Below are 72,089 nucleotides of genomic sequence, written 5' to 3' on the forward strand. Positions count from 1 at the left end.
TACGTTTACCCATAGCTCAGCACTGCTTAGCTCCATGCAAACCCACACAAACCCACTTAAAGCAGCTCAAAACTGCCTTAACCACTCTGCATCCAACAGCCCTTGTTCTGCCCAGCAACAAAATGAACAGCCCTTGAACCCAAAACCCGGTACACTGAAGTCACACCACTTAACCACTACGCCATGACCACTATGAGAACAGCTATTGTTTTACCACTATAGCTGTCAATACACATATTGAGTAGTATTGAACAATGGCCTTTAGTTCCTAAATTGTGTAGTCCTTGTTATTAACATGACTGTTGCATCACATATAATGTTTTATCATAATGTGCACATAGCAGATACATATGGTGAGATATATCTGGGAGGGTATTCACAACCTTGAGGTTTAGTCATGACAGGAATACGGTTGTATACATATAATAGGTCTATATATGTCTACATGTACATACACATGTATACTCATACATATGTCTGTATACACATATGTTTAGTGCTACATATATATGGCCATGTGCACATCTCTTCGTATGTACAAATATTTCTATATATATATTTATATATACACACACACACACACACATATATGTATATATATATATATGTATATATAGATATATGTATATGTAGATACAGATATATGTCTATATAGCTATATATGTATGCACATCCTATGTGTACAGATATGCCTAGTTATGTTGGTATATATGTAAATATCTATAACTATATGTGCATACATCTCTATTCTGATATACCTACTACTGTCAATATATATATATATATATATATATATATATATATATATATATATATATAGATATCCTTACGCATATGTGCATATGTATCTCTATCTGTATATGTGTAGACATATATTGCTCTGTATATGTATATATCTGGGTGTTTATATGTATTTATATGTACATATACATATCCATCTATATATATTGATATTTATATGTGTATATATCTATATAGATATCTGGATAATTATATATACATATATTTTCACCATATGTTCTAAACATGGAGTGTAGCCTTACCTCAGCCCCTTTTGTCCCAACTTCATAGTGCAAGGGGATGTCAGGTGTGTATAATAGGTATATTTGCAGACTACTGCTACTGTAATAGGGATGGTCTTTATAGACATGGTGTGTGTGGGAGGTCACATCGTCTTTTAACATGTGCGCCATTGGCTACTGACAGATATCCTAAGGATATCATAGTACAATACCGCTGCTAGCGAATAATGCTCCTGTGGACTACAGCAAAGATGTTGGCCAATATATGTGGGCATTCTGACACACTCTGGCCAATCCAGAGGTATACACAGAACCCCTTAGTGCAAGACATGTGGACCAAGCCTGACAATGTGGATGTTAACAGTCATGTAGATGGGTATAACACATAATGAGTATACATTTGCTCCCATAGGTTATGCATTCACACATTCCTGTCTGTCCTGACACATAATAACCGCTGATACAGAGGTGCCATGGCCAGATACTTCCCTCTAGATATTGACATACATCTGTACAGCATCCCACTGCTCTGTATGACATACATGACTGTTATGGGAGGACCGGCACCAGTACATCTGGCAAGTATCTGGACATGACATATCACTGGGTAAGTACACTAAGCTGCTAGGCATGTAACAAAGTACTGTGCAGGCTACAGGCAGTCTGGCTCAACACTGGCCTACATTTCATATGGGGGAATGCACATGTACCTGCATATATAGCAGGCTCTACAGGCATGTCATAGCACAGAGTACAATACATCAGTGTGAAAGTGCATAACCACAACCAATGTGAACACAGCCACAGCCACTTATGGTAAGCTAACATAATATTACAGTATATGGACTATCTGTTCAACACCATTCTCATATGTGCCACTCACACACTAACCCTACATATACTGGGCCACTACACAGTATGGTCCAATGCCCATCTGTGTTATTGGACATGTATGTGTATGGCCCTACAAACATGTAAGCTGATAGGGTAACATACAGTGGAGCAGCATGTAACATCAGATAGAACAGGACCAAGAACAATGACATTTACCGCAGTCTGCACACAGGTCAAAGTACATATTAACAATTCACACACTGTCAACATTCACCTTAAGTACACAGACCTCAGTACTGTACACACAACCATAGAATGTCTAGGTTATGTCATCAAATATAACCCCTACTATACATAACATGTGTAGCAGTCTGATATCTCACTGGCTTCTTATCAGATATGATGTCACTAATTATGATGTAAAACACATATGTACCTCATACTGCATGACATATGTACAAAGGTTGACAGAGTTGTGGCTGGAGGCACATACACAGGGCCAATATTGACATGTTGCTCTGATACCCTCATACATTTACTGTTGTAACAGGATTTGTTGCAACATATGTCCTATGAGGGATATGAAGTCAGTAACTCTCATGGCTGTCACCATCTACAGACTGCAATCCTCACACTACCTCCTGCAGTTCACAGATAGGTGCTCTGTGGGTAACACATGAAACAAAAGGCACCACACACTGCCCAGTCTGCAGATGACCCTACAGATGGGGTTTCCTCATAAACATAGCACTGACATGGCAGGTATTAAAACATGTAGGACAGTCATATCCACACACACCATGCTAAACAAACATTACTCAAAATGCAGTATAGCCACACTTACAGTCTGTAGTCAGGTCAGGCACATCCCCCTCTTATGTGTTGTCCTGTTTCCACAGTGTATGTTGTTAGAGATAAATCCCCAATCCATCTGAGATGCTGTATGCCAAACAACAGAATGAGTTCCTGCTCACAGTGAATGAAAAGGCCCAACACCAACGTGATGTTCCTAGATACTGGAGTGTGTTTCTATGCAACTGGCAATGGGAATGTTACCACAACTATTCTACATGCAATCAGCTGGAGGAAGGCCACAATTTGTACAGAGGCCATCAGCTGATCATAAGCATCAATTACAATACACATGCTGCTGCCTAAGCAAAGCAGGTATAGGGCTCCACATCCACCAGAGAGGGAGTGAGAGAGGCAGACAGAGACAAAGAAAAGTCAGGGATGGGTGGGACAGTTTGTGTCACATGCCTACCAGCACAGGGTATCAAACCCCTGAGGACTATGTAGTGCTATCACATTTTTATGCAGTTATTGGATGCACCACATTGGTTACATGTTGAGGAGCCCTTAAAACGTATATGTGATGGTGAGTGACATCTGCAACGGGGATATGGTAGCTATACAGTAGGTGTAGTGCATGTGCCTGTCCACATGAACAGGTGCCAGTATCAAAACAGCCACACTCTCACAGGGATGCACACACATTGACACACTTGGCAAGGCCAGGAATACAACTCATCACAAGTGAGATTGCCACAACACATTATTGTGCAGGTATCACATGCACCACAGGGGTCATACAGAGGTTATATGGGCAAAGGGTATGTGGAGCTGTCTGACATCGAACAGCATGCTTCAGCATGCCAATGGGGGTTGTAGTGAGTGTGAATGAGATCATATGCAGCATACAACACACTCTCACACACACACACACACACACACACACACACACACACACACACACACACACACACACACACACACACACACACACACACACACACACACACACACACACACACACACACACACACACACACACACACACACACACACACACACACAAACACACACACAGATGGTGCCAGTACTAACATGCATGGGTGCATTGCTTCACGGGTGTGTAGTGGTCGATTGTGCCAGAAAATTATACAAGGCTAGGTAATGGGTATACCTTGGCATCAGGCCACATGACAATGGTCTGCATTGTGGCTCTGGGGTGTAGTTTATGGATTTGCCCAGACAGGTGGGTATTGTATTCACCATCTAGTCACCTGGGTGACTATTGCGTGTGGCCAATACTGTGCATTGCTTGCCATGTATGTGTTCCTTAGTCCATGACATGGATGGTATCTGGGAGGCGCACACTTCCCACATGCATGTACAGTGACATGTGGCCCATGTTATGTACGCAGATTATCATCTGATGTGCCAGTCCTGGCCTCATGTGGCAGGAACTGTTAATGGACAGCAGGTTTACCCTGCACCTACATTGATAGCATCATACCAGCATTCCCTGGTGTCAGTGTCATATGTCTATACAGGGCATGTTTTTCATGCATGGTATGTCCTTTGTGGGTCACATTTGATGGCACCACAGGTGTTGCTGGTGTCCAGTTGGGGAACATGGGGAAGGTGCACTGCCAGCATGTACGTGCCTATTGGAAAGATGGACAGGGTGCCATGGCCTCTGTAGCCCACTGCAATCACATCATGGTTACTATCAGTAGGCAATATGCAGGGTACTACCAACATAGCGGCTGTTGCCTAGGCAAATGTGTGTGTGTGTGTGTGTGTGTGTGTGTGTGTGTGTGTGTGTGTGTGTGTGTGTGTGTGTGTGTGTGTGTGTGTGTGTGAGACATGGGTTGAGAGTGTTCTCTGGGTAATACTAGGGTTCCTAACTTTGTTTGCCTGGCCTTAGTGTCACATGTAGGGGTATGGATTTGCACCCCAGCCTCTCAACTATTTCACATCTGTTATCCCTGTATGGTGGACATTGTGATATATACTAGGGCCACCATATGAGAAATTTGCAAAACCCACTTCACATTGAGACCCGTTGTTAAACACTCACACCCACCTCCACACAGGATAAGAATTACAAACACAGACACACACACACACACACACACACACACACACACACACACACACACACACATACACACATACACACCAGTCATGTCTGGGATTAGAACTCCTACCTAACAAGTTTATTACACTACAGCTCTACGCAGTTATAAGATGCACCATGGAGATTACTAGAGTACTCCTTCCCCAAAGGTGTATTTCACAATGAATGACATCAGCATGATTGCCAAAGTAGGGCATTTGAGTTGTAGTAAATGTGGCTAGCCTAAAATGCATTGCTCCCTACACAGACATAGAAACACACAAAAAACATCCACAACTGCCATGTGTGGGAATAGAACCCCTACCAGAATTTAATATCACACTACAGCATGAAACTATTATAGGATACACCACATGGATTGCTGAAGTACTCCTTCCCCAAAGGTGTATTTCACAGTGAGTGACATCAGCAGGATTGCCAAAGTAGGACATTTGAATAGTAGTTTGTGCAACTAGCATAAAATGCATTGCTCCCTACACAGACACACACACACACACACACACACACACACACACACACACACACACACACACACACACACACACACACACACATACAGTTGCCATGTCTGTGATTAGAACTCCTACCTAACTAGCTTATCACACTACAACAGTACACAGCTATAGGACATGCCACAGAGATTACTGGGCTACAATTTTCTGAAAGGTGCACTACACAGTATATGACATCAGTAGCCTTGTCAAAGTAGGACATTTGAATTGTAGTGAGTGTGACTAGCCTAAAAAGCATTGCTCTTTACAGAGACACACACAGTTGCCATGTCTGGGATTAGATCTCCTGTCAAACTAGTTTATCACACTACAGCAGTATGCAGTTATAGGATGCACCATGGAAGTTACTGGGCTACAACTCTCTGAAAGGTTTATTTCACAGTGTATGACATCAGCAGCCTTACCAAAGTAGGGTATTTGAATTGTAGTGAGTGTGACTAGCCTAAGAAGCATTGCTCTCTACAGAGAGGTGCACAGCTTTGCCATGTCTGGGATTAGAACTCCTACCTAACTAGTTTGTCACACTACAGCAGTAGGCAGTTATAGGACATGCCATGGAGATTACTGGGCTACAACTTTCTGAAAGTTGTATTTCACAGTGTATGACATCAGCAGCCTTGCCAAAGTAGGGCATTTGAATTGTAGTGAGTGTGACTAGCCTTAAAGGCATTGCTGTCTACACTGACAGAGAAACACACACACACACACACACACACACACACACACACACACACACACACACACACACACACACACACACACACACACACACACACACACACACACACACACACACACACACACACACACACACACACACAGTTACCATGTCTGGGATTAAAACTACTACCTAACTAGTTTATCAAGCTACAGACGTACGCAGTTATAGGACACACCATGGAGATTAGTGGGTTGCAATTTTCCGAAAGGTGTATTTCACAGTGTGTGATATCAGCAGCCTTGCCAAAGTAGGGCATTTGAATTGTAGTGAGGGTGACGAGCCTAAAAACATTGATCTCTACACAGACAGAGACACACACACACTCACACACACACACACACACACACATGCACACACACACACACACACACACACACACACACACACACACACACACACAAACACACACCAGTCATGTCTGGGATTAGAACTCCTACCTAACAAGTTTATTACACTACAGCTCTACTCAGTTATAAGATGCACCATGGAGATTACTAGAGTACTCCTTCCCCAAAGGTTTATTTCACAATGAATGACATCAGCATGATTGCCAAAGTAGGACATTTGAGTTGTAGTAAATGTGGCTAGCCTAAAATGCATTGCTCCCTACACAGACATAGAAACACACACAAAACATCCACAACTGCCATGTGTGGGAATAGAACCCCTACCAGAATTTAATATCACACTACAGCATGAAACTATTATAGGATACACCACATGGATTAATGAAGTACTCCTTCCCCAAAGGTGTATTTCACAGTGAGTGACATCAGCAGGATTGCCAAAGTAGGACATTTGAATAGTAGTGTGTGTAACTGGCATAAAATGCATTGCTCCCTACACACACACACACACACACACACACACACACACACACACACACACACACACACACACACACACACATACAGTTGCCATGTTTGTGATTAGAACTCCTATCTAACTAGTTTATCACACTACAACAGTACACAGCTATAGGACACACCACAGAGATTACTGGGCTACAGTTTTCCGAAAGGTGCACTACACAGTATATGACTTCAGTAGCCTTGTCAAAGTAGGACATTTGAATTGTAGTGAGTGTGACTAGCCTAAAAAGCATTGCTCTCTACAGAGACACACACAGTTGCCATGTCTGGGATTAGATCTCCTGTCAAACTAGTTTATCACACTACAGCAGTATGCAGTTATAGGATGCGCCATGGAAGTTACTGAGCTACAACTTTCTGAAAGGTGTACTTAACAGTGTATGACATCAGCAGCCTTACCAAAGCAGGGTATTTGAATTGTAGTGAGTGTGACTAGCCTAAGAAGCAATGCTCTCTACAGAGAGGCGCACACACTTGCCATGTCTGGGATTAGAACTCCTACCTAACTAGTTTGTGACACTACAGCAGTAGGCAGTTATAGGACATGCCATGGAGATTACTGGGCTACAACTTTCTGAAAGTTGTATTTCACAGTGTATGACATCAGCAGCCTTGCCAAAGTAGGGCATTTGAGTTGTCGTGAGTGTGACTAGCCTTAAAAGCATTGCTGTCTACACTGACAGAGACACACACACACACACACACACACACACACACACACACACACACACACACACACACACACACACACACACACACACACACACACACACACACACACACACACACACACACACACGCACACACGCACACACACACACACACACACACACACACACACACACACACACAAACACAGTTACCATGTGTTTGGGATTAAAACTCCTACCTAACTAGTTTATCAAGCTACAGAAGTATGCAGTTATAGGACACACCATGGAGATTAGTGGGTTACAATTTTCCGAAAGGTGTATTTCACAGTGTGTGATATCAGCAGCCTTGCCAAAGTAGGGCATTTGAATTGTAGTGAGGGTGACGAGCCTAAAAACATTGATCTCTACACAGACAGAGACACACACACACTCTCACACACACACACACACACACACACACACACACACACACACAGAGTTGTCATGTCAGAGATTAGAACTCCTACCTAACTAGTTTATCACACTATGGCAGTACGCAGCTTTTGGATGTGCCACAGAGACTACTGGACTACACCTTTCACAAGGGTGTATTTCAAAGTGGATGACCTCAGCAGGCTTCTCATAGTAGGGCTATGGGGAGGGCAGTGTGTGTGCATGGGCCATAGCCCATTCATCTAGAGGTTGACACACCACATGCAGGCACACACAGGGTTATATTCCACAGGTACGTGTATACAGCTACTAGATGACTACTTCCTTGTACAGTCAGGTTGCACAGCTAACACTTACTTGCACCACATAGTCCATAATGCTGACAGGTACCAGTGGCTAAGGTCTACAGTGAGTAACATTTGAACCTCATGTGGTTGTAGCCATTTGGCTGTGTGCTGGGTGGGACAGGCCTCATAATGGATGGCCCCTTGTGACATTCACTTTCTTACATACATCTATGTACATTCACTTTTGGCTTATTATAGTGTGTTGTCCTTGGATATATGCCTGTATTCCTATCCACTGTGTGTGCAAAGCATGAGTGGTGCATTCTGAGGAGTTTCTGCACTAACATCTTCAACTGCCAGATATGTTTGGTCCACTGTTATTTGCAGACATGGCCTTCATTTGTTTATCTGTGTGAGCATACCCAGTATGACCTTTCAGTATGTTGTTGACTGACATTGGCTTAATTTTTTAAGTGTGTGAGCATGCCCAGTATGACCTTCTGTATTGAATGTGTGGATTGATTCCAGGTAGTTTGTACTGCAGTGCAGACCTTTGTGTTGTACACTTACAGATAGCATACTGTTTCTGCTGGGTATCCACCGATCGTTTGGCAATATGGGGACAAACTGCAGGGGATAGTGTATACTGTTGGTGATTGTGTCTGTGCTACTTCAGCTGCATGGTACTGCTGTTAGCAGAGATATTCAGACATGTGTACTGTTATAGACAGTGAAGTTTTCTGTCCTCATGTACTGTCAGGTGAACATTCTTGCACACAGTGATGTCTTGGGGGACAAAGATAACTGCGGCTGTGTCCAGTATTGTGGGCATCTGACACACAGATATGCATGGGGGCATTCCAGTTATGCTGGCATGTGCAGGTACATCAGCTGTTTCCCAGTACATCAGTCCTACCTCTTTTGTGATCTGCAAGTGTTCGGGCGGACATCACTGATATCCCCTTCTACAGGTCCAGTTACTGTGATGCCTACCTGTATGTATAATCCCAAGGGAGTCTTCATTTCACAGTGACACAACACATACTGTATGTCTGGGGTACTTTCCTCTGTTTACTGCTTGTATATCTAGCCCAACAGCCACACCATGTCAGTCTTTCAGATAGTGACACATATTACCACCATGCATTTACAATGGCTTACTGCTAGCATGTGTTATATTGGTGGGGACTGTCTTTGTCACTGCAGTTGTAAGGGCTATTCCCTGTCATCAGCAGTAGTGGGCAATGGCCACCAGGTCTTACCTCAACATGCATACATACTGACCACTTTCACACATTATGAAACACACACCATCCTAACACGCACAGACCTGCATATTGTGCAAATGCTACAACCTATCCTGCTACTTTGTCCACCTCTGGGCATCTGTGCTCCACTCGTATTATACCTACTCATACATGTTACTACATTTCTACACAGGATTGGGGGGCACACCTGACTGTTACTACATTTCTACATAGGGTTGTGAGGGAACACACCTGACTGTTTTTACATTTCTACACAGGATTGGGAGGGGGGCACACCTGACTGTTACTAAATTTCTACACAGGGCTGGGGGGCACACCTGACTGTCACTACATTTCTACACTGGATTGAGGGAAGGGGCAGACCTGTCTGTTTCCACATGTCTACATAGGAATGGTGGGGGGGGGCACACTTGACTGTTACTTCATTTCTACATAGGATTGTGGTGGGACACACCTGACTGTTTCTACATTTCTACACAGGATTGAGGGGTACACCTGACTGTTACTACATTTCTACACAGGATTGGGGGTAGGGGCACACCTGACTGTTTCTACATGTCTACATGGGAGTGGGGGGCACACCTGACTGCTACTACATTTCTACATAGGGTTGTGGGGGGGGGGCACCTGACTGTTTTTACATTTCTACACAGGATTGGGGGGGCACACCCGACTGATACTACATTTCTACACAGGATTGTGAGGGACACACCTGACTTTTTCGACATTTCTACACATAATTAGGGGGGCACACCTTACTGTTTCTACATGTCTACATTGGATGGGGGTGCACACCTGGCACTTGTACACATTTGCTATGACTGTACTGGTATGTCAGGTACTCAATTTCATTCTGTATTCTAACCTATCATGCTGACTAGAGGCATATCGGTGCACTAAAGGTCTTAGCTTTGCTTGCCCTACATATTAGTGTCTGACTTCCTACTCTTCAGAACTAACATCCCACTGCCTGACCTGCTGTAGTCTGCCTGTGTAGGCCTGGAGGGGAGGTTACCCATAGGCATCATTCAGAGGTCATAGCACAGCAGTCTTTGTTTGTGTTTGTCTACACCTGTCCTGCTGGCTGAGACTGTTGTTGGGTATGTGAACCTCCCTGAATGGCATGTGTGAGTCATATGGACACACATGTCACCCAGCACATTTCATTTGCAGTAGGTTTTGTCACTCTGTGTAGTACTGGCTACTATGGTGGCTCCAGTATTTGTTACAGATGTCATGGTGCCACTGTGGGTGTCTACTATCTGCTGCCATACCATTCAGCCACCCGATTCCCTTACATGCTCACATCCATACCATAGATACAGGTAATGACACATTCTACTCCATTCGGCAATTGGTAGGTTGATTGACTTACCTTGTGGGTGTGCCAGTATTGAGGATGGTACTGGAGGGCTGCCTATGTTGGATGCACACAGTACACTCCCTGTACATGGTTGAGCACAGGTAGTGTCATGTTTGGCATCCCTTTTACTATGTGTGTGAGTCAGAGAGAGGTGTCATTCCCTGGGTCCCTACTGTGTCAGTGTATGTGCTATGCATTGCCTCTTTGCCAAGGCCAGGGCATACTGGGCATGCCTCCATCTGCCTACTGGGGCAGGCTCAGGTTGTTCCTCCTCCAAGTTACTCTGTGCCTGTGCAGGATTTGGCATTGGTGGGGGGGCTGTGTGGCCCTGCCCCATGTTTTTTTCTGCTGCAGCTGTTTCCTCAGGATCATATTGTGTAACATGGCACATACCATAACAATATGAGTACATGGAGCTGGTGAGTACTGCAAGACTCCACCGGATGTGTCCAGGCACCGGAACTGTGACATGAGCATCCCAAATACATGCTCTATTATAAGTCTGGTCTGTGCATGTGCCTCATTATGGCTTTCTTGTTCAGGTGCATGTGCATTTCTGATGGGTGTCATCAGCCCATATCAAAATCATTCACTGCATTCTATGTTTTGAAAACATATATTTAAATTCAATCTTTTTACTTTTTATATGATTCTGTCAATAATTTTAGCTGCATTGTTTTCTTATAAGAATTTAATATCAACCCTCCCTTGCAAGTTATTTTTTTGTATGTTTGTCCATTAAAGGATTTTTACCCTGGGATTACTGCTAGTCCTAACTGCATTTTAACTCATTCCCTCCAATGGAGCACAGACATTTATTCTTTAACTAAAATCAAGTTATGTCCACACATTTCAACCAAATGTTCATATCTCTATAACCGAGGTTTACTTAAGAAGTGTAAATGGCAAACTGTTCAACTGAAGCTGATCTTTACAGTAGTATTCATTAGATTCTAGCCCTTTAACTGGCTTTTATAACTCTCAAGAAGCAAGGCAAACATTAATTTTGTAATATTTGGTTAACAACATACAGTTTCTCAGTAATTACCCAAGCTACACACATACTGTCAGCAACATTCTATTGATCCAACTGAGAGCTTTCATATGAGTTTAAGCAGTTATGTCTGTGTCACTTGGTTGTTGAGATATTTAGAGAAATATTAAAATTATGGTATAATTATGCAGCATGTGAACAATAATTAAAATCTCTTTAGCTGCACTAGACTGCAGCAGTTGAGCTACCCATCATATATAACTTAAGAAGAAATCTTTCAGTAGCTTGTATTTAGCATGACATTGGAATTACCTTTGTAAATGTAAACAGGCAATATTAGACACCTAGATGCATCAATGTGACCAGAGAAACAGCTGAAGGTGTCTTAAGGCTTTAATATGTTTAAAAAGAACTTACTAACCAAGCACTAATGCCAGGCAGGGTGGGTGTTATCAAGGTATAGATTCATGCCCAGGGGTGTTGTGGAAGGATTAATTACTTGATAGAAGCCACCCTGGAGGCTATTATTGCACTGATAGGCAAGTTTATTTGGTCAAAATATATATATATATATATAAATATATATATATATATATATATATATATATATATATATATATATATATATATTTTTTTTTTTTTTTTTTTTTACTATATCTACTGGCACAGAGGCCTTTTAAACTGCATTTCACCCCAACACAGGTTCAACTGTTCATAAAGCCATCATTTCCAACCCCAGAATAAACCATTCACCTAATACTTTCTCAACAAAAATAAGAACCCAAACTCACCTTATTAAATATGAACCTATACAAACACACAGCAAGAAGAAATATCCAAAAAAATACAGTTCCAGAGACTGCCTCATGAGTGTCCCCCGGATTCATGAAGCTCGACGCAAGGCCGGCGTAAGGCTTGCACTGGCCATGTGGCGTATATATGGGGTAGTCGTGCCATATGCATATTAATGAAGGTGCACAGCCGCCACAGCCACATGCATAGAAAATGTACGCGAGTGCTAGGGGCATATCGAAGTTGCAAAGGGAGGTGTGTCAATGTCGGCTGTCGAGGAGCAACCTAAACTGCTGAATATTATATCCCGCCAGCAATAGTAATCGTACCTATCAGTGTCCATGGATACTGAAACGTATGCAAAGCATAGTCCCTGTGAACAGCAAATGAAGAATCAAACACAAATGCACAGAAGGGAATAACGGGTCCCTACCCTTGAACAAATGACATGAAAACCGTGTGCCCATAGTCCAACATAGTGTTGATAGCTATACCATGTGGAAGTGAAATGTATCATATGTTAGCGCGCTGCCAATAGGTACGCCCAGTCCAACGGATAGGGTAACCAGCCGACCCATAATGTGAGGGAGGGAACATAGCTGCGCAGATGTGTCCATAACAAAATACATGAGGAGAAATGTAGATATATGTAGTGACCTTATGTCTGAATCATATCCCACAAGTCATGTAATAGTCACATACAAAAGGTATGTTCGTATTTCACATACCAAATGTGATAGGAAATAGCATACGCATGTAAACAAAACAGAAGGAGCATATAAACAGCCATAACAATACGGACACATGTAGGCCGAAAGGAACAGTATGATCCGTACCGTCGACCAAGATTACCACCTGTCCCACTTTGCGAGTGACAGTCCCTCTGTGGGCAGATGTGTCCTGACACAAACATGTAAAACTGGCAAATGTCCAGAGAATATAGGACATAATTCATCCGTAGACGTCATGCAATAGTTGCATTAAATACATTTCACTGAACATATATTACATAAATGTCATAACAAACAGAATAAGATACCGAAATGCTACAAGAATAAGCTTAGATATAGGCAGGAATTTGAAGTTCTATCTGCCGAACTGACCGTGGGTATGTGTCGGCCTGTAAAATATGCTGTGTTCACCGCAAATGTCACGGTAGGGTTGCCACCTTTTCAAATGGCCAAAGTGGGACATGTGTGGTACAGGCATCAGATTTTACAGGCCGACACATACCCACGGCCAGTACAAAGGACAGAACATAACTGTTCTGCCTACAGAAAAGTGTATTTTTGTAGCAGTTTAGTTGCTTATTCTGTTTCTCATAACATTGAGGTATTTCAGATACAGAATAACTGTGTAATGCAACTATCACATAAAATATAAGAAACAATTTTGTCCTAAAATCTCGGACATTTGCCATGTTTACAATTACATGTCAGGACACAACTGCCCAAAGAGGGACTGTCCCTCACAAAGTTGGACAGGTGGTAACCCTATGTCACACTGTGGCCAATTGAAAAGGTGGAAACACTACCGTCGACTGTGGGGAGGTATTGTCCACAACAGTTGGACATGTGTAAGGAATATCTTGGACATAGGAAAAGGTGCCATCCTACCAATGAGTACAACAGGCTGGCAAAATCCAGAAAGCAGCTGTATAATCCAAATGTGACACAGTCGAACGGGTAGTACCCAGATACACCAACCAAGTAATGAAAGTGAAGTATGGGCGTATACCGATGTGCGTGAGGTATAGCATGTGGAAAGCAAACATGGCAGGGTAGTCCACACAAGCATAAAGGTACCCGACACATGTAGGGTAGTCAATGTGTAACTCTGGCTGTGTCATGGGCCAACAACCAAAGTAGTGCTCTATGGGGTGTGAGGAATTCGCGTGCGAGGGGTGGGTGTTTAATGGTAAATTCCTCAAAGGCGATACTGTGTCATATGCAGAAAAGGTGAACCAGAGGTGTACGAGGGGGCAGCTGTTGAAATGGAAAGAAACACAACCACATGTAGAAACAGCTGCAAGGCAAGCAGACAGGCCATAGTGTAGAACACAATCCCACAAACATGAATATGGAAATATGCGAGACAAATGTATAGATACATCACCGTCACATACCCACAGATGGGTCCTGATGGAACTGGCCATAACAAACGCAACACACCTGGATGCATAATGGCCTACCCAGCATACCCTTCACAACACACAACCTGCCACCATACCAGAACATCCACCAAATCCAGCTGTACTTGGTCCACTGGTTTGTTGCAGAAACTGCCACACACAGTGACCCCTACGCATATGTAGTAGGTATTGTCACCCTAGGCAGTGTCAGGATTGCAAACCATGTATCCCCTGCATGTAAAACCCCCTGCACATTTTCGTGAAGCCACAAAAATCTTTGTTATCTAACTTGTTTTGGTCTAGTCCAATTTGTGGGATATCCCTCATGGGATGACCAACTTGTGTAAATAGTAGAATGGGTATGACGACAAGATGTCCTATCCAGTAGATATCTGGACACAAGTCAGAACGTGCAGTGGAGGTCCATGACACTGTCCAGCCCTAAGTGGGCATGCATAACCTACCACCCAGGATAAAATACCTTCCCGTGATGCACGTGTCCAGACACGAATAGGAGGGAGAATATAATGCATACATTTGCAAAGTGGAAAAGGGCAGGAGGGTGAGGAAGACACTGACGTAAACAGGTCAACCCTGATCAAGTGTGACGGACACTGACTGTGTGCAGTCATGACCGACCATACCTGTCAACCTGTGTGAGCAAGATATCTGGACAGAGCCATGAATATAAGTGAGACAAAGGTTCAAAAACAGGGGCAATCTGTAAAGATAGCTCTTAGAAACACTTGATAGAATAACAGTTTGCACATTGGCATTAATGTCTGGAGTATGAAGTCTGAAACCCAACTGTCTGTCAGCATGTTCCGACTGCAGTCTATAATGCTGAGCTACTGCCAAAGGTCCAAAAACAGGGACAATCTGTAAAGATAGCTCTTGGAAACATTTGATAGAATAACAGTTTTCACATTGGCATTAATGTCTGGAGTATGAAGCCTGAAACCCAGTCTGTCTGCAGTTCCAACTGCAGTCTGTAATGCTGAGCTACTGCTGTGCCAGAACACAACAGCATATTACAGAGGTCCGTGCCATACCACTCAACTGTCCAGATATTCGCAGAATGACTATGGTCACCACCTGTCCCACTTTGCGAGTAACAGTCCCCCTGTAGGCAGTTGTGTCCTGTGAAAAAAAGCAAGACATAGCAAATGTCCTGAGAGTTTAGGACAAAGTTATTTCCTAATTTTCTTTAATAGTCGCATAAAACAGTTATCTTATATATGAAACTTCTATATGTTATGTGAAGTAGCATAAGCAATTCAAATGTTAGTAGAATAAGCTATTATATGTACAAAAAAGGTTAAAGTTCTGTACTATATACAGCTGTAGGTATGTTTTGTCCTGGAAAATCTGACATCTCTTGTCCTGGAAAATCTGACATCTCTACAGAACATGTCCCACTTAGGGCATTTGAAAAGGTGGCAACCCTAAGAATGACCACAGGTTCACCCCATAGTGTTGGTGTGTGTCTCCGACAATCTGCACCAGTGTGCTAAATAGCTGAGGATTGACGTCACTAATGAGAAATATCCTGCGTGTAAGACTCCACAACCTGCAGAAAAGTCATGGTAATGCAAAACCTAGTATTCTATCAATGTTCTAAGCTTGTAAGAGCAATCTTTAAAATGTGTCCCTAATTGTCCCCCTATCATGTAGGTTTTGCGCAGGTTTGGTGCTCTAAGAGGTTGAGAGGTATGGTCCAAACATATTTACAGTAACAACCCTTCACACTTGTGTAATGTACAACTGCATATTTGTAATCACATCATGTCCAAAATAATAATCCCCGTATGACTGTATACAGGTAATAGTCAAATGTGAATGGGAACACCCCTCACCGTGGAGTATGGACTGTAACAACCCCACCGATAATATGTAATACCAACAGAATAAGCTGCTGACAGGTGCCCAAATACCTGTGTCTATAAACACAGGTAAAACTTCAAAATAGGGAGATAATCCCTGTCCATATGCTTCATCTGACATTTGAACTTGGCCAGGGAAGTTCCGTTCACTAGGTGGACAAACCGAAACCCAGATCACTACATGAACACCCTGACAATCAAAGACCTGTATGTGGCTGGACTATATGCCTTGGTGCTCTGCATATCCTCAGAGTGATTAACAATGAAGCCGGAGTCCACAGCAGTAGGCAATAGGGAATGTGTAATATGTAGTACCGCCTTTTTCCCAGCAGGAGAATGGATGCCTGTGTTGTCGGTGAAGTGGTGAGGCATATGTTGATGTAGCTAAGTACTATGGGTATGCATATCAATGAGGGAGAACACCATTAAAATAGTGGTTCCGGCTTCCGGCCAACGTGAATGCAGTCCCGGTTGACCTACGTCATCTGCACATATAACTTGAAAGTGTAATGAATGCGTTTGTGCTGTACACACATTTAAATATGTAAAGGTGAACGTGTGTTTGGCAGCAGTCCGTAAACTGGAATACGGATATGTAACTGTTATGGTCAGAATTATGAAATTTCACATAAGCACATTTATCTATGAAACATATGTAACCCACAATAAGGATATGCAAGTGCACCTGCTCATGTGTAATCCACTCACAGAATAGAAAATGAATGGTGTTTTCCCCATGTTCTATGTACATGGCACATACCTGTTAACTCCATAAAGTAAGAAACCGGACAAAGCCATGACAACAACTGGTACAAATAGGGACAATCCCCAGATATTGCCCTAAGAAACATAGAAAGTGGATAGAATAACAGGTGTGTCACTAGCATGGATTCTCTGAAGGGTATGAAGTCGTAACCTGAAATGTTTGTCATTATTTACCAACGTCAGTCTTTAATGATATGCCACCAACTCACCAGATAGACACAAGGCTATGAAAAACGGACCAAAGATAAGAGGCAAACAGCTGTACATGCAGCGGAAATCTGTACAGTTGAAAGGTATGATATGGAGATATATATACACATATATCCACAGACATAAACCAAAGCAAATTATGAGATGAGGAATGTACAGACATATGTATATATGTACATATATATATCTATACACACACGATAAATGAATAGATATATACACAACAAACAAATGTCCCTGTACATATAACACATGTACATAAATAGGTCACGGTATAGCTATTATGGATAGACAGACAGACATGCATGAAAGGAGAATACACCGATGCTTTCCAAACCATTGCCCGGATAGTACCAGTGTGACAGGGCCTGCAAGTTCTACACGTTAAACATGAATATAGGTGTCCTTTGCAGGACCCCAAAAATTGATCCTGTACGAAGTGCGAACCGTCATTGATGCTAAAAAAGTCACAAGTGCAACTACGATATAGGTGTACATGCAACAGTAGCAGGTGCAAGGGTAATAACACATGGGTCGATAGAATGTATGACGTACGACCTGATATCCGCAGAGTGGGGAGTGCTCGGAAGTGTCCTCACACTTTATTGTCGCTCACATTAAACATGTCTAATGGGTACTGTGGAGGGGTGTCAGGTATGGGAATCATGGGTATGCAGAAATGGGCCAAGGTGTTGGTTGGCACAGATCTCTTAGGTACGCCCCATGGGAGTGATCAATATACCTATGTGGGTAGAGCACACGCCTATATTCTCCAAAAAGGTGCAACCCATCTACTGAATATTGTGTAAACCATTGGGGGAAGACGTAGGGCCCTATATCAGTGTCATGTAGGCGATTATCATTGATGGACATGCGTACGACCAAGATGGTAACCATACCTGCCAAAATGTCAAAATAAGACAGCTGGACTAAGGCATAGTACACGAAAGACAAATAGGGACTATATTAAATATACCCCAGACAAAGTCAGAATGTTGATAGAATAATTGCGTAGTCAGGAATGCGACTGTTATGAGAGTTAGTAATCATGAAATAGGAATGTCAGTCATGATTACCTAACCGCACAGTCCGTCATGCCTTGCCAGCAATCTACCAGAAAGGCACATTATCATGACAAATGTAACAGAATCATAGGTAAAACCTCAGGGCGTATACCCATAATGTGTACAGGGAGAGGTATGAAGGTAACCCGTCCTAATTAAATGTACAGAACTAGTGATACTAGGTGGACAGGTGAGAAGAAAGACGTCAGGACAAATGACAAAACATGTACAAGTCAAAAGCATGCATTTCCACAAATGTGAATGACAACATATGCCCTGTGAAAGTCAATGTGGAAGGTTAATAGACTCAAAAGACATGTGTCCCTCAGGGTGTCATGCATTGTCACCAATACAGTGTCCAGTCCCCCATACTCGTATGTGAGCTCTGCCACTGACGGAAAGCGCAAATACCGGCGTACACATAAGGTACATGATAGAATAATTAGTGTGGATAAGCACCTGTTGGCCTGTGTGAGGAATATAACCCTCTGGGTGGGTGTGTCCTGCAATAGGAATGTAATGGCAACTGGCCTGTGATGGCGCCATGTATTGTGTGTATTGGTGTAAGAATATTGATTTCCAGTATCAGAAACATACCTCGCAACTGTACGAATGTGCAGATGTATGTCTCATATGTGTGGTGTGTTCCTCTTACAATCTGTACCTGTCTGCCAAATACCAAGAACTGACATAATTAAATAATGATAAACATATGTGTTTAAGACCCCAAATCCATCAGAAAGGTCACACTAATGCAAAACCTATAATACTGTCAACTATCTATGTTTATAAGAGCAATATGTATAATCTTCCCCTATTTGTCCCACCATCATGTTAGGCTTTGTACAGATGTTTTGCTCTAGGAGGTTGATAGGTATGATCAGAAACAGATACATGTCTGTGGAAACAGCATTATCGACCGCAAGATAACTCAGAAAGTATGAGAAGCGCTGCAGTAGGACGTTCGGTATTGGCCGCAGGTATGTGCCGAGCAGTCTACATGATGTACCTATAGGGCGTCACCTTTACCAATGATGACAGTGGGACATACCCACAGCCATACATACACCACAACTAGACATAGCACACAGCAAAACCTAGGCCATGATACACAAAGCCTCCGGCATGTATGGATTCAATGAGAGTACAGCAAGGAAAGATGACTACCAGGCTATACAGCAAACACCCGTAGGGGTGTGCAAGACTGCCTGTAACTTGAACATTGCACGGACAATGTTGGGATTTTCAACATACCCCATTTGTATGTGTAAGCTATGCAAATGATGTAATTACACGATACAGGAAACAGTAATCTGTCCATGCAAGAGCAGAGTTATGTGCAGAAATGTACCCAGATGTTATGCGACTAACGTTTTGCACGTTGCTAAACGGAGCAATGACAGCTGCAAATACAGTATGAATACAGTCGATGAAGCATGCCAATGTCCATGTCCAAGGCCAGTGGCGGCTTTGTCCATTGGATATCAATAAACCAGTAGTTGTCCACCCCCGATCCCTGGTGTGGAAGCGTAGCGCAGCGCCACGAGAATGCGCTGCGCTTCAAAACAAGACATATGTATAATATACATACAAAATGTAGCTTTAGTTAGATGTTAGTACGCCATGCAGATGAATGGCAAGCTGGAGACAACATGGCTACTGCGTACTGGTTCTTATGTGTGGAAGTGCTCTGTCAGAGATGTAACGAAGCATATGTAGGCAATGTGAGGCAAGTGAGGCTGAGGATAGTGAATCACAACATGTTATGCCATATGGGCCAAGCCTCTACAGTGTAGTGTAGGTTAAGGGGACTATTAGAGTGGAAGATAGGTGACAACATGAGTGCACATGTATAAAACACTGTAACCTCACCGGAGCAGTGTCACATATGTGCTATCAGTACTCAGTGGAAGAGGCGTGTCATGAGCTATCCTAGGGAACGTCAGGTGACTGATGGTGTACGCCATGGATACCACCGATGTGACCTGCAAACCTGCCCACAGTGTGTCTGTGCCCATGAGCACCAGTAAGCCCAAGTAAGCATGTGTGCACGCATGTTAGCCCATGTGCGCGTGTGGAGTGTGGAAGAATGAGTAAGCTAGTGTACGAATGGTGAAGCCTGTGTAATGTCGTGTATGCATTTGTAAGCATGTATACATGTGTACTACACACATCACACACATACTGCACACACAGACACACATGCTGCCAATACTACACACATCAAAGAAATGGCACATGGATGGAGAATACATCATCAGAAGTAACAGTGCTGTAAATTATGCTACAGTGATGGTCATAGCTGCAATGCATCATGTCCGCTGATATACATCTGGAAGTAACACACTGTGTGTTAACAGCATGCTAACATCAATACAGTGGAATAAAGCCACTGTGTGCAGCAGCACCAGGTTAGTCAGATCCTGCATCAATGTTACACATCACAGGTGGTGCCACAGGTGAAATCATATGCACAGGGTGTGGTGTTAACATTTCCAGAGCTGTCACTGAGCCATCCAATGTACACGTAGGTGTGTTTATGTGAGGGACAATGGTTATTGCATGGCCCAATGGTGGTGCAATGGGTGTGTGTGTATGTGATAGCCATAGCTGTTTGCGGTAAGTGTGTGTGTCTGCATATACACAGGTACAGCATGTGTCAGCCATATACAGGAGGTTGTGGGACAGTCACAGACTGTACCTGCCAGGCTGTAGAGATCCCCATTACTGGCCATGGACACCCCTACATGCATCCAACACAACACAGTCCTGCACCTGTCAATGTCTACACATACAGTCCTGAGATCTGTACCACAACCTGTGGATAAACGTGAGTCTGCAATGTTAACCTGAGGTGCATAGAATTGTCTGTTACTACAGACGGATATGAGCCATACTCACACTCCAATGTAATAACCACTGCTGACTGTTGCCGAGATCTGCATACGACCATTCAAAGGTGCTGTACTAACATTGTTTCCAATGCCCGTGTAATACCCAGCACCACAATAACCGGTCACTACACATGTATAGCCCGCGATCACTACAGCACACAGTATGTGCACTATCACAGAGCCATAGCAGATGTACATACATCCAAGGTACTCACGTACAGATAATGCAGCACATTCAGGGACGTCGGTAGGAACCTGCTGTGGTGTGAGGCGTCTAAAAGCAAAACTGAGTCCCCATGCGGACGGGAGCATGCGCGCAAACACACACACACACTTGGCAGGGCTGGGAGTCGAACATACACCTAACTACCATAACACACTACAGCATGATGCATTTACAGAGCGTGCTACCAAGATTACTAAGCACAGCAGTCCCAGAGGCAGACATCTAGTTGTGTGTCATCATCCACAAAGGCAAAGACGTCGGTAGGAAACTGCTGTGGTGTGAGGTGTCTAAAAGCAAGACTGAGTCCCCAGGTGGACGGGAGCATGCGTGCAAACACACACACACACACACACACACACACACACACACACACACACACACACACACTTGGCAGGGCTGGGAGTCGAACATACACCTAACTACCATAACACACTACAGCATGATGCATTTACAGAACGCGCTACCGAGATTACTAAGCACAGCAGTCCCAGAAGCAGACATCTAGGTGTGTGACATCATCCACAAAGGCAAAGACGTCGGTAGGAAACTGCTGTGGTGTGAGGCATCTAAAAGCAAGACTGAGTCCCCAGGCAGACGGGAACATGCGCCCAAACACACACACACACTTGGCAGGCTGGGAGTCGAACATACACCTAACTACCCTAACACACTACAGCATGATGCATTTACAGAATGCGCTACTGAGATTACTAAGCACAGCAGTCCCAGAGGCAGACATCTAGGTGCATGTCATCATCCGCAAAGGCAAAGACGTCGGTAGGAAACTGCTGTGGTGTGAGGCATCTAAAAGCAAGACTGAGTCCCCAGGCGGATGGGAGCATGTGTGCAAACACTCACACACACACACACACACACACACACACACACACACACACACACACACACACTTGGCAGGGCTGGGAGACGAACATACACCTAACTACCCTAACACACTACAGCATGATGCATTTACAGAATGCGCTACCAAGATTACTAAGCACAGCAGTCCCAGAGGCAGACATCTAGGTGTGTGTCATCATCCGCAAAGGCAAAGACATTGGTAGGAAACTGCTGTGGTGTGAGGCATCTAAAAGCAAGACTGAGTCCCCAGGCGGATGGGAGCATGCGCGCAAACACACACACACACACACACACACACACACACACACACTTGGCAGGGCTCGGAGTCGAACATACACCTAACTACCCTAACACACTACAGCATGATGCATTTACAGAATGCGCTACCAAGATTACTAAGCACAGCAGTCCCAGAGGCAGACATCTAGGTGCGTGTCATCATCTGCAAAGGCAAAGACGCTGGTAGGAAACTGCTATGGTGTGAGGCATCTAAAAGCAAGACTGAGTCCCCAAGCAGATGGGAGCATGCGCGCAAACACACACACACACACACACACACACACACACACACACACACACACACACACACACACACACACACAGACACACACTTGGCAGGGCTGGGAGTTGAAAATACACCTAACTACTATGGCATGACGCATTTATAGAACGTACTACCGAGATTACTAAACACAGCCGTCCCAGAGGCATACATCTAGGCGTGTGTCATCATCCGCACTGACAAGGATGCCGACAGGGATTGTATAGAGAGTGATCAGTCTGAAAGCATACAGACATATTACTGTCCCACGGTACACGTAGACAAACACACGGCAGTGGTGTAATCATAGCAACGTAAGATTTATGGTGCACCACGACAACATGACATAGTCATGGGACGCCCCACAGACAGTACACCCTTCAAGATAGTCGACCAGTGTGTACTCAGTAGGCATCCATCGTGACATTGAAAATGGACATCTGTTGCCTGGATGACCACCATGGCTATACAGGATGTCAATGGCCATGCACAGAGGGACATCACTGACACAAGGTGTCACTGTGCATGGCCACACGCTTAGTAATACACGTCCGTTCAGACTGTTATGTGTGTCGATCTACACAATGGCGTACTGGGCATGCTCACACATGTAGCAGTTGCAAAGGGCCATCTTGCATGCAGATGGAGTCTAGACATAGAAGGGCACAGTAAGGTATAACTGTCCCCATGCACAGAGCGGTCACACACATGCAGTGACCAGTACACACTCAGCTGCCCTCACAGCTGTCACAGGCACAGATCCCAGATGTACACACCGCAGTCTACACTGTAGCCCTCAAGACATCACCATGTCGTTGCTGCAGCAGTACACAGCCATACATTACCACAACACCGTGTGACACATGACCAGTGGATTGTACAGAGGTCTACAGCAACTGTGCAGGGTACATATGTACTGACAGGGTTCCAGCAGGTGTTACTCATTGCAAGTATACCTCTATACATGACCAGGTCAGCTCAAGACATACCAGGGGCCCTGGTCTTACACAGATGAGTGTTGCTGTACACCAACAAACACACATGTTTGGATATGTCAAACATGTGATTGTAGTGGATGTCTGCATGGACCACACACACAACACATATGTACATAGCTAAGCCTTTGCTGTCCCCCGTGCAAAACAGTGGCCTAAGCAATCATATGCACGCAAATGGAAGGTGGGTCCATGTCTGTTGAATGCTCACAGTACAGGAGGTAGCAATGTTGACGGAGGACACATTCCCCTGTAGTAGTCACCCATGACACCCGTGATATCATATCACAGTCCATGTGTCATGTATGTCAACACACATGTCCACCAATAGCAATGCATACAAACATGGCTACAGGAGACACATGTACGACCAATGCACATGTACAATCTGTACTGTGCATGCAGCAACCATGCATGTGCAGTGGCCGATGTCTGTAACACAGCTGTGCCTAACTACAACACGCAGTCGCAATGCAGCCCCATCATTGACACCTGTATATGGTGACATACAGACAGTACAGTTGGTTGTACATCACATATGGAGGGGTCTGTGTACATAAAGTGGTGATCCACCTGTGTAGATGTATGTGTGTCAGCACTGCCATGTGTGTCCGCTTGTGTGACCACACATGCCACACATGGTGAGGACTATGTCCCAGATGTAGCACATCCCTGTACACCGTTGTAGAGATCTGTACATACTGCATTGTGGAATGCATGAGGTCGGCAGGTATGATGCATCACACACATCGGCTATCTGTACACACATATCTGGTGACCATAGTGTGTGTGTGTGTGTATGTATGTATGTATGGCTGTCTGGTGGTTGGTGTGAGGGTGTATGCTACCATACTGTGGAAACAAGATCACTAACCCCTCATGGTGATGCAGTCTACTACCCTGTTGATGCCATCAGTCCCAGCCATACTGGGTACCTGTGCATGTCCCTTCTCTGTGCCACGTCGTGTGGGTGCAAAGTACTGCGAGGGTAATGACCACATAGGCAAGGTTCCACACATGAACACTATGGGGTGTGTTATAGTGCTGTAGACCCCGTGAATGTGGCCATGTTCCTGTACTGTGACAGGGTTATTACTACTACACAGTGTGGCCTCATGCTATCAGGTGGCCTCTAATGTCATCATTGGCCTGACCACTGTGTACAACCCCTCCACCATGTCAACATACCTGTAATGTTTCCCGGTATGTATGTCACATCTTTGTCCTCTGTAGCCTGTTCAACTGGCCACATGCTTCAGGTGCAGTATATGTGCAGACATCTGTATCATGTTCGGACATCTGTGTCATGTTCGACTGTCCAACAGTCAGGTTGAGGGTACGTTTAGCATGCTGATATTTCCATACGTGCCTATGAGTACTCCACAGTTACACATGGGGGACTGCAAACACTGCTACCAGTTGGCACATGCCAGTACACCATAGGAGGGAACCAGGGCATTACCAACATGCTGTTACTGTTGTAACCGAGACACATACTGTGAACATATCACAATGCATGCTGCACCTGGACTACATGGTATAACTGGTGCATGTTGACAGTACACCACTGATGTCAAATACACATCTCTCAGTATTCACACACGTCCAATGCAACATACACATTCCTCAATATGCATACACTAGTAATGTTAGATACACCTCTCACATCTCAGTATTCACACACGACCAATACAACATACACATCTTGCAATATGCATACACAAGTAATGTTATATACGCCTCTCACTATTCTGTTCACTCTGTGCATCAGACTATATGAGCATATCCCTGCACCGATGGTGTGGATAATAGGGATGTGGCACAGGCTTCATCATATGCACAGGGTGATACTGTTTGCCAGGGGCATAGGCTGCTCCAATGGACGATATCATGTGTGCTGGTAAGGGCCAGTGATTTGAATGGATATGTCTGTTCCGTATGCATGTGGGTGTTGTGGAGCCCTACAGTTGTGTTTGCTGTGTGCGTGTATGTGTGCACACAGTTCTGTCATTTGTGAGGCGTACACAAGGGTAATATGGGCAGCTCCAGATTGTACAGACCAGGTTGTACAGCTCACTGTGACCGGACATGGCCACATGTCCTGTGCCTGCCAGGGGTTGCACGGGCACTACCAGGCAGAGGTACAGAATGGCTACTGTCCGACGACACATGGCCACTGGAACCGTGTCCCCACCGGGAACGTCCAGGGCCACGTCCACGTGGCCTGCTGTGACCTGGTGTGGACATCGCAGCACCAGCTGCACTGCTACTGCTACCGGCACTATGGGAGTGGCCATTTGAGGTGGCACGCTCATGGTGACCTGCACAAGGTGGTGTAGCTGGCCTAAGTCCATATGTCCTATGCCTCACCCCTACCACATGTTCCAGCACAGACAGCTCACGTTCACGGATCACCATGCCACGGTCGAGGATTCTGACCATGTCACCCAATCGCCTGTCCAGAACATCAGCAAGCTGCTGTTGAGCACCTGCCGATGCCTGGGTGTTGTTGTTTAGGGTACTGATAGCAGCCCTCTGCAGCCTCTGACCTTCTCTGTTCTGCCGTTCGGCATGTGCCTGTGCTGCCATTACAGTCTGGAACATGCTTCTGGTGACCCCAGCTGCTGCGCTATGTCCTGCAGGTGCATATCTGCCAGAGGTCCTCCTACAAGCAGCACCAGCCACATGCCTGTGTGGCACATCTGCAGTCAGTATACTGCCAGCATGGTGTGGAGACACACCTTCTGTAGCCACCACACGTGCCTGTTCAATGCTAACAAACGCTGACTGTCCTTCCTCTATGGCCACTGTAGATGCGGTATGTATTGGCAGCTGAGCTGTGTGCGGGGAAGAGGGGACATAGCTGGGATGGCAACCATTGGCACAGATTCCACCCCTGACATCTCTGCCTGTACCTCGTGCATATGTTCATCACTGCTAGCATCTGTGGGGACACTATCAGATGGACCGCAGGAGGGTAACGCACCTACATCACCTGTGAATGCAAAGAAATACTCTACATTACAATAGACACACACACACTGACACACACACACACACTGACACACTGAGACACACACACTGACACACTCACACACTCACAAACTGACACACTGACACACTGATACACTGACACACTGACACAAACACCGACACACACACTGACACACTGACACACACACTGACACACACACCAACACACACACTGACACACTGACGCACCAACACACACACACTGACACACCATGCATGTGAGATGACAGATAGCATGCAGCATGCTTGTGATATGGCTGACAGCATGCAGCTCAGACATCAATAGTGTTTGTAAGCATACCCCCTTGAATGCACACTACAGCAGGCAGGTGTCATATCATTATCCATGCAATTCACACGATCATGGTAGTACGCATGCATCCCTGTGATACACCATGTGGACCAGAACAGGATAACAGTACACATGGCTGACGTGACCTTGACATGTAATCTGCTGACATGTTCATTAACATGCATGCATGCCTGACACAATTGTGTCGTGACACATGTACAGCATCGTACTGGGTATCCCATTGCGGTGTTGTCCATATGCCCTACAGATTGAATGCATGTTGAGCAAATGTGCATGGACATGGTAGGGGACTGGGCCATCTACATTGCTGTACAGTGTGATGTACAGACACTGTGCCATTGCATGGCATCATGAGGCATCTATATTGCTTAACAGTGTATGTTATGTATACATTGCATATCCAGAACTGCATGCATACCCGTGACATACCTGTGGATTGTGACCTACGAAGCTGAGGTGTATACACACCCAACCATGCTGTGTCATGTGACAGGTCACTGGAGGACATACAGATGACACCCCTGCACGATGACTACAGAGTGTTAGCTGCCTGGCAACCATGTCCACACATAGCGGGCCTGTTACATCACCATTTCACACATGACATTGATGTACCATGCACACATGGTGAACAGCTAACAGTGATGTCCTACGGCAGGGGGGAAAAGTACAGTGCCTGGTGTCACTGTCAGTGGAATCTGTGAAGTTGACTACAGTCATGCTATGACACAGACATCATGTTCAACACATCTTATGAGGTACATGTCACTGACTCCTCCACTAGCTGTGCACAGGCATTTATGATGTGCAGCATACCACATCACCTGTACAATCGGTCTAGTACGGCTGTACTTGGACCATGTGTGGACAAAGTGGGACAGGGTGTATCCACATCCCATCTTCTGTGTGGCTACGTGTCTCTGGCCATCCCCCATGGCCATGTGGCACATGTGTTGGTCATGTATGTGATGGCCGTCTATCACACATGTCTGTGTTGTCCCATATGACATACACCCATAGATGTTGGTTATGTCACCATCCACAGGGCTATGCAGACAACAGGTGTATGTGTGCTATGTAGGGTATGGGTTATGGGAAATTGTGACAATATTGCAACCAAAACGCTACGTGTCTCAGACATGTCAGATGGAACATCACAATATGTGAAACCATTGCAGGGGCATATAACACAGTGGTGATGCCTGTGGTCTGCCTATATCACTGCTCATTGTGCGGTACTGGTTTGTGCACCACACATGTTGTTCCACTGTATAGTACATATGCCTCCATTGTAGAACACCTCTACCATTGTATGCACAGCTGGACACACATGTAGCAATGACAAATACTGTAGTTTCATGTCTGTGTATCATTTCAGTTGTATATATTGCACATGGGTGGCCTGTGTGGATGATGGGTGATGCAACCTGTATATCCATGTATTAACTGGCTACATGGCGAATAGATCTATGCTGTGACATGCCTGATACTGATGATAGACTCACCTGCAATGGACATTTGTCTGTGCGGCACGCCAGAGGTACCTGTATAGGGTGACACAGCAGTATGAACATTATCCATGACTGTATGACAGCCACAGGGTGCACAGTGCAGGTTAACACATTCGCCTGTACAATAGCATATAGTCAGCACATGTGTGCATACCATACCTCTCAACCTCTTAGAACAATAATTGTGGACAAAGCCTACTATGATGGGGGACATATAGGGACAACTGTGACATATTGCTCTTACTAACCTGGATATTTGATAGACCAATAGGTTTGCATGCACATGTGTTTGCAATGGAATGTGCAGTCGTAAACACTACTGTATGTCATCATTTAATGACTCCATTCCTCAGCCATTTGCCAGAAAGGGACAGATATTAAGGGGAACACACTGACAATATGAGGCAGACATCTGAACATCCTGCAAATACCCGTACAGTTCAGAGGTATGGTGCCTACACAGGGTAGCATGAAGCATGTGTGTCAACATACCTTGTATATGTTGTTACATTACATGATGTACACTGACACATGCATGTACGTGGGATATACTGGCCATATGTTCAGTACTGACTTACCAGGCAACTCCAGGCTCATTGGTTGGGAGACACCCACCTCCACGATGGCGGCTACTGTTTGTGGGGGTGTTCAAAGGGTGTCACAAACTGGCCAGTAGCTCCTCTGTGTGTGTGAGTGGAGGCTGGGTTGGTGGCCCACCACCCGTAATACCTTGTTCCCTGGCGATTGCAGTGGCACACTGTTTTGCATGACGTATGAGGTCCTTGCAGTGTCTGCACACCTGCTGGTAGGTGCGGTTGTGGCCGCCCACTTCATTGACCCTCCTGCGAAGATCCTGCCACAGGTCATCCCACTGCTGTGCATGCCGTGGCACATGGCTAAATAACACCTCGTAGTTCTCATGGAGGTACAGTCATAGCTGGCCTTAGGCATAGGCCAACTAGGCAGCCGCCTAGGGTGCCTCTCTAGCAGGGGCACTTTTCCAGTATTTATTTGATGTATGTAGACCAGGATGGGGGCACCGAGTGGTGTGGTGGGGGCACCGTAGAGCCCTTTTGCCTAGGGCACTAGTTGACCTAAGGCCGCTCCTGGGTACGGTATTACGACATCATCCTCCTGTCAGCTATATGCTGGTAGGCGTGTACGCGGCATTATCTGTAAGACATGATGAAGGTGACAGGTCACATTTGCAGACATGTACAGTGATACTGCTGCACATACATTCTAGTACATTTGCACAGTTATCTTTGCAAATCAGCATGACACTAACACGATTGGCATGTATGTGTCCCACACATGTAACACCCAGTATGCATTGGATATCATCCCCATATATGTGTGTCACCTCATTAGTGTTCTTACTGCATGTGACGTCAGTCTCCATGTGGACATGTCTGTTTGCATGCACTGGTGTTCTTACCTATCTACCCATGCCTGATGTATCCACGGTAATGCTGTTGACCTAGATGCTGTGGATATGTCACATATCAACACAGACACAGCCTTACTGGACTTGGGCAGTGACAATGCACCAAGTACACATGGAAACCTGTACATGCATCTGTTTTTCCATAGACATCTACACTGCACAGCTGTTCAACATCGTGACACGGATCACCTGTGTTGCACATGTGATAGACATGGGACAATGGCTAGTCGGAACTCATTCGCAGGTAAGGTTATCGGCTATGGCATGTACGGGCTGGGTTTCCTCGCTGTATCTGACACCCATTACATCACCACGAGGGGCATTAGTGACACATTACTGATCCAGATAGATGATACTACATCTACCATACGGCCATCACACCATGTATGGCAGGGATGATATGTGCAGCTATGTGGACAGGGCTGCATGGTATGGCGGGAGTATGTCACATGTATGGCACAGGGATCTGTCCAACATGTGGCCATCCTAGTCATAGGATGGTGGTTGTCCATGACATATGTCTTTCAGATCAGGCTATGGACATGTTGCATATCTAACAGCATAGTGTGGCATATGTCTGTATGCAAGGTGGATAGCATGCTGCATACTGGAGGTGGGTATTCTGGAGGCTGGTATTGGCCATCCATGCATGGGCCCTACCCCTGGAGGGTGATGTGTATTCCAATATTGGTCACACGGTTGCTGTGCATGGCTGTCCAATGATCTCCGTGCTCATGGGTACCACCCTGTCATGTCATGGGTACCTCGGATGACTACCTAAAGGGCCAGGGAGATGTCTCCAGCTCAGGGAGGTGTACTACACTGCACCATCCCTAACACAGTGTCCATACTGTTGACCACAGCCTAGGTGCTTCTTAATGGGTACGGGGGTATTCCCCTAGTGGTGTCATTGCTGATATCATCCACCAGAATGTGCACATATGTCACACACATATCACACACACAGCACATTCTGTATGTTGTTCACAACACTGTAACAGCAATTGCCCATAGGTCATGGCCATTCACATCATCACATACACAGATGGCTGACATTTGTCTGTGTGGTATGGGCTACAATGCGGGTGGGGTACAACACATTAACCCTGGTTTACTCTAGCTGACACCATGTGATATGCACATGTCACTGTAGCACCTTTGGTAGTTGTGAGTCTGTCAACAGGCCAGTAGTAGAACACTCCTGTGACATACACAGGCATATGTAGCCAAACATCCATACTGTCTTGTACATCTGTACTGCTAACATCTACATTGATAATGGTTCATGGACCTGCAGACCATACCCGGCAGTGTTCTGATGTGGTGCCACCAATCATGACTCTTGTCGACACTTGTGGGTTGATAGTATACAACACCCTATCTGTAATGTATGGGCATGCTCAGCACTTATTCAGAGCTTCTCGGCATGTTATGAGCTACTGCTTAGTTTAGCACCCATTTCACACCAGTCCTCACAGGTACACTGTCTGTCCATACATTTCCAGCTTGATAACTGTACAACAGCGTTCATACACACATCACTCACATACCTCGTGAGACATGGTGGTTTCTATGGCCTGTCCACCTGCCACGTACCACTTATATACAGGCATGTCCAACTGGCGCGTACCAGTGCTATTGCCTGTCACTATGATGACTATGTTGTACATGTGGCAATAGAGCTATTCTCATGTCCACAGTCAATGCACACCTCCCAACATACAACAGTACAGCCTGTGGGGGATGCACATATGCAGCCCTGCTGGGGGTTATACTGTCACTAACCCTGACTGCACCTGACAGTCATGTGGGGTTGTGCAACATTGGCAACGCACCCCACACATCACATGGTCCCACATGATCCCCACCACAGGCCACACATACAGAGACACCCTGTACAGTACTCCTCCATACTCTGTGTGGTCACCAACAACAGCCCACATCGCCAAACACAACCACACCAACCTATAGCCCACAGACACATGTGTCCATCACATACAGCCAATAGGGTGTCATAACATACACAACACACCTGTCTTAGGTGACTGTCGGCGGTCACACTGCTGTTCCACTCAGCAGGCTACACAAGGTGATAGTCACTTACATCCTGCTGTCCAGTAACTGGTTCTGTAACATAACCTATGCACACATGCCACAAGTCAGCAGGTACGATGTGACTCCCCTTCCATGTTTGTGTGACTGAAGTTGTCACTCAGGGCACAGACTACGTGTGCAGGGACATACAATGGCCCACCAGTGTTGTCGCCCTGATGGTGTGGTCCATGCCCTGGGAAGCATTTTGTGGTCACCCGGACCTGTTACCACTGTACTACGAATGACTGTGTCACTCCCAACAGTTGTCCATGCTTCTGCTGTCATTCCACAGGCATCTAGTATACGTCCACAGACCCGGCCAAACAACATGATGCTGTGGCACAGTTGACCTGCACCTGTCAGCCCTGGGAGTACGGATCACATGTTGGACTCTTGCTGCTTTTATACTGCCTGTCTTGCACAGTGCACACGAACAGTCACCATCAGAACGGGAACTGGCTAGCGAAGCATGTGGTCATGTCACACAATGCTTGACATCATCCTCTGTTTTGCATGCAGGCAAGGCACACCTGATACTGCACCACTGCAATATCTCTGCAGTGACTGGGACCTGCCTCTTGGCTCTGCGGAGCACACCTGCAATGACTGTGTATAGTCAGACAGTACCTTTCAGGCACATACCTGGACTGGCACACCCACAGCTGAGGTGTCCCCATATTCCACTATGTTGTACACACATCCTGGCTGGTTACTTCGCACAATGTATCCCAGGTGCTCCATGTGCATATAACTGTGTCCAGAACTACTGCTGCTACTAATGTGAGACTGACAGTAACCCACACTTAACTGTGATAGCCGCAGATGTACTAACACATTAGGCGCACACTGTGCATGACTCATAACCTCCACTCAGCTGGTTCGACACATACACCACCTCCAAGACCAACAGTATCCTTGACATGGACACTACCAACATGTGACTGCTGTTCCACACCTGCGGTTATCCCCTCATTGGTGGAATCCGAACTTCTGCTACCCACCCTTGTTAGCCACATACTGGCACCACACACTTCACGGCATACACAGTAGTGAGTACTACAACACCAACTACAGATGTCGTATGACAGCGGTAGTTGTTGTCGTGACACACGTGCAGGTGGACAATGCACATGCAAATGCTGAGACAAACCCCAGTGCACTTCAATAGCACGTACACGACAATGTGGTTCATGCTATTCCACACAGAGCCATGCTGGCACACACCAGAATACAGACAACACTCTGGGGGTGCAGTCCCACGGACATACTTTACAACAACAGGTGGGGGCTGTTACACAGTGGTGTACATTCCCATGGGTGGGGTGACACACTGGTCAGCCTTGGTAGGGCCACAGGATCCCACATCACATGCACCATAACTAGCTACGTACACATTACTGCTACACATTCCGAGATGTATCACGAGGCATTATGGTGGTATGTCGGTAGTCGTATGCAATACCCACATCTGCTCACACATACAACTGTCACTCTGGAACATGACAGTAACAGGTGATGTTGGCAACATGCTGTCTGATGGCTTCATTGCTAACATTGCACCCTCTCACTCCCTGCAGGGCCACATTCCTTGCAGGTACATTGCGGTGTACCTGCAGTCACACCTACACAGTACTGATCTGCACTCTATATGTCCTAGGACACAGGCCCCTTGTCACCCTGCAATATCCCAGGCTGTGATATCCACAGAACTCTGAACAGCATGTCTCCCCACTGGGACACCATATTCAGTAATAGCCTTGTACTAGACATTGTGGCCCCTGACTGGCACATAGTGACAGTAATACTCCTCACAGGTGGTGCCACACTGCATGACTGGGACTATTGCCCTACACACCTCACTGGACTGTTATGCATGGCTATAGGGCACTCATCATGGACATCATTCGTCGAGTCTTTGTTGTGCTCCAGTCCTTTGATGCCAGCTGGGTTGGTCTTGTTGGGGCCACAGCATGCCTCCTACACCTGTTGAATACCTTTCCTACAGTCGCCAGAGTAGTTGATGACGACACGGGTGTCCACACAGCCTGCATTGTCCTCTCGCCGCCATTCAGCACCGTTCTCCATTTTGGTATTGACTACATACACATCCACCTGCACATCACAACATATGTCTCTGGATGTTATGCAATGTGGCTAATGGACGGGACACACACACTGAGGGTGGCATACCATATCACATACTGCAATCCAGTTACACTTGGCTTACCAGAGTCCTCAGTCATGGGGCCCCCGTGTTCGGTATCTGCTTCCCTGAGGTACAGGCTACCACTGAGGGGACTTCCCTGCCTAGCTTTATAGACCACTGCATACCCAGCACCGTTGTTGCTCCACCAGCTGATACAGACCCCATCCATACGGGTGTCACTGTGACAGATACCAATATGAACATCATGGCCTCTACCTGCATGACACTAGGTGTGAACATCACCTTTGCAGTACACCATCCTCCCACTGGTTATCACATAGGTGTTAGTCCCCTACATACATGTTGCATTATACATGTTTGTAAGACACATGTATGTCGCACACACTCCTGTGATTACCACATTGTCACTGTGGCGTGGATATCCTTCTACGTGTTCACACATGTCTGTACTGGGTGTGTAGCTGGTACATAGGCACCAATTGTACCTCTGAACACCGGATGTATACACACATCCATGGGTACAACACCCCGCGTAGGGTGTACCTTACACAACAGCTTTACATAACCCAACATTAAAACGCCATGATGTTTATTGAGCTACAACTGTTAATGTATGCGGCTTATGTACAGACACCATGTCTGTACACATTTGCAGACTACATACTCAGGGGTGACATCTGCTGCAAAGACAGGGCCCATGTCTGCAAATATGTTTATGGATATACTCCGCATACACAACTGACACAATAGCCACTATGACCATGATGCTCATGGATATGTGCACACATGCGACTGTGTGTGGCATGTGCTTGGGGGTTGCATTCCCAGACCAGACACTCACCATGCTTTGGGACATGATGCCTATGTACATCACACATGGACAGTCAGTAGCAGTGTTCATGTGATACCTCGCTTGCTGGATGGTGGACACATGTACGCCAGGGAACACTGCAGTGGCTGTACTGTGCAGTGATGCAGGTTACACATGGCTCTTCTGTTCACAGGACACTACCCTGGTGAGGTGCCACTGGTGTGCACACTGTAGTTGTTGTTACACATTGACTTGCCAGACTGCATGGTACCCCACTATGAATCTGTGCAGCTATTACATGTCCTTTGTGCATGGTTACTGGTATAGCCCTTCCAGTTAGATTGGCTGTCATGCTATTACAATGTCCCGTGACTACGGGCCATATGTATACTGTTATTGTATACGCCAATCATGTTCATGTTTGTCTGTCACATCTCTTCTGCTATTCTAGTATGGGAGTAATGTCTGTGTCCTTTGCAAATGCACAGAGTGGAGTACATAGTTATTTCATCATAACTGTTTATACATATCTTAATTACATATTACTCACATCACTATATGATACCTTTGTTATGCATCATATGCCTATTCTCCTGTGTAACATATCTGACGTATCAATCTACTGTACTATACATTACAGATGTTTTACATGGTATCCCATAATTCAACCATTACTTGCACAGAGGGTCCACCTTAGACATGGCATTGACGTTATATGCCCTTACACATGCGTACTGTTACAGTATATCTACATATACTATCCCCTGCTATGGCACGTACTTATTGGACATACCCTGCCACTGACGGCGGGTCGTATGACATTGTTCTGTTTAACGCCGCCATGTTGCATCCCTTGTGGTGTCTGTGCTGTTTACCGTGTGGCCCACTGCTGGACGCACATCTTCTACAAGCATTAGTACGATCGGCGAGACATCACTGCATAAATACCATTCCCCACTTTATGCATGGTGGACACTGTTAATTACTGCAAACCAGGCTATGCATACACTGACGTTATGTAATACAGAACAGGAACAGGTCCCTTCTTCGCAGGTAGATAAGAATTTATTTAGCATTAAGTGCGATTAATTACTATACACTTTTCGTCGGAAAAAGATACCGACTTCTTCAGAAGCTTAAAAACAATAACAATCAAAGGAACATCAGTTAAATACTCTACGAATTCTTAACTACCTGCGAAGAAGGGAACTGTTCCTGTTCTTTATTTATTGTTTGACATATTTTACACATTTCCTGGTTTGTCCTATTATGTAATACAGAACATACTATACATACGGTTAGTGTTATACATACCTTGATATCGTTCTGGTGTTTTGTCTCTATCTCGCTCTTCTGTATCACTCTTTCAACTGTTATACAGTATGAGCATACAGTTTGCATATCTGGCAAGTCATCCTTATATACGTCTATACCTGCAACATGTGGTTTACTGCCGCTAATTGGTGGTCCCGTGTGACTAATTGCATGCACTTCAGCTGTGCAGCTACTCCATTCACCAATTACGTGGCAGCAGTGGGGTATAATTGAATTCTCCACCTGGGCATTGGCCATTTGATCTGCCTTTGGGGAGACGGCCTGTATTGTGTTTTGTTGTGTATAATTGCAACTGCTTTGTGTAGAGCCAAGTCTATTTTGGGGTCTTGTCCCCCGTGGATTGTGTGTGACGGCTTGAGTATGTGGTTCTACCTGTCATCCCACCCGTCTGATAAAGGACTATTGCAAACACCTGTAACATCGCCGTTTGTTCCGTTATACGATGGATACAATTTTGCATGGTGCCTTTAAATGTCTCTCACAAGGTATGTCAACAGTTCAGCGGATGTAATTGACTAACTAGATGTTTGGGCAGTGGTTACGGTCTGTATTGCTATTGTTTACAGTGTGGGGGATGTAGGCGGGTGTACGTAACATATACGGTTTTGTGGGGCTTGCATTTCTACGTAGTCCATATATATGTGTGTGTGGGCCCCTTCCCTAATTACAGTGCTATCACTTAATAGACTTCTATTACGGGAATTTACTTTGGGCCATTGTTAATTGGTTTCTATATGGTATGCAGGTGCGGTTGATACTTCCATATCTCCGGATGTACGGAGATATGTGCAGGGATATTTGTAAATGAACGCTATCCTGTGTATGTCTGTCCCAGATATTTGCAGTCATTGCAGTGGTGTTGGTGTCAGACCCTCTGTCACATGGCTTGCCACCTTTCATATTACCATAGTTGGTCACTTGTGGGTCACACAGTGGTGTTTACAGGCTGACATATGGCCACGGTCAGTACACAGGATAGCACATACTTTTATCCTCATTACATACCTATTGTTCTTGGTCCTTCACTACTTATCGGTTTGCATGTAACATTTCCATTTCTTACATACAGGCGTGAGTATTTCCTGCAACTATTGCATATTATGTGGGACATACTAATGTCTTACACTCACGGACAGTTGCCCTTTCTAATGTTTCATGTCAGGACACACCTGCCCGGGGGGGGGGGGGCTGTCCCTCCCAATGTGGGACAGGTGTTTACCGCATGCCTAAGGATAGCTATACCTGCACCTACCGTAATCATCTACCTCCGAGTTGCCAACTACAGACACACTATGCGGACACACACACACACACTTTAGTCACACGGGAACACACATGGCACCCTCAACACACACATACACAGGCTACATCACTCACAACCACAGTTGTACATGGTACCTACGTGGACCGCACCGCTGACAGCGGTGACTACATGTCCTTACTATCTTCCTATTGCTCACAGTTCTACTGTTCCAGTACTGTGTTCTTTCTGTCTTTCATCCTCCTGGTTACACGTGTTGGCATGTGACACATTCCATAGTTGGCGGTATCCTGTTTATTTGTACCTCAAAGGTGTTTAGAATGTCGTCGACCTATCTATATATTTGCAGATGCCAGTGACCCCTTGTATATCGACATATATCACACTCTCGCCCTTTCTATCTGTATTATATATGTGTATGTATATATATATATATATATATATATATATCTATATATATATATATATATATATATATATATATATATATATACACACACATATCTTGATCAGGGGTGGTGACAGGCATGCTATGCCTTTCATTGTGTGTTTGTCAGTGTATACTGTGTTTCCTGGACTCCACACGTTTGTGTCTGTACCTGTCACATTACACACCTGCCATAGGCTAAGATTACCTCCCATCCCACTTTGCGAGGGACAATCCCTCTTTGTGCAGTTGTGTCCTGTGAAATATTTGTGAACATAGCAACTGTCCTGCGACTTTGGGACAAACATATTCCCTATAGTTTATGTCATAGTTGTATGACACACTTATTCTGTATCTGACCCACCTACATGTTACAGCACACGGAATACGTACCTGCGACCATTACTAGACTATCAACCTTTTATCTATGCAAAACACAGTCGTCTGGTTTTTGTCCTGGATGGGTGTGTGTAATCCTGCTGACATCTGGTGTATGTCCCACATTGGTCATTTGAACTGTGGCAACCCTACCATACGTACATCTTGCCTAGCAATAGTGTTGGGTGATTGTGTACATGACTTCCTGTTCCACTCCTGGCAGTGGTCGTTTTACCCTTCAGAGCAGCCGCTATTTGTTCAGTGGTGGCTAATGCTGGTGTCACCTGTTCTGTACATCATTGACCGTGATCTGCGCAGTGGTCAGTGACACTTAGCCCTGTTTTGCACATATCCGTATAGTTGTATTTAAACATCGCTTACCAGCTGTGGGCAACGCTTATTCCCGCTAACGTGTGCTACACATATTCTGATGACCTGCATCCGGAATGCATTACCCGTGCCGTCGGGATTATGTGACATCCCTTGCGGGACGTGGGACCGGGAACATGCACAACAGTCATTGCATGTACCAGTTGGACATCTGGGGGTTGTACATGAATTCTGTAAATTTGTATGTGCAGTACACTACAGCAGTTACTCCACACTACACTCACATGGAAGGCTCCGTTAGTTTACAACTTGATGAGTCCAGTTAATGGTATGTCCATGTGATGTTTACTGGCTGTACTCCAGCACTGGTTATGTATATCACAATTAGGTACACCCGATTATTTGCTACACCTTCATACGACTGTGGATGCAGCATGCCGAGGTGACTAATGCCTGTCATGGGTACATCCCCTGCCTTGACACTACATCCATGATTACATTTTGTGGAGCCCCTCAGTAACACGGTGGGTAATCCGTGATGACTGTGTGTAGGACAGTGCTTACACACATGTGCTCCAGTGATTGCCTCTGCTCCAGTACGCGACAGTTGCTTACTCGATATTGTGGCGACGGGTGTCACTGTTTGCCCAGTTTGGTGTTTTGCCTCTGACAATCGGGCGTGTACCTACCGATGTACCTGGGAACCTATACACACAGCACCGACAGATGCTGATGGGCGCATCTACTGTTCAGGTGTTGACAGTTCCGTGTTCCCATGGCTGCTGTTGCGTGTACAATGTTTGAAGGCTGCCTATGTAGGATTCCACAGTGGGCCACCTATACATCACAATTTATAGGTAGTCATGTTTGTGTGCCATCCATGTTACTGTGTGCAGGTGGGGAGGGGTGTCAGTCCGTGGGAGCCTACACTGTCAAGGTATGTGCTATACATTCCATCTTTGCCAATGCCTAGGCATATTGGGCACGCCTCCGTCTACTTACTGGGGCTGGCACAGTGTGTCCGTGGTCTGGATCCCTCTGTGCCAGTGTTGGCCTTGGCACTTGCGGTGGGCTGTGAGGCCCTCCCCCATTATGACCCTGCTGCAGCTGTTTCCGCAGGATCATATTATGTAGCATGGCACATACTATGAAGATGTAGGCACATGTGCCTGGAGAGTACTGCAAGGCTCCACCAGATGTGTCCAAGCACCGGAACTGTGATTTCAGCATCCCGAACACACGCTCTATGATGATTCTGGTTTGTGCGTGTGCCTCATTATAGCGTTCTTGCATTGGTATGTTTGCATTTCTGATGGGAGTCATCATCCATGGCTCCAGTGCATAGCCAGCATCCCCCACAAGGTGACCTTGTGGGATGTCCCCCCTGACAAATACCTGATACAGCTGTGAGGCATGCCAGATATGGGAGTCGTGGTAGCTTCCAGGGCTGCCAGCACACACATCCATGATAATGCCCTGGGCATTGCACACAACCTGGCAGTTGATGGAGTGGAATCCCTTGCTGTTTATGTAGCGCCTACCATACTCACCGGGTGGTGACTTAATTTGTATATGCGTGCAGTCTATCGAACCCAGTACCTCCGGGTAGTTTGCCACATGGTGGAAGTGACGCATATTGCTGGACAACTCCTCCTGAGTTCGGGGGAAGTGTATATGCTCATTGGCATGTGGTAACATGGCATCCAGGAACTGGTGTAGTACCCTGGATGCCGATGCCTGTGAGATCCCCATTATATCTCCAGTTGGCCTTTGAAAGGTACCTGTGGCTAGTATTCGCAAGCTTACACATACCTTCATGTCCACTGGGATGGGTTCCCCTCTGTTGTTTCTGGTTCTCAGGCGTGGCCGGCACAGCTCTACTATTTGCTGTAAGATGTCCCTGTCCACCCTGTAACGCTCTACTATCTCCAGATCATGTAGCCACTGGTAGTTTACCCTTGGTCTGAACACTCTTCTCCTCCTCTGAGGCCTACGGTGGTTGTCAGCATCATCCTCAACAACACCGTTGGTCTGTAACACATGCTGATGAATTACAGCTATGGCAGCTCCCAACATGTACATTTTAAAAGTTCCCCGTCTGTTTACACCTATGGTGTGGTGTTTGGGAATACACAGGTGTGTGTTGGGTGCTTTCACACTTTATACTGTTTTGCTGTGAACACTGATGATGTCATAGGGTGTGTATGTATGATCATGGCTACAGGGTATCTTCTGTGTTTTATTTACGAAACCACTATTGTGTTGCCTTTGGTGTTGCATTACATTTGGATGCCGTGAATTACCTCCTGCCCTTCCATTTACATTTGTGCACGTTACACCTACCATTTGCTGGCATGCATCCAGCTGCCTGCTTTCATTTGTACTTTCCTAGACCTGGCTTATCTTGGGTAATGTGTGCTATCACTGATGTACTGTGGGTTTGCTTTGCTCTGCTATGACAGTTCTCCTATCTTTGCATTCCAGGTCCTCCACACCTTTCTTTGCAATCCTATGCCTCCCCTATCCTGTTTTGCAGGTTTCTGCATGCAGGCTTGTCTACTGCCGTCGATTGGCCGCCGTGTGTTGATTGGTGTTAATTGCTCATTAGTATGCCAATTACCCTGCTTCGGCATTTCCTTCTTTTCTTCCCCTGACCTTCCTGTTTGTGCTATTATTCGTGGCACGTGCATCCGCTTACCGGGTTTCGGGCATGAGTTCATCCCCGTACACATGCGCTTTCGGGCACCATGTGTGCTCTCAGCTGAACAGTTCTATATCCTCCTCCCCACCCCTGTCCTTCAGCTTTGCTTAGCAATGGGCAGGCCAGATTTGCATTGCTCCAATGTGCTTACTGATATGGTGGCACACCCCTCTGCTGATGTCATGTATCACCTTTGATACACTCCTCGGTATTATAGCACTGCGCCGTCAGGTACATCCTTAATCCGGTGGGACGCTTGTGATTCAGTATTACCTGCCTCATTTGCATGGCATTGACTACTAATTCATAGTTACAGTGCCAAACACTGTCGCGGGGCCCTGGCAACCCTTGCGCCTTGCTTGTGGTGTGTCCTACCTACCATTGCATATTATGGCAATCCTAATTTGCCTTTCATTGTGATTTTCTGCCATTTTTATATATTTCCTTTGTATTCCTGTTTGCACACACATGCCCTGTGGTTGTACTGTGCGTTACTGTGGACATGACATTAAATGTTGTTTTTTAGGTGTTGTGCATCTTTTCTTGTGCCATTGGCTGCGTATTTGTCCATTGGCATATGTTAACTTTGTAATACATGCGTGTGGTCCGCTTCCATAACTCCGATGTTCTGTTTGGGAAAATGTAAACCGTGTTTTTTGGTTTACATTTCCATGGGCTTGTGCTATGCCTGCACCACTTTGTGAATCTCTGTATGCCTTCATTAGCATGGTGCGACACTGCACATGGAGTGATTTGCATACCTATGCCGAGGGCTGCGTAGCTCTGGTGTATGCCGGTAGTGCACATGGGATTGGTTCATATCTGAATCGCTCGGCGAACATATTTGGCGTTATGCTGACTATGCTACGCCTGCGCCTGGTGCAAGCTTCATGAATCCGGGGGTGTATTTTTTTTTTAAATATGAACCTAAGAAGTATGTACAATAAAACCCATGACATACATGCTCATCTTGCTACATACACTCCTGGTGTAGTCACAGCTACTGAAACCTGGTTAGAAAAAGAAGTAAAGGATAATGAGACCCCCCCACCAGGATACAATATACTCAGGCATAACAGACAAAACAAACATGCAGGTGGTGCAGCAAGTATCTATAAATATTCCCTAACCAGCAACTTACTGCCACAGGAAACTTCCACATTTAACAATGCTTCTAATAGGACTCCAAAAATCATATTTTGGAAAACTATATTTTTAACAGCAGTTTATATACCACCAGGGAATAACAATGAAACTGCTGAAAACATTTTATATTGGATATCCCAACAAATTAAGCATGAAACTATAATACTTTGAGACTGAAACATAGACTGGCAACTCATAAATGCCACTACTTCCACTAAATCCATAAACTTATATAACTTCAAACAATTAATAACCACACCCACTAGAATCAATAAAACTTCAGGGTGACCCTCAATATTAGACTGGATCCTTACAAACTAACCAGACAAACGGACAAATGTAGGCTGCCTCTCAGATAGCAAAGTTCATAAGTTCATAGGTGTGTACTAGGCTAATGGCTCTGGAGCCTTTACAAGGCTAGCCCATAGGATTACCCTGGCATTGTGCTACCCGACCTTAGTTCCCAGTCCTTCTGTCAAGTAGAGCCACTGGAGTGATCCCCAGGGTGAATTTTCTGTTTCCTATCCACTCATCAAGATTTATTTTGAAGAGGTCCAGTAAGATGTTCTGCTTGACATGTATGGGAAGTCTACTCCATAGCATGGGCAGTCTCTGGGTTATGAACTTACCCTTCCAGCATGTTCTGTTGATTGCAGTAATGAGGTTGAAGTCTCTGGAGCATGAGGTGTGGAGGAATTGGGATTTCTATAGATGTAGCATTTCTAACAGAGCTGGGTTAGACATGGCTTTGTAAGTCAAGCAGAGATCAACTCTAAGTAGGTGATATAAGAAAGAGAATAGATGGAGTTTTTTGAGTCTGTCCATATACGACAAGTGCTTAAGGCCTAGGATCCTCTTTGTGAGGTACTTTGGTGGCCTCTCCAGTTGTTGCAGGTGTCTAGTGAGGTACATGCTAAATTGGGAATTGCACTCAATGATTGGCCTAATCAGGGAAGACTAGAGAGACGCAATGACCTCTTTCTTCCTGGATGCAGAACCCTTAGTAATGAGATGTGCCACATAGAAGGACTTTCTGACCACAGTGGCAATGTTGTGATCAAAAGAAAAGTTGCTGTCAACCTGTGTTCCCAGATCTTGTATAACACCTTCTGTGTTCAGTGGACTACCATCGATGTGGTAATTCATGGGAACTGGGTTTTTTCCAAAGGTGATGACAACACATTTCTTGGCATTGAGCTTAAGGTCATGGTTCTGACACCAGTCGCTAGTCTCAGTGAGGCCTTTCTGTAGGATTTCAACATCACTTGGGGAATTAATAATAGCTCCCAACTTGCAATCATCTGCAAACTTTGTCAGACAGAGTCCCTTCATGTTGGCCTGGACTTCAGGGAAGTAGATACCAAACAGAAGAGGAACCAGGACTAAACTCTGTGGGACTCCACTTGTGACTGGTTGACAGTCTGACTTAGAGTCAGTTACTTTCACACTGTGGGTTCTATCTGTGAGCCAGTTTGCAACCCACCTAGTGATATAGAGGTTGATGCCTAGCATATTGAGTTTTTCTGTGATTCCTGACTGGGGAATGGAATCAAAGGCCTTGGCCAGATCAAGGTAGGCTGTATGAACCACCTTACCTTCATCCTCAGGTCTGGGGACTGACTCAAAGAAGTCAACCAAGTTGAGCAGGCATGATCTACTTTTCACAAAACCAAACTGTGTGGGATTCAGAGTTTGGAGATTCCCTATATCCATGTTTATTAAGTCCATGATGATGCGTTCCATAGCTTTAGATATCAGACTCATCAGGCTAATGAGGCAATAGTTCTCAGGGTCTGTAGTCACTCCTCCTTTGTGGAGAGGGATGACTGTAGCTGTGCGCCATCCAGTAGGGACAAAGCCTGAGGTGAGGCTGTGATTGAACAGGGCACACAGGGGAGATGCCAGTTCACTCTGTAGTTCATTTAGAACACAGCCAGGGATATTGCTGTTCTCACAGAAGCTGTTTTCTTGGCCTTGGACAGTGCTGTTTTAACCTGTGAAGCAGTAACACTGAGTGCCTGGCAATCTACTGGTATTGTAATTGGTCCTTTGGGGTGGGAGGGGTAAAGTTGGCACTGAATCTGTCAGCCAATATATTGGCAATATCTGTCAGCTCGGTATAGGAGTTACCATTGTGCAGTAGCTCAAAGCAAATCTGGGTATTGCCGTGGAGATTCTTTACATAACTATAGAAGGCCTCGTGGTAGTCTTTACCATCTGCTGCAATTCTGTTTTCATAGCTAGCTTTAGAGGATTTGATTAGGGATCTCAACTTTTTGTTGAGGCTGATAAGGAAGTTTTTCCAGTCTTGGGACTTCACCTAATTCTGCATTAGTTTCTTCCTTCTGTTGTAGAGTTTGTTTATGGCAGAGAACCACCAGATTGGCTTCCTTTTTTTGAAGGAGAGCGTCTTGGTTCTATTGGGTATGGCGAGATCCATGCATTTGTGTATGTGTTCGCACAATGCATTGATGTATGATTTGGCGGTCATGCAACTATTCTCCATTTGCATGGGTGCCATCAAGTTAGCCACCTCTGCTTTAAGGAGCCCAGAGTTAGCTTTCGAGAAGTTTTTCATGGTGGTTATCTTTGTGGGGGATTTGATGGGTGGGAGGGTTGTAGATTTCCAAACTGATTAGTTTGTGGTCGGATCTAACCAGGGAGGAGTTGACTATTGGTGTAGAGCAATGGTCACCCATGTTAGTAATGACCAGGTCAGGGATGTTGCTACCTCAAGTGAGAGTAAGAATGAGCTGGTCCAGGGCATTGGAATTAATGATTTTCAGGAAACGTTGGGCAAAATGTATTGGTACATGAGTAGTTTTCCCAGTTAATGGAGTTGTAGTTGAAGTCGCCCAGTATGACAGTGTTAGGTTAGACCCTAATATTCAACAGAATGCTTAGGAATGTGGAGTGTGAGTCTTGGGACATGGTTGTGGACCTATAGCAGGCTACGACCTGAATCGCTGTCTTACCCAATGTAGCTGCACCTGAAAAATCTCAGATGCATTATGTTGGGCTACCAGTCTAGATGTGTGTGCATCCTTTATGAATATGGAAACACTACCTCCTTTGGAGCTTCTGTCCAGGTTCTGGGGCTGAAAGGTGTGGAATGAGTTATAGCCTGGTAGTGCAGGGGTTCATTCTGCTGCATTGAACCGGGTATCTGTTACAACACAAATGCTGATATTCTTAATTTTAAGTAGTGCTTTGAATGAGTGCATTTTGAGATTTAGACTTCTAGCATTGAACAGCATGACCCTCAGACTGCATACCAACATATGCCATTAGAACTCACCATAACCTAGATAAATATATTATCTATAATCAAATAAGAAATGCAACCAATTTCAGCAAAGATATTTGCAATGAGACACTACAACACCATAACTGGAATATACTTAGAACAATGTCACTAGATACTGCTGTAGAACAATTTAATAACGTGGTCTTACAGACCTTAAATGATCTAGCACCAGTACGTGATAAAAGAGTAAAGTCCAACTCTGCACCACGGCTAACAAAAGAAACAAAAATGATAAAAAAGGATAAATCCTGGAAAACTGATATAAAAATAAAACTCAAAATGCCTTCCAGCAATTTAGACATTTTAGAAACCTTGCAACACTTCATATCAAACAGGGCAAGCAAACATAGTATACCAACCTACAAGATAAACATTAAAACAACCCAGAACTTGTTTCATAATCACTAAATAAACTACTCCAGCCTGGCAAGACCACCATTCCCTCTCCAAAAACAGGCACTATGATACTCTATCCTCACACAATATAATTCTTACTTTATACAATCAACATTATTTATCTTAGACATTAATACATCTGCCCCCCTCTCTCTATCCCTGAACAACCAAATCCTCCCACACCTCTTTCATTTTAGTCCAGCACCCACCTCGCTCATAAAGAAGTTGATCTTTAAACTAAAAGCTACTTCCATAGTTGTAGACCAACTACCATCAGACTACCTAGAAATGGACACAGAAGTCAAAGCCTTCCCTGTGTCCATTCTAATTAATTAATGCTTATCAGAAAGATACATTCCATCACTGTGGGAAATATCCTACATTATACCACTGCACAAAGGAGCACATCTACAGAGTTTACTAACTACAGACCAATAGCCATTCTCTCCCCCCTCACCAAAATATTAGAGAAATGCATCCATATGCATCTGATGCAATACCTAACCTCAAATAACCTGCTCATAGTAGCATAACATTACTTGTGGCCGTATCACAGCACCACTACTGCTCTTCTACATTTGATCAATATAATAAACCAACATAGAAACAATGGTCTGCTTATGTCCACCACATTCTTTGACTTGTCAAAGGCATTAGATACTCCCATACTCAACAAGCAGCCATGCAGGAATAAATTATTCCTGCACAGCAGGGACCATTCCTGCTCAGCACAGCACCGCGCCATGCATATGTATGAAGGCACACTGCCATGCTATAAAATGGACATTGTTCGGTTTATGAGCACAAAGGGCGTGTCTGAGGGTAGAGCTCTCATAATAGACACACTCCCTGCACTCCAGAATTGTCCTTTGACAATTTAAAATGAGCGAGGACACTAGTAACACCCCCAACCCATCAAGATAAGAAATCTGGTCAAAGCCATAAGGGACAATTGTCCATACCAAGGCAAAAGTTGATAGAATAACACACTTAGCATAAGCACATAGTGCACACCTCCCAACCCGTCAGAGTAAGGAATGTGGACAAAGCCAAAAGGGACAATCGTCCCACAAAGCAGAAAGTTGATAGAATAACAGGTTCAGCATTAGCAGGGATATTCTGAAGGGTACAAATAAAAAAACACAAGAAATATATATATATATTTTTATAAATGCAATAAAGTTTAAGTGTAGCTGCATGGGTGTGCCTGTTGCTTAGCCACGCTTAGTCCAACTTAAACAGCACAAAAAATTAAATAGCAAGAGACATCCAACTTAAGTAGTACTGCAATAATATAGTGGTTAGAGCATGTGCTTAGTAAACAGCCATTCCTGGTTTGATTCCCCACTGTTATCAATTTGCATTTTACATGTGAAAGCAGTACATAAACATTTTTTTTATAATTAGCTACTAAATAACATATATTTGTTAACCAGAGTACTGTAGTAGGTCCAGATGTGAGGTGTCAGTTTAATAAAGTTGTGAAACCCCCATATAAATACAAGTTCCCCTATACAGTATAGTCACACATGAATAAACGTAATGAAAGCATATGGGGGGGGGGGTCAGGGACAGTAAACAAAGTTATAATATGTAATGAATGATGAATCAATCCCATACAGCAGATAGTCTATAAAATAAAAAATAAACAATGCTAAGCATTGCACAGATCTACTTACCAAGTGTAAGCATTGTGTAAATATGACTGCTAAGCAATGAGTAGCCTAGCTAAGTGGAATTGCCCATTGGTAAGCAATGTTAAACCTGCCACTTTAAGCACTACCAACCTTATCTAAGCAGGTATTCCCATAGCTTAGCTTAGCTCAGCATATTCAAAACTGTCCAATCATGGCAAAGGGCAGGAAATCAGCTGTATTTAAAAACTGTAGGTGGGAATACAGCTCATAACTGGTTGCGTCTTTCCACTGTAAGCAGTAATGCAGGTGTTGTCAAGGGCATGCACTTAAGGGCGCAGCACTAGGGCATACAAGAGTCCAAGGTCATGGTAGGACTCCTGGTAAAAAAACATGATGAGAGACTGCTGCAGGGCCAGTACCAGGGCTCCCAATATAAAGCGGAAGCCTGGGACCATCTCGCCTATGATCTCACCAGTGCCACTGGTATCCCTCGGACTGCTGAGCAGGTCTGGCACCACTAAGTTGACCTGAAGAGGAGAAGGAAGGAGGTCTTGCATGAGTGGGTCCAAGAAACAAGGCAGAGTGGTGATGTTCCAGCAGTGTGTAAGTATTCATATCATTAACTGTTTACCAAAGTCCAGTCTGTGTATGTGATGGATAGGTATGCCTAAATATTTCTCTATTCCCTTTACAGTTGCAGTTGAGCGGGCTGTGAATCAGGAAGCCCATGCCAGTAGGTTGTAAAGGCTGCATTGCAAGGCTGGTGAGTAACAATCCTGCTTGTAGTAGTCATATCAAATAAATATAAAGTAGTAGAAAGTCACCTGCCAGTATAAAAACTGTGTATGGATTATACTGTATAAACCAGCTAATATGACAGTAACAGTCCCATATAGATGATATTTCAATAAAAGTGCAACTGCCTGGCAATAAAGTTCTAAATCCTGGACTGGTTGCATTTACTCTGGTACTGTATGGCATTTATTGTTACAGTCTCTGAATAGTAATGTTGTGGTAACCACTGTTACCCACACTGTGCTACTTAAAAAATATGTCTAGAAATGTCTGCATAAGACTGTTGTAAGTACAAGGTCTGATTGTACAATCAAGAGAGACTTGCATTTTCTAAATAGCTCACTCTGATGAAACTCAAATTGTTGTATTTTAGCACACACAGCCATGGTTTGAATACTGGGAGTGGTAGTAAGGTGTGTGCATAATCATACCTCTCAACTCTACAGATTTTTCCAGAATGTCCAGATAATTGCATCATATTTTTGGCCTGTTCCTCTGTCTCCCTGGCAAATCACTGGGATGATCTCAGAATTGTAGTCACTAAAGAATGACATACATTTGATTTTCAGACCTCAAATCCTTCAGAAAATCTATATTAAAACAAATCCTGTTACTCTAGCAACTCTCCAAGTTTATAAGAGCAATATTCAAAATATGTCCCTATTTGTATCCCCATGTTATCAAGCTTTGTCCAGAGTGTGTGCATAAGAGATTGAGAGGTATGTGTATAATATTAACTAGGAATTTGGGAATATGTGGAGAAACAGTCAGGTAGTGTTAGCAAACATCCCCCCCATAAGTCTGTCACATAAGAAAACTGTAACTGCCTAGCAATAAAGATTTAAATCCTGGACTGGTAGAGTTTACTCTGGTATTTTATGGCCTGACATGTAGCATTCACCAACATCTGATATCAGAATAGTACTGTTGTGTCAACCACTCTTTCTCACTGGTTCCTATTACATGATCAAAGATGCATTCTGTTGAATGCGTCTTGATCGAACATAAAAGAACGAAAAGACAAAATAGCGAAGCGGCTTTTACGCAAATTCTTTCCATGGGAAAGAATTTGGTTGACCGCTTCCGTTACTATGCTGTTTTTGCACTGTAGTGCAATCTCAGAGTTTGTATATTTAAGTAGGGGGTGGGGGAGGGGCAAAGACTCCCACTTTATGTAATGTTTTAAAGTTGTTGTTTTTTTTTTTTTTTTGGAACAGCAATTTTTTTCCCTTGGAAAAAAATCACTGTTCTGAGGTTTCTACATTGTAAGCTTTCACTTACATGGGGTCAGGTAATCATCATTCGCTTTTTTAAGCATTCGATGATGTAATATAGACTTGTTTCTCACACTGTGCTATATAAAAATATGTCTAGGAATGTCTGTATAAAACTGTTGTAATTACAAGGTCAAATTGTACAACCAAGAGAGACTTAGACAGAAAACACTGAAGTAGCAGATGCTGGTGTCTAAATAGCTCACTTTGATGAAACAGCTTTTATTGTATTTTTAGCAGACACGGCCATGGTTCGAATCCTGGCAGTGGTAGTAAGCTGTATGCATAATCATACCTCTCAAATGTACAGATTTTCCCAGAATGTCCAGATATTTGGCTCATATTTTTGGCCTGTTCCTCTTTTTTTCCTGGCAAATCAGTGGGATGATCTCAGGATTGTACTCACTAAATAATGACATACATTTGAGTGTCAGACTTCAAATCCTTCAGAAAATGTAATTAAAACAAATCCTGTTATTGTTGCAACTGTCTAAAAGTTTATAAGAGCAATATTCAAAATATGTCCCTATTCATACCCACATGTGTTCAAGCTTTGTCCAGATCTTGTGCATTAAGAGATTGAGAGGTATGTGTATAATTACAACTAGGAATCTGGCAATATGTGTAGAAACCGTCAGATAGGGTTAAGAAACATTCGCTCCGCAGGTCTACCGGGTAAGAGAATTAGAATTTAGCTATAAGACAGTTGAAGTATACTCTGTGTGCAAACACACCACTGCCCAAATCAAGGCCATAGGGTATTGTAATAATACCTATAGATTAATGATTAGAGCAATGATCATTAAAGGTGTGAGTACTGCAAGAATATATAAGTTGTTAATTGACATCCCCCACCATATCTGCAACAATAATCTAAACACATAAATCAATGGGTATGTTTACACCAAACCTACTGTTGGGACAAATGTCCTATAGTCCAACAAATATTGAAATGTGCTTGTATTAATGCTCCATGTTGAAATACTACATTGGTGGCCTGTTGCTAGCAATGTAATCTGCATGCTGTTGTAATGGCCATGGTTCCATATATGCATGTGCTCTGTTTTCTATGCAACTGTTCTAAATCTGGTGTTTTGGGTTAATGGGAATATCTATGCATGCAGTTATATCTAATCCTGGATTGTGTTGACTATTACTACCCCACATATGTTCTAAAACTGCAACACCATAGCATGTTTGGGAAGGCCGGTCCCATCAGACCCACCTTTCCCACCTCATCTGGCTGTGGCACTATGCCCCAGCATGTCTCGCACCCACCTCGGGACCTCCTGGTCCACTGGTCCTGCACCACCTTTGGGTGGAACCGCCTCAGGGGATGGGGCTCATCCCCCTGGGAGGGGGCTCGGACAGGAAACTGTCACCCGAAGTCAGGTCCAGGGATTGGTGCGTAGCGAGCTCCGAAGGGAGTTTGGAGATCTGCTATGCCACCTTGAGGGCTGCATGACACATTTAGTGGATCAGCCTGCCCCTCCTGCTCAGCCCCCAGCACAGCCACCTTTGACACCGTGAAGGTGCAGTGGTGATTGCCCATGGGTGGGGACCTCAGTCCCACTGTTAACATTTGGGGGCTCATGACCTTCTATTTTCCAAACAACCCTCCCTGTTCAAGGAGTTTACCCCCACATATGTCATATACCGCCCCTGTATGCTATCTTGTCTGTCTTGTCTGTCTTCCTACTCAACCTACCTCCCCAAATATACCTACTATCCATCACCAACATTCCACTCTCACCTTAAATAAATAAATAAATGGGCAATCTGTTCCCTGAAATAATTTTTGTTCCATAAATAGCTGTCCATTTCTCACGTGTCCACTGGACACATGCAATCTGGTCTAATTGGCTTCACAACACATTATTGTTGTCCTAACCCCTCTCTCAGGGGTTTGAGTGTCGAAATATACCTCCAAATTCAGTATATATGCACAGCTGTTGATGTAGAAGAAATGGACAGCTATGGACATTTCCTAAACCCATCCTGCACATCCCTAGCTACTTTCCCTATTGTCTTTCCCTCTTTGTCCCCCTTTTTCACCATTTTCCTATCACCCCCTTTTTCTTTTCTTTTAAAGAAATTAGCACAGGGGTAAGTGGGAGCAAGCACTTTTAAGCAGGAGTAAGAGGGATTAATACTATTTGCACAGAGCTAAGCAATGCCTACACAGATTAAGCACTTTTCAGGCTAACTGTATGTAAGCATATTTAGCTGGAAGTTAACATTGCTTACCACAACGCAAACCCACACAATCCCGCTTACAACTGCTTAAAAGTGATTTAATCGCTCTGTGTCCAACAGCCCTTGTTCTGCCCAGCAACAAAATAATCAGCCTTTGCAAGTCTCAAACCCAAACTCTGTACACCATAGCCACAGCAAGTTACCCCTAAGCCATCTAAGCTGCACATATGTGTGATGTTTTCTCAAACATATCATGCAGCACAGTCATTCAACAGTAGGGAATTGTATTTATATATGTATATGTATATATATGTATATATGTAGACATACATATCTATCTATCTATATATATATATATATATATATATATATAGATATGTATTGCATTCGGACATCAGATCCACACTCTGAACCTCTCACTGCAAAACATCTGACTAAAGGCAATGTAAATGGGGGTAAAGAGGCCCAAAATAGGGATTCCTTGTAATTATTGCCATTATCCCTTTCTCGACAGCTGAACTGATCTGCTTTACAACAAAATAACCAGCATTTGCAAGTCTTGAACACAAGACCCTGTGCAACATAGCCACAACAAGTTACCAGTAAATCATCTCAGCTATAAGACATTGGGATGATTTCTCTAACATATCATGCAGAACAGTCAGTCTACCATAGGGAATGTACAATGTGAAAGCACTAAATATTCTAATGATGCATACGCACACACACACACACACACACACACACACACACACACACACACACACACACACGTGTGTATATATATATATATATATATATATATATATATATATATATATATATACACTAGACAATCTTGATGTACTGAAATGTCGAAATTCAGTAAGTCGAGACCGAATAGTGGAAAGTGCAGTTAACTGAAACTACACTATGCCAAATCCGCAAATGTTGAATCCGCCGCTATGGTGGTGTAGTGCTTGTAACATGTGGTGCGGTTTGTGGATTTATCTAGGGTTTCAGGTAAGTGTGTGTTTGAGGATAATGGGTAGGGATTTTAGTGGGTGTGGTGGTGTTTGTTCTGCGTTTGTATGTTTAGTGTGACCTCAGAGTTAGAATATATAAGTAGGGGGGTGTGGGGGTGCAGGTGGGCTTGCCCCCCTGCTTTTAGGTAGGTTAAGTGTGTTTGTGTGTGCTCTTATGTTTGTTTAGTTAGGTAGGTGTATGTGTGTGTGATTTTGTCCTGGTTTCTGTGTGTGTGTGTGTGTGTGTGTGTGTGTGTGTGTGTGTGTGTGTGTGTGTGTGTAAATGGTCATGATTGTAGTATTCATGATTGTGGGTTTTCGTGTATGTGGTTTTTTGACTATTCGGTCTCGAAATAGTGAATCTATATATATATATATATATATATATATATATATATATATGGATAGATAGCTATAAATATATAAATACTTATAGATGTATATAAAGAGTATATATATATATATATATATATATATATATATATAGAGAGAGAGAGAGAGAGAGAGGGTGCACAGCATATCAAACAGCCATTATTCCTACAGTTGCCAACTTTTCAAATGGCCAGTGTCTGATTCTTTTGTACAAATGAGAATTATTGCATGAAACATACACCCACACACAATGCAAAGGACATGACACCACACTCAGTTTGCATAGATATAAATGTTTATTTGTGTACTACTTCAGTTGTTTATGCCATTACTTATAGCATTTAGGTGTTTGAAATACATATTAACTGATAAATGCAACTCTCAAAGAAAACATATGATACAGTTATCTGCAAAACATAACATATTTTGCTGTCTAGGCTAAAGCCTTCAAGTAGTATAACAGTGAAAACCACACTTGCTCTAAAGATGAGAAGCAACACTTAATTACAGATGTAGTTCAACAGCATCCAATTACACTCTGTACTTATCCCCTAGGTGGAAAGGTATCAGTTGTCACAATGTAAATATTTGTCTTTCGGCTTTTTCCCAGTAAGGGGTCGCTACAGCGGAACTCCGGTCTGCTAATGATTGGTAGTCGATTTTTATGAAATGCCAAGGTGCCAGCTCAACGCCTAACCTTCAACGAAGGCACGGTCATTTACGCACACATGTCTTTCGAATGCTACCCAACCGCGCGGAGGACATGCAGACTCCACATAGAAGGCACTCTCAGGCCAAGCCGAGAATTGAACGGGAGAACCTCTTGCTGTGAGGTAAATGTATCTGTTAAATAACAATGCTTAACTTAAAATGTCACTATCACACTGGCAAACAGAACTGAGTGCAAGACACTAAGCTCTAGCCCACCACTGTTCCCATGGTGAAGCATATGAAAATGTACAGCCATATACCTTAATATTTATTACTGATATCCTTCATATGTTGTAATATCCTAGGTTAAAAACATTTAATACCCCTCTCCCATAAAATGTCTTACAAGGGCATATAACAGTGTTCTCCATACACTGACCTCCAGACTGTACAGGGTCATACATGTTTTGTCCAGCTGTAGCCCTCATATATATATGGACCCTACCCCTCAACTTGTGTGAGAGCCCACAACATCACTGGAATGATAGCAGGAATGTCATCACTAAATAATGATACACCATTAACTATCAACCTCTTACTGCATGACATCTGGACAAAGCCTGGTATATAGGTGGAGGAACAGAGGCTGAAACACAGGGCCATATTTGAAATATTGCTGTTATACACTGTGAAAGTTGCTGGTGTTACAGGATTGTCTGCAACATACCTTTATGCAGGGATATGAAGTCAGAAGACACAAATGGATGTTGCCATATACTGATAGCAATCAACAGAGAGAATGCAACTGATATGTCAGGGACAAGACCAATTTGGGGAACAGACAAAATATAACAGCCAATCCTCCGGCCATCATGTGGATAGGCCCACAGTTGAAAGTTATGCAGACAGATTGCATTCCATGCAAATCTAGCATGTACACACAAACCCTGTAAAACTTGCAGTATTCAGTGCATATAACAAAAATACTCACACACTGTCCATAGGTCTGGAACCTCATACGAACATGTAGTTGGCCTGTGTCCACAGGTCGTGTTCTAAGAGGTATAGCTACCTGCTGATTGTAACACTGCTGCCCACACACAAGAAGGATGTCTTCCATACAGGAAAGGTATAGGGACAATGCCCACACTGTCACTGCATACAACAAACTAAAATGTGTACTGCTACTGATTGTTGCATTGCCATGACACTGATATGGGTACTGCAGTAGGCATGCTTATCACATAGTATTTAGAGAAGTATAAAACTGTGTTATGACCCACTGTCCATGCCTACCACTAATAGCTATAACAACACCCATATACACTGGATGTCAAAGTGTACACACCCCTGTGGGATTGCCAGGTCCATGTGCTGTACGCTAATGAGACCTCAGGAAGTCATGCCAAAATGTTTCTCACCTCAGATGTGACCCATGACCTGTTAAATTCTATTTAAAAAGAAACAAAGCTGTGTCATGGAAGGTGAGCAACCATTGCCAAGTAAAGATATGATATGACATCAGAGTACAAACCAAGACAAATGGATGCTGAAATCATCTCAGCAGGTGTTTACACAACATACCCGTGTAAGGGTATGCACACACATTCAACTAGTTTACTGTACCATTACTTCCCATATGCTGGAGGTACAGGTTCATAACCCAGAGACTGCCCATGCTATGGAATAGACTTCCCATACATGTCAAGCAGAAGACCTCACTGGTGAAATCTTGATGAGTGGATGGGAAATAGAAAATTCACCACAGGGATCACTTCAGTGGCTTTACTTGACAGAGGCACTGGGAACTATGGTCGGGTGGCATGATGCCAGGGCAATCCCATGGCCTAGGCTTGTAAAAGCTCCATGGTCATTAGCCTAGCACACACCTATGAACCTATGAACCTATATGTTTCCACAGGACAGGTTGTTATGTTTCCTATTGAACTGAGCAGGCTATAGTATACATCACAGGTGGGGATTGCATTGACATGTGCTTTTGTGGGGTCATGTTCCAATTGCACAAGTACCATGCATTGTGGCAGGGGTGTGTACACTTCATATCCACTGTAGCTATATGGAATCAGCAGTACTTTACTTGTGCAACCATCCTCCACCAATGATAGAGTAATCCTCCTTGGTGGACACCACCAAGACACAAAGCACATAATAGGTTGCTATAGTGGCTGTACCCCTGTACACATAGGTGCAGACCACAACTTGGAGGCAAGTGCACCTCTATCTGAGCAAGCATGTAGGTTCACAGGTGACCTCCTGTAAGGCTGACTATGACTAGAATTCAGGCATATGCAAACCACCAAGGCCACTTGCAACCATGTCTACGCATATGTACGCAGTCTCAGAACCAGTAACACAAGTTAACCTGTACTGGATATAAAGTGCACCTCATACACACATGCCATGGATACAGGCAACCTGCATCAGACAGGATAGGGGGAAGAGTAGTACCCTGTCCACAACAGTATTGCATAGGGATATGCACATCACCCACACTCCTGCCCACATCAATGGTGAGCATGGACATAATGCTGACTGATGGCAACAACAGCAAGTCTCCATGGGGCATGAGAACATCACCATTTGCATTCAGTATTAACAAAGACATGTGCTTACAGCCCCATCACACACTACAGTCAACCACACTCATGCCACCATCCACATACCATCCAAATGGAAGATGGCCACCATCATCCCTCTACACAGAAATGAATGGTGTGTAGTGGATTATGTAAGTGTCCAGCATTGGGGGAACTGGACAGGTCAGGGACAGGAGTGTAATGCAAGATGTACAAGCCATGATAGCTTACAGTGTTATGGTATAGTCTGGATTATTTGCAAGTAATACCCACTGTTGATGTGCATGTGGACAACTGTATAAGGTCCTCTGAACTTTTTTTCCTGTTTATGTATCCCAGGTACAATGTCCCGGGAATGCCTGCCCGCATACACACCCTTGGAAAATGATGCTATAATCCTCATAGTCAATCATGCCATCCTTTTCAGGCACAGGGCCCAGGATCTGCAGGATAGGACTGTCCTGTGGAATGAGCTCATCCACAAGGTAAATGATGTTGGCCTGCACAACTGCAACTATGAGCAGGTGCAGCATCACTGCATGGATCTGATTCACCATGCCCATCAGTGTGCTGCTGCAGTTAGAAGGGACCAACAAGCCACAGGTGGGGGTCATGCCGTTCAGGCCTCACTGACACATGCTGAGGTGTTTCTTGCCAACCTTTGGGCACCTTCCAGCCAGCCAAACCAGCAAGCTCAATACAGCATTGTGGATGAGCATGCAGGTAAGGTCCCAGGGCACATTAGTAGACCACTGTTGCTTATCTGTTTTCATCTGTAAAGTATCTACATGCATATTTCAGATAAGATAGTCTGTTGCTGCAGTGTAGTAATGAACAGATGTGCATAATCTTTAGTATTGTGGGTTTGTACTGTTGATGTGCTGAAATGCTGCTCCCACCCTGTGCCAATACCACAGGTGTGCCTACTGACATTACATCTCTCACACAACTATTTATGTCCCTCTGGTATACAACTGGAGCAGCAGCCTGCAGCTGGTGAGTATGGAGTTGTTTGGTTCAGGTTTGCCAATACACCGGTCATGTTATGGCCATGCTATTTGCCATGCACACCTTTAACACAGTTACCCATAATGCATACTGTACATGTTCACTTATTGTTGCTGTTAACTGAACTGCATCACAGTGGTCACCATGGTGGCATATCTGAAGGGTATGTAAGAGTCCTGCAGTATACCTAGCAACCTGTCAGTGCAAGATGTGTGGACAGAGATGAACATAATGGTGTGACAAATGGCCTACAGTAGGGACATGTCTGAAACATTACCCTTATACAGTGGATACAACAGTGTATACACCACTATTACAATGACAACTGCTCATGATATAAACAACAGCAAATCACAATACCACATTCCACACCTTTTACAACCTGTAATGTGATCCTAACATGAGCAATGAATGTGTAATATGGAATCCTATGTTAGGACAACAAATATAGGGAATACATACCTTATAAACTGGAAGCATATGTGTACACACACTCCAAATAACATATTGTGGAAGCAGCTTGTGAGGTACTAACAGCATTCACTCTTCTTGAGTACACACCTTCCATCATGTACAGGGCCTCAATGTCACACCAAGTAATGGTCTGCTGTCCAAGAAGTATGTCCATGATATTTGCCCAGTCAGCTGCAACACAGGCAGCCGTGGCTTGCACACATCTAATAAACCATGAAATATATCCCATATCAAAAAGGTAGCACTCAGGAGTGGGAAAAGTAACCTTATCTCACCATTGCATATACCATGGCAAACAGTGCAGACAGTCATGTATGTGTGTATGAAGTATGGGACAACATTCGTGTAGAAAATAAACAGATGCCCATCCAAAACAGATGACAACACATGTTGCAAACTGGTTATGGAGGTGGCCCAGAAACATGCAGCAACACTGAGGGAGTTGCAGGACTGTCTAGCAAGTACTGCCTGTGCAGTACCTGTGTCAGCAATTGCCTGGAATCTGCATAAGTTTGGCCTATGGGTTAGGGTAATCAGACGGAATAGTTGTTCCACAGGCAACATCATCCAGGACTCTCTACAGGTAGCATATGCATAATGTCAAGTCTCCCAAAGGCATGTGTTGTAATGTGTAATGGTGTCATAAGACCAAGGCTGAAACCTACAGACAGTATTCATTAGGTACATGTGGTGCACAAGCAACACCTCACTCCACCTCAGGGCCACCATCCCCATTTTTACCTTGCTGGTGCCAGTGTACACCTTTAGGTTTGCTATTTATTAGCAGGAACTAGGCCGGTAGACATGGCATTTGGAATTTGGAGCACTGCAAAATCACACTCATGTGTGGCCCATAGTTGTCAAGCATCTGCAAAAAGGTTGAAGATGGAGAGGGGTATCATCCTGAAACACAACAGCGAACTGAAGCATACATCCAAAGCTCACTTAGAATGGCTGTATCTGAACACAGTAAAGGTCATGAATTGTGTCAGACATAACCCTGACTCCATGGCAATTGTGAAGCCACTGTGTGACCTCCGAGGGCTGTGCACATGAGCTGACCTTGCAATCCAGCAGAGTTGGGAGAGATTTGTAGGGTGGAGTGACCAAATAATGGCAAGTGAAGATGGGCCATGCTAGAATACCCCTTCCAGGAATAGTGACTGCTGTAGTTCACTTAACAGGTGCTGCAAGAAAACATTGTGTTAAGGGTGTGCACACTTACACAACCCACATATTGTATGCATCTAATTCAGCATCTGCATGACTAACACAATTGTTTGATACTGCATTGGATTGCACAGGTCATATGTCACATATCAGGTGTGTGTATTGTTAACATATGTAGTATCGTGGCCCCATTGCATACCATGGAAGAGGCTGGAATTTCAACAAGGGTGTGTACACTCCTCATATCCACATTAAGCTTTAAAGGTTGTCAGTCTAATTGGATTTTATTGCCCATACATGCATTGCTGATGATGAGATATGCAAATCAGAGGTCAGGCAGTAACTATTGACATCAGTCCTCATATCATCCCAGGTATGTATCAGACAAACACATAGGGGCTGTGAGCAATAGAGAAAACATAACTGCCACACATATACACATTCAGCAATGGCGGGTACACTTGTGAGGTATGTTACACAGTACATGCCAGTGTGCTGTATAGGTGCACAGCAATACTGTGTACATGAGTGCAGTGTGTTTTAGGGGAAGGGGCATCATCTACTAACACAACGCATGCATCACAGAGATGTATAATGTTGGTAACAAGGACTGAGTATAGCTGCAGTGCATACTGTTGAGTGTCATATGTCATGCATACTGACTGTTGGGTAATGAGAGGTCTGTGTAATATCTTTGTGCCACCTCACCTGTAAGTGTGCGTGATTGCTTGTGTGCGTATGTGATGTGTGTGTGTGCGTGTGTGTGTGTGTGTGTGTGTGTGTGTGTGTGTGTGTGTGTGTGTGTGAGAGTGTATGTGTGCGTGTGTGTGTAGAGGTAAACCATAATGTACAGGTCTTAAATTACATTTTCTGTTTGCCCCTCACAGGTGACGAGGTTGGTCAGGGTCCCTCCTGCAGGCAAACTGATGTTAGTGTCCATACAGACTCTGACAATGATAATAGGCATGGTGAGGCACAGGCAGTGTTGTCAGGGGCTGAAGCTATGCCATCGGTTGACATCCCACTTTTATCCACCCCATCCCCGCACACAGTCTAAATGCCTATACATACCTCATCACCAGTGCCCATAGATGAGGGACAGATGGTTGGTGGGTGGTAGCATGGGACAGGAAAGTGTGGGGACTATGGCAAGTGTGTCTGTACACAGCAGCCACAGTCGGATGACTGGCGAGGTACCAAACAGGCAGATGTACAAGAGTGCTCATAGGAGGGCTGCTGGCCATCATGCCCCTGGCAGAAGTGCCACAGCAGGTGCACCAGACGCATGTTTTGGGTCAACATGGAAGCACAGGCACATATAAAATGTTTCACTAGATAGAGTCTGAGGCTCCAGAGGGCTACTCATTCTGCTGTACTTGACAATATCTGTGATTTTGCAGGTGCCCACCATTATTTTGCAGAGGTCCTGGATAGACGGTTGGGTGAGATGGTGGGAATCCTCAGCTGTGTGGTGTCTGTGGTAGAGCATGTGGTGGGATACGGTGGCAGCCATGTGGACGTAGGTCAGAAACACCAGCAGGTGGAGGTCTACATGGACATGCAACAACTCACTGTCACTCCCATAGTGGCAGTTCCAGAAACAGCACTGCAGGGGGGGTTGTCCACTCCACAGTGCAGGAGGCCATGTGCACATGGTCCTGGCCAGTCCAAACTGGGACGTGGATCCAGTAGGCAATTGTCATCATTAGGGGAGCGTGACATATCTAGGCTTCTGCCTGGTAGTGCCTGTGAAACACCTGGCAGGCACAGTTCCCGTGTGCATGGCAGGAGACAGTGAACTATATACCCTGGCATATACTGTCTGCAGCTGTTCAACAAACCTATGTATAGGGCAACCACATGGCAGACATGTGTACATACATATGCACACATTTCACCAACACAGCTAGGACACTTCCATACTTACACACACCATATCTGCACAGCCCATTTAACAAAGAACCCCCTAACCCACACACATGATGTCAACCAAATGGCTCAGCCTAGGCCCCTGGGAAACCCGCAACACACCCTTTGCATATGATTATTCCTGTGCCACATCCCTGTCTTCCATACCATTGATGCAGGGACATGTTAATATGGTTCTGATGCACAGGGTGAATGTCCTAAGGTTTAGCAATGTAATGCTGTTTAACATGTTTTCAGCTGGAATGATTAATGGTTACATGTAAGGGTGTGTAGCTGTCCAACCATGATGCATTATAGCTGTTATTAACACTGACTGATTGTGGTCTCCATAATGTATTCTGTTGGTGTTCTAGGTGTCTACATGTCAACAGGATATTGGTCTGCTGTCCTGTCCTACTAGGGGTGTAGCACTGTGGTGACACATTGACTGTGTCATATTCGAGGTACAGCTTTAAGACAGCTGACAGGCCTATATAGCAGTTACTGTATGTGCCACATGGCTGATAGGTCTGATGGGTGTATACAGGTGAGAGCATGGTGGCTGTTAGCAGCTCTTCTACAGTGACAATTGTAAGTGTACTGTGTGGCACACACCAAATGTCTGTGAATAACACACACACACACACACACACACACACACACACACACACACACACACACACACACACACACACACACACACACACACACACACACACACACACACACACAGGCTTTGGTGTTGATACAATACACAGAGAATACTGTTCACATGGATGTACTTCATTTTGCAGTGAACTCATTTTGGCTTATGTAATTTCAGCCCTACCAAATTGACAAAACATCACATCAGGAAATAACCAGTTCACCAGTTTAATGTCACTGATGATGGTACTGGCAGGGTATATGTCCTCTTCCCCAATGCAGTGCAATCCTGGAGTTGGTAAACATAGGTGTGCTGGTGTGGGTGGCTTAGCCCCCCACTTGGGAGGGTGTGGGGTGGCGTAGAACCACACATAGTGTGATTAACAACTACTTAACCTGTTAATGTAAACTGTACAGTATAACAGCACACTAAACATGGGGATACCCACAACAATAACCCCAATGTGGGTGGATATGGCCACAACAACCACACCCATATATATATATATATATATATATATATATATATATATATATATATATATACCAACTCCTGTATTGCTGTACAGCTGTACAGTGGGGAAAAGGGCATGTACACATCCACTACTAGTTTTGCTTGAATGTATTTCCAAAAGATGATTGCTTTGAAATGTTACCTTCAGCCAGTTAGTTCTCGGACAAATGGTCCCCTGGAACATATATTTTCTGAAAACTGAAGTTGATCCCTTTACATACACACACATTTACTTGGCAACACTGAGAGTAGAACACCTACCTAGGTACTTATTGCTACTAATGTGTTTGGCTTTAATTGCACACACCACAGAGCTTTTAGGGTGAGGTGTGTCCCAAGTTTCCTGTTAAGTGAAGAACATCACCAGGCCTTGTACAGTATGGTAGTGGGGATATACTGGGTGTAAATGAACAATACATAGTATGACATTCTGTTGTATACACATTGACAAACACATACAGTCATAGACACATTTGATAGACCTGGGTTTAGCAGTGCTAACTACCTTGTCAGTGATTCCATTCTGTTACAGATATTTTGCACACAGCACATGCATCATTGGGCTGGATAGTGTAATCAGTTGCCTGTATGGTTGATGGTGACAGTGGTCCTCATACAGTGGACCTTGGGACATGTACCTGGGGTACCATGGTGTAAAGACAGTATACCCAGCACTCACACCCCACATTGGATATTGTACTCACTGAAATCCATGATAATGCTCTGACATACCCACAATCACACATTGACCAGGACTGCAATACAACCCATTGTCTATCTAATCAGTGCTACTACAGGGATATGCATTTATTGCACATGTCACAGGGATTGTAGGGTGAGGGTTTGTCATGGCTCTCCTAATGTCAGCAACATCACTATCTCTTATAATGTATGGCAAGGTTTATTGTATTTGAAGAATGTGGCCTCAGAATGCTGTTTCCAACAAATATGCACACTCACATACATACACACACTTGCCAGGACTCAGATGGTAACCCACACCTATCTTCCCATTTGTAGAACAGTGTTATGCTGGTACTGCAAGCTCCAGGTATCCCATGGGGTGAAGAGTATAACAAGGTACATTTAACGTCAAATACAGCAGCAGCCATTTCTAAGTATGGCAATGGGGGTGTAGTGGGTGGGAAGTCCCTCAGGGCATTTTCAAATACAAGTTTACAAACACAGAGACACTGTTATTCTCAGTAATGTACACTAACATATTTGCCAGTACTGGGGCCCATAGGAGCAGGGGTTCCTATGTGTGTACCAGGTTAATTTCCATGGAGGGGTGAGAAGAGTAGGGCATGTTGTTACACTGGTATCATACCACCAGACATTTGTCAGCAGGCCATCTATCAAGCGATGCCACTTGAGTGATCCCCAGGGTGATCCAATTATCTGATTTTCTCTTGCAGAGGGCCATTGAGGTGCTCCAAATGACATGTATGCAACATATATTACATAACATGGCCAGTGTCTGGGTTAAAGACCTGTACCCAAGCAGGTTATGTTGACTTTGGTAGTCTGGTTGAGGTATCTATGACATGTGGTGCATACAGGATGGGGTTTCCTAGGTGTGGCATTCATAACACAGCTGGGCAGACATGTCAGTGTCAGTCAATCATAGATTGCCTGTAAGCAGCCAAGATGGATACCTGACATCTGCACATCTGTACAGAGGACAGACAGAAATCAGCTAGCTGAAAGGTTATGCATTAGGATTAATGTTGTGAGAGATAGATGTCTGACACTGATAGGTATGCCATTACTACATGACAGCACCCATCAATGACATGTCCTAAACACATAGTAGTCTACAGTTAATATCCACATATCAGATCAATATCCAAAAGGAGATACTTAATAACATACAGCTCACACATCAAGAATACAATAGTCAGTACTCAGAGTCCAGCTTTGCATGCAGGGGTGCATTGTTCCAGTACTACAATGTGCAATCTAATCTTACTTGGAAAGCACTGTTAAAAGTAGTAACATACAATACATGCAAGTGTGACTGCATATAACCTGGGATACTACCCATGTATGAAACACAGACAAGGAGAAAAGATTGTTGTACTAGCCATGCATACTCAGGTGTCCCATACAATATACAAACACCCCTTGCTTCTGTAATGACAGCACATAGAAGCATGTTATGTACATGGAATTAAATACACTTATTAAAGATGTCATTACCCCACTATTTTATTAGTCTGGAATATGATCACTGGTTACCAGGGCTGAGCTACACTTAGCAGGTGTAAGCATTGCTTAAATGTAAATGCTAAGCAGATTTGTGCACTGGTAAGTGAAGTCTACATGGTGTAAGTGACTATTCATTTAACCGTACGTTAGCACCACTTACCATCGTGCAAAACCATGCAAACTTGCTTAAAGCTGCTCAGAACTGCCTTAACCACTCTGTATCCAACAGTCCTTGTTCTGCCTAGCAACAAAATAAACAGCTCTTGCACCCAGGACCCTGTACACTATAATCACAGCAGTTAGCCACTAATCCATGGGAGCTGTGAAGATGTCTGTTGTTTTTTCAAATACAACAACCTCTCTACTCTTTTTCCTATTACTCTTGGGGTCCCACAAGGCTCCATCCTGGGACCTCTTCTCTTCTCTATCTTTATCAATGACGTACAGCTAAATATTCCACAATCTACCTGCATACAATATGCAGATGATTCCACATTAGTGTGTTCTGCCACCTTAGCATCCGAGCTCCAATCTATCACCCAGTCAGTATTTACCTCAGTTGAAAAATGTTTTTTACAACGTTGCCTCCTACTAAATGCCAAAAAAAAAGTTACTTGTTTTTACTCCTTCACAGAAGTCCCATCCAATAGACATAACAGTCAACTCAAGCAATGGTACTATAATTACACCTAATCCAACCACCAAGCTCTTAGGGGTAACTATAGATCACAGTCTCAACTTTGACACACACATTAGCGCTACAATTAAAACTGTTAACAGAAAACTGGGCTCACTGTACCAGATAAAGTCCTTCCTTACCCCTGAAGCCAAAACTATCATTTCCCATACTCACCTGATGTCTACTCTCCTCTATGCTTTATCTATCTATAAAAATCTTTCCAAAACTAACCTAAACAAACTAGCAACCTCCTACAACAACATTGCCAGATTTGCCACTGGTTCACCATGTAGAACTCATCACTGTTTAAACCTCAGACAACTAGGCTGGCTTGAACTCCAAAACCAGCTACTATTTCGGCAACTTACAATTACCCACAAGATTCTCTTTCACACCAATAGGACTCCTGTTCTTTGTAGCATTGCAACACCTTATAGAAATCTCACTACCATATGCTCAACAAATAAACTACAAATATCCACCCTGAAATCCCTCAATAAAGCTGGAGACTCCCTCTTTGCAAATTCTGTGGGTATGAGTTGGAACAAACTCTCCAGCAACCTACAATTACTTCCATTCTTATCACTATTCAAACAGTAGCTAAAACTACACCTTAAAGAACATCGGTTATGCCCATGTACTAATCCAGATTAACACATGCCAGCTATCATATTTCCTTTCCCCCCCTCTACTACCCATTAGAGCACAATCACATCTTATTCGTTCATAGTCAATAATGTAGTTTTTATATTTCCTTCTAACTTCATTAAACTTACTCTTCTTTTTTCTATAATCACTATCCACCTACTGATATTGTTCTACATCTATGTTAACTCCTATGCTGCCATTGACACTTCACACTTCCTGATATTATTCTATGTCTTTATTAATACTTAGGCTACCTACGACATTTCAAGCAAACCTTGTCTAACAAAACAAACAGATGTTACCTTTCACCCCTCCACTCTTTTTTTCTTGTGGAAATAATGCTAATCCTTATTCCTCTTATATATACTGCACTTAATACTACTGACTCAACACCCTAAATTTTCCTTCTCTATCTTGTTACTTCTTTGCTAACCTCTCTTTCTCTAATGTTGTTTGTTACTTCTTTGCTAACCCAATCCTTCTTTAATCTTAATTGTTTCCCTTGTACCATTATTGTTGTATTTTTTTTATCTGCTTGCTATTGGAAGCTACCTTAGTTCATTAATAGACACCCTTTAACTATGAACTGCATTTATTCTCTGTAATAATTTACTGTTCACAATTTTACTTTTATTTGCAATCCTGTTATATTACCTTATATTGGAGCTTGCATTAATTCTTTGTAATAATGTACTATTTACAATTTATTTTTATTTTTAGTCCTGATACATTACCTTAATGTTGGAGCTTATCTCCCTGGGCCTCTACTGAAAATGGACATGTATCCAGTTAGAGTAGCCCGGTTAACAAATGTAAAATAAATAAAAATAAAATAAATAAATCATTCAGTACATATACTGAATAGTAGTGAACAAATGCTTTGACTACTACAATTGTTTAATATTTGTAAGTGAAAATAGTGTTGAATCAGTCATGTTTTTATATCTAAATATATATATATATCAGATAAATATGGTGTGATACATCTGGGAAGGTATATACAACACTCATGTTTACACAAAAGGACATGGATATATATATATATATATATATATATATATATATATATATATATATATATATATATAGATATATGTATACATGTACATGTGCACATATATATATATATATATATATATATATATATAGATATATATATATATATATATATATATATATATATATATATATATATATATATATATATATATATATATATATATATATATATATATATATATATATATATATATATATATGTATATATAACATATATAACATATGCCCGTAACATGTAGCGGAATCATACCTCAGTACCATAAGACACAACCTCTGCAAGGGAATGTAATATAAGTATCGCAGGTGTAAATGTAGAATGTTGCTACAGTAACAGGGGTTGTGTCAACAGAGATATTGTGTAGGAAGTCACTTCTGATACTGACATGTATGCCATCAGTTACTGACAGACATCATACAATCATCATAGTGAAGTACCACACAAATCACAGTAATGATCCTGTGGAATACAGCAGAAATATGACCAATAAATGTTGGCAGTCTGACACAATCTGGTCAGTTCAGAGGTATACACAAATCTCCTTAATGCAAGACGTGTGGACTAAGCCTGACAAAGGATATATTTACAGTCATGAAAATGGGGATATCACACAAATACTGGAGTAGATAAGCTCACACCATTGATGCATTCACACCCTCTTGTCTGTCCTAACACATATTAACCAGAGGAGCAGAGGTCCCAAGCCCATATACTTCCCACTAGTTAGTGACATACATCTTCACAGCATCCCACTGCTTTTTCAGAAATACACATCACATATGGTGGCCAGGCAACAGTACATCTGACAAATATCTGGGCATAACATCACACTAGGTAAATACACTGAGTTGCTAGGCATGTCACAAAGCCCTGAGTAATCTACAGGCAGACTGCCACAACACTGACCCAAGTTTCCTATGGGGAATACACATGTACTTGCAAATATAGCAGGCACTACAGGCATGTAACAGCATGGAATAACAGACACCAGTGTGAAAGTGCATACTCACAACCAACCTCAACACAGTCACAGTCACATTATGGTAAGCCTAATTAATAGTGCAGTATGTGGATTGTGTGAACAAAACCATCCTCATATTTGCCACTCACACACTAACCCTACATATACTGGCCAAATGCACAGTGCAGTTTGATGCCTGACTGTGGTATGGGACATGTTTCAGTCTGGCCCTACAAACATATATGCTGATAGGGTACCAGAAACTGGAGCAGTATGCAATGTCAGCTAGAACAGGACCGAGAACACTGACATCTACCACAGTCTGTACACAGAGCAAGTAACATATTCACAATACACTGTTACACAGTACTGACACTTTGTCAAGAATCACCATAAGTACACAGACCTTACTACTGTACAGACTACAAGAGAATGTCCAGGTTTTGTCCTCAGATATAAGGCCTACTATACATCACATGTCTAGCAGTCTGATATATCACTGGCTTGTTATCAGGAATGATGTCAGTAAATAATGACATACTGTACATATGCACCTCTTACTGCATGACATATAGACAAAGGGTGACAGGCTTGGGGACAGAGGCACAAACACAGGGCCAGTATTAACATATTGCTGTGATAAACTGAGAAAAATCCTAGTGTAACAGGGTTTGTTGTGACATATCTCTTCTGAGGGATATGAAGTCAGTAACTCATATGGATGTCACCTTGTATTGACTGCAATCATCAGAGTATGCTACTGCATTTCTAAAGATAGGGTATGTGTGAGTAACACACCACATCTAATACTCCAAACTCTGGCCAGTCTGCAGATAGCCCCACAGGTGAGAGTTTCCTCAACCACATAACACTGTCATGGCAGACTTTAAACCATGTAGAACAGCCATATTTACACAAACCCTGTTAAACCAACATTACTTCAAATGTAGAACAGCAATACTTACATTCTGTCCCCATGTCTGGAACATCACCCTACTGTTTGTTAGCTTGTCTCCATAGTGTATGTTGTAAGAGATATTTCCAACTATCCTCTGTGATGCTGTTTTACAGACACCCACATGGAGTCCTGCTCACAGTGAAGGAAAAGGGCCAACAGTCACATGCAGGGCTTAGTTATAGGAGTGTGTTTCCATACAATTGGCTATAGGAATGATACCACAGCTGTTCTACATGCAATTAGCAATTTGTGCCAGGCCATCAATTGATCATGAGCAATACCTACAAAAGTCAGGCTGCTACCTATGCAAAACATATGTACTTTTCCACATTCACCAGAGAGGGGGAGAGAGAGAGAGAGAGCAAGAGAGAGACATAGAGAAGAAAAGAAAGGAAGGGAGTAAGAGCCAAGCGTGTTTGTGTATGATCTGTGGGTGGAGAGTGGTATCTGGGTATTATAACGGTTGCCTAAATTGTGTACTAATCCATATTGTCACATAGTAATTGCACACAACTGTACACATTTATGGCTGTGGACTGTCTACAACAACCTCTACAGTGTTTGAAAAGTTTTGGCCTTGTAATGCAGACATTGGGACATATTGGTCCTCAATATAATGATGTAGCAAAACCCACACCGCAATGGATCTTGTCATTTCACAATCACCCCAACACCCACACAGGATACTGATGACACACACACACACAAACACACACTTCCTAGTACTGAGTATCAAACCCCTACCTGACTATGTATTGCTATTACAGTGTTACGCAATTATTGCACGTGCCACGAAGCTTACATGTTGGAGAGCTGTCCAAAGGTATCTTTGAAGATGAGTGACATCAGCAGCAGTGATAAAGAAGGGGTAAGGGAAGCGTAGTAAGTGTGAATGTCCACAAGATAATGTGTCAACAAAGACGTACATACACACTCTCTCACAGAAACACACGCATTATCACAGTTAGCAGAATTAGGATTAGAACTCCTACCTAACTAGTTTGCTACACTACAGTATTACATAGTTATTGCAAGCACCACAGAGCTTATAGGGCTGAAATGTGGCCAAAGGGTTATTTCAAATTGACTGACATCAGCAGGCATGTTAAAGTAGGGCAATGGGAGGCATAGAGAGTGTGAATGGCCTTAAAATCATTCATCTCCAGACACACACACACACACACACACACACACACACACACACACACACACACACACACACACACACACACACACACACACACACACACACACACACACACACACACACACACACACACTTGCTGAGATCCATAGGTTCATTGCTTCACAGGTGTATAGTAGGTGAATGGGCCTGAAGGATCTACAGGGCTAGGCCAAGGGAATATTTTGGCATCAGGCCACATGACAATAGTCCCCAGTGTGTCTCAGGGGTGTAGTCCATGGAGTGGTCCCCAGGGGTGGGTACTGTATTCACCATCTACTCATCTGGGTTACTATTGTGGGTGGCCAGTGATGTGCACTGCTTCCCATTTATGTGATCTATATTCCATACCATGGACAGTGTCTGGGTTGTGCACATGTCCCACACACATGTTCTTTGATGTGTGGAAGTGTACTTGAGATCTCTAGGACATGTTGTGTGGACAGATTGTTATATTCTGATGTAGCATTCCTGACCTCATCTGGTGAGACCTGGCTATGTAACTGAGGTTGTGCTTGCACCTACACTGGCAGTATGATATGGGTATTCAGTGGAGTTAGTGGCATCTGTCCATACAGGACATGTCTATAAGGCATGGCATTCCCTTTGTGGGTTACATTTGCAGAATCTACAGTTGTTGCAGGCGTCCAGTAGGGAACATGACAAAAGGGCCATTGTACACATTTATTTCCCTACTGAGGGGATAGAACAGGGTGCCATGTCCTTTTACTTGCTGGATAACACACAGTCAGGCGATGTAACACATCAAAGTACTTTCTGATGTCAGTGGCACTGTTGTGGTCAACAGGCATGTAGTCCACTGCAATCACACAGTAGTTACTATTTGTGAGGCAATATGCTGGGAACTACCAATATAGTGGTTGTTGCCTAGCCAAGTGTGTTTGTGTATGAGACGTGGGTGGTGAGTTTTCTCTGAGTAATAGAAGGGGTGCCTATATTGTTCACCAATCCATAATGTCACATGTAGGGCTGTGGATTGTCTACAACAACCTCTTCGGTGTCTGCATCTGTTGACCTTGTAAGGTTGAAATTGTGACATATACTAGGTCCTCAACATAATAATTTAGCAAAACCCACCCCACAATGGATCCTGTTATTACACAATCACCGCAACCTCCACACAGGATACTGATGACAGACAGACACACACACACTTGCCAGTGTTAAGATTCAAACGACTACCTACTATAGTGTACCGCATGTATCACATGTGCCATAAAGCC

Source organism: Protopterus annectens, chromosome 7.part0, assembly GCF_019279795.1.
Source record: "Protopterus annectens isolate FY-2018-M chromosome 7.part0, PAN1.0, whole genome shotgun sequence".
In the NCBI taxonomy this organism is placed as follows: Eukaryota; Metazoa; Chordata; order Ceratodontiformes; family Protopteridae; genus Protopterus; species Protopterus annectens.